The following is a 70,352-nucleotide window of genomic DNA, read 5'->3' on the forward strand; positions in this document are numbered from 1 at the left end:
TTGCTATCGCTACTGTTACTACAGGCATCTTGGAGAAGGCAACATTCCTTCAAAGCAACAAAGTGATATCACGCTATTCGACTGAGGCTATGTTAATAAACTCTTTAGGTATCTCAATAGTTGTTCTGGGAGGTCTAGTTGTTCTTGCTCTCATTACTCCTACAGTTAATAAAGGTGATGCCTACAGACCAATGGAATAGGCAAGCGTCAAATTGTTCATTTGCTTTACTGTTGTACATTTGTTGCGTTTGAATCATACTCCCAATTTGTAATGAGAGATTAAATCGGAATTAAAATCTTTTTTTCATTGTAGCAATTTATGTTCAACTTTTTGATGCTATCGTATCTTAAAAAAGATCTAGCAATAATTCTGAAATGCTTCATATCTTGAGGAAAGGGGGGGGGGGGGGAGAGGAGGGAACAACCAAATGCAGCCTTGAAGGAAGATTTTGTGGGCTTGTGGGAGAATAGGCTACCATCAACATGTTTTTTAGTTTGCTACCAATGGTTATTTTGTGCCAAATTGCTGTAGGCTTTGTGTATATCTATGTTGTCGCCTGATCATATGTAATTTTTTAATTTTGGATGAGAATAAAAGTAAAATTAACTAGATAAAAAGTAAGCACATCATCCTCAACAGTTATAGATAACCTGTATACTTGGGCTAATAGCTAATTTACTACAAAGATCCTATAATCATAGATTAACTTACAATGCAATTAGAAATTGTATGCACAAGCAATTCTTAACACGCTTTTGTGTGTGTGTTAGGGGGTTGGGGTGGTTTGGTTTGGACAAAACAATTGAGATGGTTAACCAAATTTGACTTATCCAAGGAGTACTCCTTCTATCGAACTACTAGAGTGACCAAAACAAGAGCATCCCAGTGCACGAGGCCCTAGCTACTGCAGTGTATGAGTGGGGTAAATGAATGTACGCCTTACACCTGCTTTGCGTAGAGGGTGTTTACTACGTGTTTTGAACCCGCAATCTGATGGTTGCCCAAAAAAACAAACACCTGATGGTTGCAAGTGTAACTTAACTATTATGCCAAGGCTCGCCCACTAAACTACTAGAGTGACCAACATTAGCACATGGTATAAATAAGTAGTCCTAGAAATGACTTGAAAATATCCACCATTCCCCCCTCATCTTGAATGTTAAACCCTTAAACCCCTCCCCTCTCCCCTCTCCCCCCCTAAAAAAGTGAAAAAGAAAAAAACCTCCTTTACACCTCCCAAAAGAGGGAAGAGATCTCTACACAAGCATCTGAGCCAATGGGGGAGTATGCCTGGCTATGTATCTAGGGGCAGAGGCATCATTTCATGGTGCTCTATGAGAGACCTTAGGAAACACCACCAAGTAGGGATCTTTTTCCCCCAAAAAAATAACATTTAAAAGAAAGTTGAGATACAAATGCAGACTCACCTAATTTGGGGTTCTTTTAATGGGGAAACTATTATGTTGATCCAACTTAAGACTGATTGATCAACTCATGAAAAGAGAGTAAATGTTGCAGAGTTGAGGAAACAAACAAAAAATGGGATAAAGAAGAGGGATGCTCACAAAAATAAATTTGTAGTTTTCTGTCGGGAGTGTGACCTACACCAGCACTCCCATGTGTCTATCTCTCTCCTCATCAAAACAAGGGGGCATAGGTGTCTTTTCATATGGGAGGAGAGAGATAGACTCAAGATGACCCCACTAACAGTTGTTAATGGATGAAGAGGGACTTGCAACAATATCAAAGAAAAACAAACACAAAGCATATGGAAATGGAATGGCACCACCTTTGAGTTTTTCTTCACTAATAGTGAAGAGGTTTTAGCAATTAGGTTTTTTTTTTCAAAGAAAAATATTACAATAGCGATTAGGGTTTTTTTTTCCTTTCCTCTTCTTTCCGCCACAGTGTACTGCGCGAGATTGCTTCCGTCCGTCGCCATGCGTGTTTTATCTCCGCCATTGTACGTGTTTCTATCCGCCTATAGTGCGTGTTTTTTCTCTATCTCCTCCTCAGCCTTTCCGCCATGGTCATCGGCCTCACCATTGAAGAAGATACCGTCGACGATGACGATGCCAATGATGGAAAGCCTGCCTGGGGACAGTGGTCATCACCCTCTGTGGCCATCTCCCTTCCGACAATGGTGGAAGCGTAGCATCGACAATAGCTCCCTTGTGATGCATATGGCATTTGCCTGTTGTGCGAGAAACAACCTGCAGATGATGATACGCTCCTCAGCAACTCCTGCGTAACTCCATGGCAGTTCAGCTGCCTTCCCGTTCGCCTTGAAACCCTTCCCTCTGCTACTCAATGGGACTGTCCAGATTGTGTTTCGACCGTTGATGATATTCCGGCACCGATCGTTAGAATTTTTTTTGCATCCGGCGAGTCTGCAACTCCCAGCAAACTGACCTATGTGTTTCAAACTATCGAAGTTGCTGAATCCCTGAAGAAGCAAGAGAAGGCCAAGAATCGGCAGGAGCCCATGTCCAAAAGCTCGCCACACCTTCCACTCCCTCTCTGCCCTGCTTCCATCTTGGCTACCACCGACGTTACCGTCAGCCATATCCTTGGCCCTTCCCCTTCCCCTCTCTTGAAGTCCCCAACGATGTGGGTATTGGGATTTTTTGCCATTGTCGGCAAACGATTTATTTTGGTGGGATCCAAATACTGGTTTTAGACTTTTAGTCTTTGGGTTCTATGTGGAAAACATCAAGGAGCTAGCGGAGGGTTTTTCTTTTCTTTTTATTTGTGTTCTTGCAGGTGAAGCAAACTCTGATGTTGATGGCACCATGGTTATTGTCGGCTCGGATGATCCAACGGCCGTTCAACCTCCACCAACCACCTCATGTTGCCTGACGATGCTCCACTCACCGATCCAACAGATCCTTGCAGATTTGTTCGAAAGTAGGCTGTGGCAGCAACTCTGATGGTCTTCTTGCGGTCAATCGAAATTCCACTCACCGATCTATCAGACCTTTGTCTATCCAGCATGTCTGTGTGAAAGTAGGTTGTGGCAATATGTCAGCACGCGTGGGCAGTGTGGATCTGTTACTTTCGGCACATATGGTGACCCCTTTATTGGAACACTCGTGCATGCGCTTAAACTTAGCTGTGTTTACAGCCTGTTCTCTACGGAAGTGTTTGTGAACCAACCCCTAACCTGGATGACCCAGTCAATGGCATGTCAGATCGGGCCAATTTCCACTCCTTGGTTTTGGATATCGTATATCCATACCTTGTGTTTATCATGTTATCTATCAATTTTATGTATTCTGTTTTTCTTTGTTTGGCGTTGGGTGCGCATGAATGAATAGCCTTTCTTTCTACCAAAAAAAAAAAGAGAGGCTCATGGGAGTGTTGGCATAGGCCACACTCCCGGACAGATTTCTTTTTCCCAAAATAAATATAGGAGAAAAGTTTCATGTACGACCGTGCATGGTGCATGGTGCATGCTTGTACTTAAACCCTTAGATGGAGACAAACTCCCATGTAATACCAAAACCCACCCCTATAGGACAAACCACACTATTGACAAAGGGGTGATTGCACACAAAAATCAGACCATAAATATATATGATAAAAGGAGAAAATTTTCTTTCACCGTGTGGGAAGCGTTCAGCCAACATCCTAAGGTCCTAAAATATTCCCCTATTTATGAATAATCGAATATGCCCCCACTGTTGCACGATACCCTCTCTTAAGGATGTCAACAGATATTCGAGAATCCGTATTCGATCCGCGTTCGTATCCTTTTAGGAGCATCCGAATTTGTCCGAAACTAATCGGATACGAATATGATAATCCCCCTATCTGACCGATTATTATCCGATTCGTTTAGCAATCTGACGATAATAAAAATGTTTGAAATATATCTTTGTGTCTGTCTATCCTTTTAAGTTACCTTATTGGATTTTGTTTTATTTTTATAATTTTATAAGATTAGATAATCGGATTCTTTTTCTAGATTTTCTATTGGTTTATATATGTTGTTTTATGCAATGTGATACATGGACATATCTATTAAAATAAAGGGTTAATTACACGTCACCCCCTCTATAGTAACGGTGTTAGTCTGCTGTTAGTTATTGGTGTGAAATGACTATTTTACCTTTGTACTAAAACATTAGAATTAAATTTATAATACTACCCTTCCTTCATCTTCAACATTGGTCAAGGGTAGTTTAGGGATTTAAATTTATTTAACTGGCTAACATCATCACTTAATAGCATAAAACTAACGGTAGGGACAAATTTATCATATTGGGGTCTAAACTAGGGGGCGATTTGAGTTTTTTCAAAAACCAGGGGGTGACCTGAGTTTCGCTTGAAAATGAGGGGGTGACGTGTAATTTATCCTAAAATAAATACAAGATAAAATCAGAAGTAATAAACGTAAGAAAATCTACGACTTAGAAGAGTAGAAGAAATGATAGTTGCTGAACTCTCAAGTCTCAACCCTAACCCTAAAAAAAATATGGTAAAGATGTCAACGGATAGTTGAAAATTCATATTCGATCCACGTTCATATCCATTTTGGATAATCCGTATTAAAAAAATCACTATCCGAAAACTATCTGAATTCGTCTGAAAACCGATAGGATATTATCTGAATCCATCCAAAAACCAATAGGATATTATCTAGGGGTGTAAATGAATAGCCGAAATCCGTTTTCGTATCCGTTTAGCACTATCCAAATCAGTCCGAAAGCTAAACGGATGCGGATACGGATAGGCTATAGCTATCTGAAAAGCTATATTTACATGTAAATGGATAAAATATCCGATCCGTATCCGTGTCCGTATCCGTTTAGCACTATCCGAATCCGTCCGATAGCTAATCGGATGCGGATGCAGATATAGTATTGTCCGAGCCGAATCCGATCCATTTACAACCCTAATATTAGCCAAATCCATCCAAATATAATCTGATACGAATATGATAATTCCACTATCCGACCGAATTTGATCCGTTTACATCCTTACCCTCCTTACCCTCTCTCATCCATCCAAAAACCATGGTTAAGGGATTACCCTTCACCATGGCTCAAGGAAAACTCGACCGTATGATGAAATATAAATAAGTCATTTGTTTTATTAACTCAATCAACTTTTCTTGACAAGCATGATTTTCTTTCATTAAGTCAAACTTACTATTACATATTTTTTTCATATGAACTTATTATTGCATACTTGACAATAGAAAACGTTTCTTACCAAAGCAAAAAATAATAATAAAACGTTGCATATTATGCACGCAATAAACCAAAAAATGCATATAATAGAGCACCCCTTGGATTGACACACTGCAGGGGTAAATGGGTAAAAGAAACATGGTGGTAATTTTGCATGGTTGAAGCACATCCATAAATTTTTTTGTTGGGCACGAGATAGTTGCACGTGGCCCCTACACTAGTGCGGAAGCTAATGAGAATACACAGAGGGGCATCAATATAGATGGGATATTTGACTTCATAGGGGTGGGTGGTAATTTTGCATGTTTCTATGTTTGGACGCTTGGTCTATCGTGTGCATAATGGTGCTTTCTAAGTAGTAGACAATATGAACGTTGGACCTTGTTTTCCGTTGTATGCGTAAACCCTATACAGGGCCCTTTCTAGATCTTCCGGCCCACTATCGACAAATGTTGTTACCCCAGACCCTACCTACAAGGCCCCACCCGTCCAACCTTCTCTTCCACAGACTGGGCTAGATCACGTTGAGGAGAATACCAACCCACATCCATCCCATGCAACCACCCAAAACTGAAAAGGAGATAAGGCCAAGGTAGTACCTCCGATGCAATAACCCAGGAACAAAGAACCCAATCGACTCAACATTTTTTATCGATTGGCCCCTCGGCGACTGGGGGTTATCAGTCCCCACAAGGACTATGAAAATTATGAGTTGGAACTATCAGGGTCTGGGGAGATCCCTGACAGTCCATACACTGTAATCTCTCCAAAGCTAACCATCCTGATTTTATATTTCTCATGGAAACCAAAAGCAAGGAACGGAAAATTCTTTCTCTAAGCAGGAAATTAGCTATAGAACATTATCTGTGTGTTGAGCCTCAAGGTGCTTCAGGGGGTCTAGCCATGTTGTGGAATTCAAAGTTTCAGGTCCAGAACTTATCAGCTAATAATAGAATTATGGATTTCCATGCCTCCAGCAACCATATGAACCCATTTTTCCTAACCAGTGTGTATGGTGATCCAATCCCAGCTCTTCGGCAGGCCGTGTGGAACAAATTGGAATCAATAGGTGCCAACCGTAATGAGAGGTGGATTTGTTTTGGTGACTTTAACTCATATGTTTCATGGCATAAGAAGTCTGGAGGGAGAACTACCATTACTAAGGATGTTACACAGTTTAGAGAGATGCTCAACTCTTGCCATCTTATGGATCTTGGGGCGCATGGGCCCAGGTACACTTGGAGAAACAATCGAGCAGGCCCGACTGGAATCCAAATACGTCTTGATAGGGTGCTATCTAACTCGGCTTGGCGCCTGGAGCATGAAGATGCAGTGGTTTTCGTTAAACCGGAGATTGGCTCTGACCATAATCCCATCATTATCGATACGGAAGGAAATGCGACGCATGGCCCTCGCTCTTTTCACTTCGAAGCAATGTGTCTTCGGCACTCTGGATGCTCAGGGGTGGCGGCAAAGGCTTGGTCAATTACTCCTACTGGTACTGTAGATCACCGGCTGAAGGAGAAAATTGTGAACTGCAAACCGACGTTTCAGAAGTGGAATAAGGAGACGTTTGGAAATGTGCATCAGAAAATTAATTCCCTCATGAAGGATCTCGAGATACTCCAGGATGGTGAAGCTGGTAGTACGAATCAAGTCAGAGAGAAGGAGATCATATCTGCTTCAGAAGAAGAATTGTCCAGGCAGGAGATTATGTTCCAACAAAAATCGAGAATAGAGTGGTTAAAAAGTGGGGATCAAAATTCAAAATTCTTCCATGCGACACTTTTGCAGAGGAGACATTATAATAAGGTGACCAAGCTGAGGCTTCCGTCAGGACAATGGACAAGAATGGAGCAGGAATTAGTACTGAACCTATGGTGGACTCTACTCTCAATGCTGCGTTGTGCGAAATTCCATCTCCAGATGAAATTAAGAAAGCTATATTTTCTATGGGGCCCCTTAAGGCGCCTGGGCCTGATGGATTGCCACCTATTTTCTACCAAAAGTTCTGGGAGGTCACTTACTCAGAGGTGGTGGACTTTGTCATTGAGTTCCTTACTCACAACCGGCGTCCAGAGGCCATGAATGATACTTTCATATGCTTAATTCCTAAATGCCCAAATCCTGAGACTGTGGACCAATTTCGGCCAATTAGTTTGTGTAGTGTGGTTATGAGGATCAGCTTGTCTCTCCGGCCCAATCGGCTTTCATCCCGGATCGAAGTATATCAGATAGTATCTATACGGCTCACGAGGTGTTTCATTATATCCGGCATCGAAAGAAAGGGAAGAGGAGATTACTTGCAGCTAAGCTGGATTTGCGAAAAGCTTATAATTGCATGGATTGGTTCTTCATCGAACAACTGCTGAGGAGATTGGGCTTTCATGAGAAATGGATTGGATTGATTATGACATGTATCACATCGGTCAAGTATCATTTGTTGGTTAATGGGGCGATACGGGGCATGATCACTCCCACTAGAGGTATTCGTCAAGGGGATCCTTTGTCGCCATCTATTTTCATTCTATGTACCCAAGCTCTGAGCAACATCCTAAACCATGCTACGATGGCAGGCACGATTACCGGCATCAGGGTGCGCAACCGCTCTCCTCCTATTTCTCACCTACTCTTCGCTGACAATTGAATCCTTTTTTCCAAAGTGCAATTACAGGAGATTCATGAACTGAATAGTTGTATAAAATTGTTCTGTTCAGCCAGTGGGCAGGCCGTTAACTGTGAAAAGTCCATCTTAACTTTTAGTCCAAATACCCCTCCCAAGATTAAGCGCTGGTTCTCTAAGATCCTAAAGATCAAGCATGGGGCAGGGCCACAGAAATATCTCGGCCTTCCTACTCTTCTTGGGTTATCAAAGGTTCAGGCGTTTCGAGAGATTGGTGCTAAGACTGCTAAATGCCTACAAGGGTGGAAACATCAGTTGCTTTCTCAAGCTGGAAAAGAAGTATTGATCAAGTCTGTCGCCCTCTTAATGAATAATTTTGTAGCGGCACACTTCAAACTTTCGAAGGCACACCATGGTAGGATTCGAAAAATTGCTACAGATTTTTATTGGGGCAGTTAGGAGCACAAGAGGAAGATAACGTGGATATCGTGGAAAAGGCTTACTCAGCCAAAGTCTCATGGGGGCTTAGGTATCTGAGATCCACATATCCATAACCAAGCTCTTCTTGCCAAGGTGGCGTGGAGGTTATGGCACTACCCACAGTTACCATGGAGTGTGTTTATTAAGCAGATCTACTTTCTATCATCCACCTTTTTTGAGGCCAAGCTGGGTTCCCAACCATCGTGGGCCTAGAGGAGTATCTTTGCAGGGAGAGTGATGCTTCAAAAAGGGCTACTATGGCTTGTAGGCAATGGAGAGCAAATCCATAAATGGGCCGATAATTGGATACCTGGAAATCCAAGTTTTAAGATTCAATACCCTCGGCTGGAGGATTACGAATTTGATCGAGTGTCTCAGTTAATTGATGTCTCAAATATGAGGTGGAAGTTTGAAATTATGCAAGACATTTTCCACCCCTTTGATCTTGCAGCCATTAAGCAAATTCATCTTCCACTCTTCCCGAGAGAAGATCGCCAAGTTTGGACTGGGCCACGTAATGGAAAGTTCACGGTTAAGTCTGCTTATGAGGTGATTTGTATGGCTCAGCGTAGTGATGACCAAGCTCAGCCATAGACATCGACCAAAAGGCGTATTTCCTCAGTCCCTACAGAAGTTTGAGATGCTATTTGGCATAGCAGGAACCTGCCTAAGGTGAAGAATTTCCTTTGGAAAGGCTGCACGCGAGGCCTAGCTATTGGAGAGGGTTTAGCCAGAGGACAACGTGGATTTGATCCCCTTTGTAGTCGCTATGGCTAGTCCACTGAATCCATCGACCACATTCTATTTCAGTGCGACTTTGCAAAGGCAGTCTGGTTCGCTTCCCCCCCTCGCACTTAAGCCAAGCAATGGTAACCCAGAAACGTTGCAAGAATGGATCCAACGGTGGAACAGGACGAAGTTTAAGGACAAAGAAATGGGTCGAATTACTTTTTGTCACTTCTCCCTTACCTGTTGGTTCATTTGGAAGGCTAGGAATGCTTATGTCCATGACTGGAAAGCACAAGCCCCGGAGGAAGTAAGTAAAGGAGGGGTCCTAGCTTTTGAAGAGTTTTGGTCGGTTCAGGCTACAAACGTCCCATCCAACACACCAAGCCTTCCGCAAAATAAGCTGATTAAGTGGCAGTGCCCCCCACCTGGTTTCTTTAAGCTCAACAGTGATGCTGCTTGCCCTGATACAGGCCACAAAGGGATTAAGATAGTTAGTAGGGATGATAAAGGCGTAGCAAAGATTGCCCTATCGGAACCCTGTCAGTTCACAACTATTCTCCAAGGAGAGGCTTTAGCAATGAGAACCGGTATGCTGTATGCGATACAGGACGGCAGGGACCACGTGATCATTGAAGCTGACAACAAAGAGTTCATCGAGGCAATTAATTCCAATACCAATCACTTACCCCGTGAGGCTCTTCCTATTATACAGGATATCAAACATATGACAAGTTACTTTTTGACTTGTGTTTTTCAACATATTCCAAGGACCATCAACAAGTTTGCGGATGCCTTGGCCGGTAAGGCCCAGTCAGTTGATAATATGACGACTTGGCCAGTTTCCAACCCCTGGATCATTAATCTTTGTAATTGTGATGCCTCGGGTTCTGTTCCCTTTCAATAAACTACAACTTACCAAAAAAAATTAAAAAAAGATAAGTCTTCAATGTAGAGATGCATTGATATTGAGTTTTAAGTTCTCTTACCCAAAAATGCTCTCTTTTTTTTTTGTTTTTGGTAAACTAAAATGCTCTCTTAGTTATTAGAAAATGGACTATGTACACCTTATAGGTGTATTTAGAATTTGACATATTCTTTTAATTGTCAAAAATTTGTTTAAGATAATAATAATATAAAAGGATTGGTAGGATTGGGCAAGAGATCGCTATTTGATAGTGTAATGCCTGTACCAGCGTGGGGGCCAATAAGAGCGCGTTGTCACAGCCCGCCTAATTATGGCCCAAGGCTAAGACTTGCAAGGCCCATTGACATGGACCTTGGGCCAAGGAAGAACCAAGGTCTAGAACTCTCCATCTTGGAAGAGGCTAGACTCATTCTAGAAGTATTGAAGAACCTCTAGAAGCTAGGAAAGATCTAGCAAGCTTCTAGAGCATTCTTTGTAAATATCTAGGATTATTCTAGACTCTATTCTAGAAGGTTCTCCACCGTTGGATGGAGGACACATGTAAATATCATAGCCATTCATTATAGGCTTGGTTGCCTATAAATAGAGGTGGCCTCATTTGTGAGGAGGCAAGCAAGCTATCAAGTCTTGTACTAAAAGCTTTCAAGTAATTCAAGTGCATTCTTTCAAAGTCTCTCTAGTGTTCTCTAAGTTCTCTTCCCAAGTCCCTTGCTAGAGTTGGTGAAAGGCTGACTTAGTGCTAGAGTGAGTGCTAAGTGCCGGCGCGGTTGCTTAGTAAGATCTAGGGCCGTGACAAGTGTGGTATCAAAGCTTCGGTTGCGAGGAAGATATTTGTAGATTCGACATCATGGCTAACGAATCGGAAGTGCTAGACATGATGGTGAGTGAGCACGCCCGTGGGAGGAGGCCATTCCCACAAGGGAGGCGAAGAGAGCGAGGACAGAGTGCTGGGCGTTAGTGGAGCTATGGAGCCACGCCTAGCTCGGGTGGAGCTAGCGGCCGAGGTGAAGGAGCGCCTCGATGTTGTAGAGCAAAGTGGGGAGGAGCTCGAAGGCCACATGATGGAGCTCAAGGAGGAGCTAGTGAGCCAAATGGGGAGCTCGAGGAGTCCCTACAAACCACTCTCAACACCATAGTGCACGCCCTGAGGAAGAGTTTGCCGCTTCAAGGCTCAAGTATGGGAAGCATTGGCCAAGATGGATGCTCGCATCGATGAGGTACAAGCGGATTGGGCAATGTGTAGGAGGGGCGGCCGGGAGCCACTACCTCGCGTGAGGTACCTAGGGTGGAGGTACCAAAGCCCAAGCCATTCGATGGGAAGAGAGATCGCGGGAAGTCGACAACTTTGTGTGGCACATTGAGAGGTACTTGGCGATGGCACTCGAGGCGAGCCGACTAAGGTGCGGACCGCAACCCTTTACCTCACCGACACAGCAACTCTATGGTGGCGAAGGAGACATGCCGACATAGAAAGAGTACGTGCACAATAGACTCTGGGATGAGTTCAAGAAGGAATTAAAGAAGCAATTCTAGGAAAATGCTTACTTGGCTAGAAAGAGCCTTAAAAGGCTGAAACACATTGGGTCTATTAGGGATTATGTCAAGGAATTCTCAACACTTATGCTTGAGGTCCCTAGTATGACCGATGAAGAACTTCTCTTCAACTTCATGGATGGTCTCAAGGTTGGGCCGCACAAGAACTACAACGCCGAGGCGTGCAAGATCTTGCTTCGGCCATAGCGGCAATGCGAGTCATTGGTGGAGTTCGGGGAGAAGATAATGCTAAGGCCAAGAAGAGCAATGGAGGAAATGGTGGGGGAGAGAAAGGTCCCAAGAAATACCTCCCAAGGAAGGAAGTAGTAAGGCTACTACAAGTAAGGAGGGTAAGGCCAAGTCGACAAAAGGATAAGTTCACTCCAAGGGACAAGTGCTTCTTGTGTGACGGGCCACTGGGCTAGGGATTGCCCCAAGAGGAAAGCTCTCAATGCCCTATTGGAGAAGGGTGAAGAGGAAGCACACGTGGGGTCTCTGCAACAAGCGGGTGCTATCAAGGCCAAGGCGACGGAGGTCGAGGCCACTACCTCTCGGAAGGGGCTTATGTATGTGGAGGTGCACATCAGCGGGAAGCCCTCGCGAGCTATGGTCGACACGGGCGCCACACACAACTTTTTCTCAATGGAGGAGGCAAGAAGCTTGGACTAAAGGTGTCCAAGGAGGAGGATGGCTCAAGGCGGTTAACTCCCAAGCTCGTCCCATTGAAGGTGTCGCTCGAGGGTCGAGATGAGCATCGGGACGTGGAAAGGCACCGTGGACTTATCGGTGGTGCCTATGGATGATTTTCAAGTGGTGTTAGGTATGGAGTTCTTAGAAGGGTTAAGGCTATACCCATGCCATTCATCAAAGACCGTGTGCATCATGGAAGAAGGTGCACCATGCATGGTCCAACGGTGCTGAGGACCAAAGAAGGCCCCAAGCTACTCTCGGCTATGCGGTTGGAGAAAGGGGGTCAAAAAGGGGGAAGACACCTACCTTGCGGCATTACTTAGGAAAAGGAGAATAGCCCCACGGAGGTGTTGCCCAGCTGGAGAAGGTCCTTGAGGAGTTCAAGGATGTCATGCCACGAGCGCAAAGAGACTTCCACCTAGGAGGGAGGTGGATCATGCGATCGAGTTGGCCCGGTGCCAAGCCACCCAGCCATGGCACCTTATCGAATGTCGCGCCGAGTTAGAGGAACTAAGGAAGCGCAGCTAAAGGACTTACTTGATCTTTGGGTTCGTCCCGTCCAAAGCTCCATATGGCGCCCGTTCTCTTTCAACGAAGCATGATGGGTCACTTCGACTATGCATCGACTATCGGAGCTAAACAAGGTAACCATCAAGAACAAATACCCCATTCCTTTGATAGCTGATCTATTTGATAGACTTGGTGGGGCAAGGTACTTTACTAAGCTAGACTTGCGATCGGGCTACTACCAAGTCCGCATCGGCCGAGGGAGATGAAGCCAAAATCACATGTGTGACACGGTATGGCTCATATGAGTTCTTGGTTATGCCCTTTGGCCTCACCAATGCACCAGCCACATTTTGCACATTGATGAACAAGGTCTTCCATCCCTACCTCGACAAGTTCGTGGTGGTGTACTTAGACGACATCGTGGTCTATAGTAACACCCTAGAGGAACATGTGCAACATCGAGGATTGTCTTCAAGGTCTTGAAAGACAATCGGTTATATGTTAAAAGGAGAAATGTTCTTTTGCCCAAGAGGAGGTGATGTTCTTAGGGCATAAGATTGGGGGTGGAACACTAAGAATGGACGAGTAAGGTGCGAGGCTATACGGAGTGGGAGGCACCTACAAAGGTTCCGAAGCGAGGTCTTTTCTTGGCACGGTGAACTACTATAGGCGGTTCATTCAAGGGTATTCAAAGAGGGCAGCTCCACTCATCGATCTTCTAAAGAAGAACAAGGCATGGGAATGGTCGGACTCATGCCAGGATGCCTTTGATGATCCGAAGAAGGCCGTCGAGGAGAAACCGGTGCTTGCCTTGCCGGACTATGGCAAGCCATTCGAGGTGCATGCGGATGCATCCGACTTTGCAATTGGAGGGTATTGATGCAAGAAAGACACCCCATTGCATATGAGAGCCGCAAGCTCAATGACACGGGCGGCGATCACCGTCCACGAGAAGGAAATGACCGCGGTGGTGCATTGCCTAAGAACATGGCGACACTACTTGTTGGGGTCGAGGTTCGTGGTGAAGACGGACAATGTTGCCACTAGCCACTTTCGGACCCAAAAGAAGCTAAGTCCCAAGCGGGCTAGATGGCAAGACTTCTTGGCGGAATTTGACTTCGTCTTGAGTACAAGCCGGGCAAGGCCAACGAGGTGGCTGATGCGCTAAGTAGAAAGGCGGAGTTAGCTTCCCTTAGCCAACCGGAAGGAGAGCTCATGGGCTTGATCAAGGAAGGTCTACAACATGACCCGGTGGCTAAGAGCTTACTTGCACTTGCCAAAGAAGGCAAGACACGAAGGTTTTGGGAGCAAGATGGTTTGCTCTACGCCAAGAAGAAGACTATATGTTCCTAAATGGAACAACTTGTGGAGAAATTTGGTTCGGGAATGCCACGACGCCAAATGGGCTGGTCACCAGGGCAACGGCGCACACGAGCATTGTTGGAAGCGGCGTACTACGGCCTCCGGATGCGTGATGACATAGAGGCCTATGTGAAGACTTGTCTTGTGTGCCAACAAGATAAGGTGGGCGAAGCAACCACCTAGGGGATTGTTGGAGCCACTCCCAATACAGGAGAGCATGGGAGAGTGTCTCCATGGACTTCATCGAGTGCCCTACCCAAGTCGAGGAGGGTGTGGGTCAATCATGGTGGTTGTGGATAGATTTTCTAAGTATGTACGTTTGTGGCGGCACCAAGGGACATTTGCACGACGGAAGAAGCGGCAAGACTATTCTTGAAGCACGTCGTCAAGTATTGGGAGTGTGCCACGATCGATCATCGGTCGAGATCCTCGCTTCACGGGGAGGTTTTGGGCGGGCTGTTCAGAGATTAATGGGGTCGGCACTACACTTCTCTACAAGCTTCCATCCACAAACCGATGGACAGACGGAGCGCATCACGAGTTTGTTGGAGCTTTACTTGAGGCATTTCGTGAGTGCTAACCAACGAGATTAGGCTAAGTTGCTTGATGTAGCCCAATTCTCCTACAATCTCAAAGAAGCGAGGCAACCAAGCAAAGTCCATTTGAGATTGCCACGGAGGACCAAGCAACCCTTAACGCCACATACGGTGATGACGAGGCTACATAGGGAAGAGCCATCGGTGGGGTTGGGGCAAAGAGGTCCAGGGGGGGTACTTAGGGGGGAGAATGTCTATACAGGCCCATTGACATGCCGGAAGAAGGAATTCAATTGGAAGAGGCACTCTTTATAAGAAGGCGAGATTTAAAGCTTCTGAATTCAATTTTCGCTCTTAGGTTTCAGTTGATGGAGGCCGAATTATAGCCATTCTTATTTAATATAAGGTTGCGTGCAATAGTATTTGATTGAATAAGATTTTTTAATATAGTAGGTTTTGAGCGGTAATTTTGCACAGTCCTATATTTAGATGCCCGAACCACGCAACCGGTTAGCATTCTTTTTCTGACAATGATTTCAAAAATAATTTGAAAATGAAATATCATTTTATCATTATTAAAAGATGTCATTATCATGCATATTTTCTCAGTATACATACCCTCCACCCATAGACGAGGTTCATCCACAATCTTAGGGTTCACAAACTTCTCCTAGATTTTTTGTATGTTACAAAATACCCTCCCGATACCCTCTCCCACCCCACGGCGAATGCTTGAATAGGATCTCATTCACCTGTGGGTGGAGGGAAACTCGGTCCTACTTACTTAAGCCATACTTAAGAAAAAATTATAAATTATTTGAACATGGAGAAATGTCAATCTGTAAATTAAACACTCGTAAATATTTGCTCATATTCTCTCACATCTTACTCTAAACCTAACGGAGGAGGAGGAGGAGCAGTCAGAGCTTCATCTCTGTTAATTCTGTTAAAAGCTCCACCAGGTTGATTTCAATCTCACTCTCATTTGATCAAAACCTTAAGCTTCTGCACTATTACGTAGGGTTCCACCAGCAGAACTCAGAGATGGGTCACTCTCTATCTCCTTCATCACCCTTTCTCTCGGCTGATAGTTGCTGTCACTTGCGACGTTGCGAGTTCTCTAGCTTCTTCTATTTGAATCCAATTACGAATTTTCAAATGTCAAGGCATCGACGAACATATCTCTCTGTATCTGTCGCCGAGAGGAAGCTCGAAGCATCTTGGTTGTTTCCAGACGGGAAAAAGGACGATGACTATGGTGGTTGGGCGATTCCGGCCGACCAAATCAACGAGAAGAAAGGTTTTTCTTGTTTCAAATCAAATTATTTATAATTTTCATTTACTCTGCTTTTGTGGTGTTCTTAGATTAATTCTCTTCCGTAAAATTTCAATGATTTGGTGATTCTTGGTTTGTTTGTCAGGTCTATCACCATTCCTCTTAGCGGGCATTGGGACTACAGTTGTGATCATACTCTCCGCCCTTGCTCATCGCTCACTCTCCAGAAAAGGTCAATTCTAGATTCGGAGGACAAAAGAAAGCAGTGATTGAATTAGTTCCTGTTAACACACTTCTATAAATAGGGAGTTGACTACAATCCAAATTGAACCTTTGGAAGCAAAATATTCCTTTTTTTTATTTCAATTCTCAATGCGTTGCTTTCTGTTTATAAATTCGTGTTTATAGGAGATTGTTAGTCTTGATTTCTTCCCCAATTTTCCTGGGTTTCCGCAGGTTTTAAGTTTCCATTAAACATTCAATTGCATGCTTTGCAAGAAGTGTTAAAACCTTCTGAACCGAAAGCTTCTGAGGAAAATATCGTGATTTCCGGGGCAAGCCCAGAAGAGCAAGCATCTGATGAAATTAGTGAAACCCAAGCCTCAGGTAGTGTCTTGTCTATTTCATAGGAATTGTCAATTTTTAAGCTAGCTTGGTTGTCAAATTCTCATGGTTGTCCCTCTTTTCTTATAATTTATACTGAGATACAGAATTTATCCTCCCTCTCTGTGCTCTCTGCTTATGTTTACTCTACATCATCTCAAAATTTTCTAGCTTCTCTACTTGTTTATTCTTCTCATGTTGAACTTCAGCATTGACGCCAAAGCTCCAACGCATTGTCGTCCCTATGGCTGTGGATTCTTCTCAACAGGAAGCTCTTCTGCTGTTGAAGAAACTGAAGGTTTGTTTTGTTTCCACAAACGTTTTTTCCTACATAGGTGCTTCAGTGTTCTATCAGCATTCTACACAATTTTTTAACTCTATTTTGTAATTTCAGCATCAGTTCATATTTTTTAAACTTTATTATCGGGAACTATGGGGAACTTCATTATTTTTTTGTTAATCTTAAACTTCTAGTCTCAGTAACTTCAATGATCTGAAGACATGTGATAACTTGTATATGGACATTCCAGTGGATTATGTTTCACCAGAGAGGTGAACCAAGTTTTGGAGGTGAATGGAAGAACATAGGCATTCCCAAATTGTAAATGAGAAGCATACAACTGAAGAAATAGAGATATGAAAACATATGAGAAAATAACTATTTGTATAAACTACTGTATCTGAACATAGGGCTAAAGTTTTCTCAGTGTCCATGTAGAAAAAGCCCTTTTCTTGCCACATGGGATGATTAGATGGATCCCAAAATTTGTGGACTGGTAGACCCCAAGGTCTCCTGCTTAAATGCCAAGTTTCAGCCCAAACAGAATTTGCCAGGTGGCAAAGCAAAGCATTGCAAAATTCAGGATTATGGAGAGGGAGCACAGACATACATTGGAGGGTAAATGGTTGTATTTTAGTCTGAAATTTCACACTAGATATATCTAACCTTTCCTTGTCTGTCCAATGGTCAGAATTGCCACATCATCCTGCTTCATGGCAGAACTGAGGCTGACCATGGAGACAGGCTTGTCTAAACTGGCTGTGTAATAGTCTTTTTGCCTATATTAATTATTTTGGATGGATAATGTATTTCTTTGAAGAAACAGGATAGATACAAATGTGGCATGCAAAGGCTACAAACCACAAGTAATGACATAGAAAGCCAGATAAATATAAGTATGTAACTAACGTATACTATTTAACTACAGTATTTTGTCATATAAATGCTTATTTGTATTAATTTTCTCATATAAATGATTTTTGGTATTACCCTTGATTTTTTTTAACATAATTAGGTTGCTTCTTGAGTAAAACCACAAGGTCCAAAACTACCCCATGAATATCTATATGACTGCCTAAATTGCTGTTCACGCGCTAAATTAATAGAGTGGGTGGAAAGGTCTTCATCCCTGTCACTGGTGGGCATCATAGCTGGTCTCCTTTGGAAACACTTGATCAAAGAATAAACTTGTCTTGGTTTTGAAGGAAAAGGAAAGTCTGTTCTCTGTAGTGCTTTTTTTCCTTGAAATGCCAATGAATTATTTGTTTATTCTTACTTCATTCTGATTGTGCCAACTTTATGCTTCTCATCCTTGAACGTCTTTATATGGGTGCATTTGGTGATGGATATTAGCTCTTCGGAGAAATTGGATTAGGGAGAAAAACACACACAATTTTTTTGCTAAGGAGAGAGGTACCATGGTGAAAAGCTGGGAGTCTAAAGCTAGGTCCATTTATGATCACCCTTTCTCCACTTAATTCTAATTAGGAGAATAGATATAAAGCAAAGCTCTTTGCCTTTTTATCCGTAGCTGTTGGTGGTTTGTTAGATGTTGCAGATATGTTAATTTGTCGGGCCAGCCCTTGGTGCCTTATCCATTATAGAATTTTTTTTTTCCAACAATCCTGCCCATGTGATGTTCAACTGATCATTGAATTGGGCAGTTATATCCTAAGTTTAAAGCTCACATTTGCATGACAGTCTTTTTTTTCTCCTGCCCCTTCTTTGGATACTAATTTGCATGACTAGTTCACTTAAACAATATTGAAGGCCCAACATTTTAATGGTTAGGCTATGTGAACTGATTACTTTTTGTCCCTGGTTTTTTTATTGGTGGTTAGCATTATTAAGATCACTGTCATATCTGTGTTAACATCTCCGAGACAACCCCCCAAGGTAATTACTTGGAAGAAAATTGTTGAGATTCATCAAAATGGGATGGCTTTTAGTTTGTCCAAATTAGGCCTAGCATGAGGATTCAACAGTCTGGTTATTGATCATAAGTGTCATGTCTTAGGAAATCCTTTGAGAGCAGAGAAGCATGGTTTTTCGTTGCTGGGTTCTTGACATCATTAAGTTGCAATACACACCTTTGTACTTTGTAGTGGAACTGATGAATGAGTTGGAATTCTAAGGATCAGATATTGATAGATCACAACTTGTTTCTGGAATACATCTTCCATGTCCAAGTCTTCACTCCAAATTTTTTATTTTTGTATGAACCTCCAACTATCATAAATGGGCTGAAGGTTCATTTCTAAGCATGTAGTTAATTGGTTTATAGTATACAGATTATTGAAGATGATGTCAAGGCAGATGAGTTGTGTACCAGAAGGGAATATGCAAGATGGTTAGTCAGAGAAAATTCGTTACTAGAAAGGTAATTGTACATGATTGTGGATAGAAGGACAGCATAGTGCTTCACATGTCTGATTACTCTAAATAGATTTAATGTATAAATTTCAGTATTTGATATTTTTGTTTTGTGCGGTTTGCATTGCATGGATAGGGATCCAAAACACCGTGCTGTTCCATCTGTCTTGCTTGCTGGTTCTGTTGCATGTGCATTTGATGATGTGAGCATCGAAGACCCAGACTTCTACTACATTCAAGGTGAGGATCTAGGTGATAATGTAAACTGTACAGTTTCTGTTCTGAAGGCATGCATGTGGAAGCAATTAAAATTTTGTCCATGAACTTGCAATGAACAGCCCTTGCAGAGGCTGGCATTGTTCTAAGCAAGCTATCGGGCAGTAACAACAGATTCTCTGATCAGGATGGTTTCAAAGGCCAAGAAGAGAATCATTTTTTCCCTGATAGGTATTCACATTTACAAGATGTTTTCTCTCTCATACATTTTTCCTTCTCTTTGACTTAGTTATACCTTTCGCATTGTGGATAAGATCTATTTGGTGTTTCAGATTTGTATCACGACTTGATCTAATTGACTGGAAAGCTCAGCTAGAATATTCGTCCATTGAAGGAATAGAAAAGAAGGTACTATAGATATTAACTGTGTTTTTAAATTTTCAGAAGAGACTATTTATTTCTGTTAGAGGTTTTCTTTGAAAAATACGGAGATACATCTATTGGAAACAAAAGAGAATACATAATACATATGTTTGAGGTGATGTTTAATACAAGTTCTGTTGCTATCAAAGACTGATTTGTTTACAGTCCAGATATCAAGAACAAAACCTGGTTTTATGGATGTGAGGGGGATCAGACCTGACAGAACCCCGGGGTTATTCCTGGACATTTTGGCTGGTGACAAGGGCATGTTGAGAAAAGTTTTTGGTATCTCTCTCTCTCTCTCTCTCTCTTTCTGATGCGCTTGCACTTGTTTAATTATTATAATTTTGTTAACTAGATTAACCTTATTTCATCTGTACAACCAAACTGATAAATAGATTGGTCATTGCTCAAGTTTCTTTCCCTCAAGTTCAGATCATCTTCCCTTTCACGATGGTTATATAAAGAATCAATAGATCAGCTTATTTGACTTTTTGACTTCCATTGGATTTTCCAAGTTTCACTTTTCCGACTTAGAAAACCAATGATGTTTTTTACAGTAAGATATGTTGCCAGATTAGTGTGACTCTTACATTACCCATTAAGAAATAGAAGAAAATGGTAACTGAAATTCATGGGGAGAAGGTGATTTGAGCAACCCTGTTTTCATTTATGGCCATAGTTGTGAAGCCTTGGCGTAAAGGTGCCTCGGTTGCCTAGGAGGGCACTTAGGTGCCTTGTTGGTGTCACTTAGACTCCGTGACAACTATGTTTATGGCATAACCCCTAATAAGAGGACAAAAGGTTTTGGACTATTAGGAAACAATTGCATAGGGATACTTTTCTCTTTCAATCAGAGTACTCTGTCGTTTAAAGAGGGATGCTCACGTTTTAACAAAGGAGGTTTCCTCAGATATACAACCAATTCAGAAAGGTCTGATTGCAGTTAAGATGATCTTCTTGCCCGTCTGCTCACATCTGTTGTCCCAATTATTATGTTCCCTTTTTTTCCCTTTTCTTCCTAATCCTTGGGATATGCCATGTACTACAACATGACTCTTTCACAAATTGAAGCTTCAAAGTTAATTGTGCTTTTTAATATGTCATCGCTTAGTTTTTCTTGATACAAAATTAATGTTTGCACTCGTAGTGTGTATTTGTTGTGTTTTCTACACATACACAAATGCACATACACAAGCATTCATTTAGGTACAAGCCCATGAATGTTTGTATGTATCTTCACTCAACTAAATATATTAATGCACATATGTCATCATTTACATTCTACAGGACAGATCAAACGACTTCAACCTAGGAAACCTGCAACAATAGCTCAAGCAGCAGTGACACTGACAAGTGGCAGGATGACCGAAGCAATTTATAATGAACTATCAAGGATAGAAGCTGAGAATACATTGAGGGCGGCGGAGATGGAACAAATCAAGGCTGAGCTGCTTGGCAAGGGAGAAATACAAAAGTTTTGGGACGAGAAGATGAATGACGAGAAAGCCCGTGATTTCCTTGTGGAAAGGGATTTTCTTGCTGCAGTTCATGATTTAGAACAGGAAAAGATTGTTCAAGATAAGCACATGGCCCGACATTTGAAGGAGAAGGCAGCGCTGGACTGTCAGAGGCAATTGCTTTCCAGTCTCAAGGAAGAGGTAAATGAGATGTCTGAAAGACTTGGATGTGAGAAAGCTAGTTTGATTACCGAGAAACAGACCTTAGAGGATATGCTCAATGAGCTACAGGCCAACCAGGAAGCCATGCTTGATGCCAAATCTATACTTGAAGCTGAGAAAGAAGCTGTCCAGATTCTTAGGTGAATTCTTTATTGGACCTATCTTTTGTTTCTTCCATTGCAGTCATTGAATGAACTTTTGCTCTTGGTCTTGAAATTACTTATTGTTAGGCGTTAATAAATAAGAAAATTTCAATAGTCTGAAAATTGTTTATGGTCTGAGTTAAGGGTGTGGCCAATTTCCCCTGTTGGTGTTTAGGATGGTTGTGGTTTATTTTTTTGTTCCCTATGCTACAGACATTCATAGTGATATGGTTTGTCTCACTCACAAATGCAACTTATGTGCAGGTCTTGGGTTGAGGACGAAGCGAAGAAAAATCAAGCACGTGCAAAGGTTCTTGAGGAGGTTGGTCGGAGGTGGAAATGGGGTGACCAAGCGTGAATGTTTGGCCACATGCTGTCCTGAAAGTGGATTAGGGAGTTGCAATAAGCCAGGCCCATGAGGGTGTTGGGAAGTGACCAAACTTGATCCTTCCGATTAGTGAGATGCCATGATTAGCTTCACACATTGTTTCATTTATTTCATTTTATTTAACATCATATCAAACCAAATTGGGGGAAGAAAAGAGTAGAAAATCACCCTGTACCTTGTTAATGTTGTAATTTTTTAGGTTATCAATATAGGAATTGAAAGAAAACGGAAGGATGCTTCTTAGTGTTCTGAGATGCCCTATCCACATTTTGTTTGGATTAAATGTATTGAACAGGGGGTGTTTTTAGTTCCCATTACTTTTTCCCCCTCCAAAAGAGAGATGGCTAGAGAGACAAGATGTAGGCATTATGGGGCCAAGATACAAGAGATGGGAAGGGAAAAGCAGGACTCAATCTCAGGTTTCAGCTACAAGAAGCCAGAGAGCTTACTAAATGCTGGTACCACTAAATAAGCACTTCTCTGATGCTTTTCTTTCTAAGAAAACTGATACTTATTATACCAACGACGCAACCTATAATAGACAATTTAACATATTTGAATTTGATAATTCCTCATACATCTAATTTCTTTTAGGTTTTTAAAGGTTTAAATAAAAAAGCACTGAAACCAAAATCAAGCATAGAGATCATCAAACAACTTTATATATTTCTTTTTCTTTATAATGTGATGTCTTTGTTTCCATTAGAAACACCAGTAAGGATGCTCTCCTTCAGATGTTCCTTACTTTTCAATACCCACTTTCAATGAACCTGTTATTTCAACTGTTTCAGTCTTTGAATTTCTTCAACTTTTTTGGTGAAATCACTGCCACCCCCTCAATCCAATTTATTTTTTCTTTTTATTTTGCAAAACGCCCTTACTCTTCTGAGTAAAGAAACCAGGGCACTGTGTGTAGGTTATAGAAGATTTTTCTTTTTCATGGGCTAGAGAAGAGAAAAAGGGGGATAGATTTACTAAGTACTCCAAGTGAAGAGAAATAGGGGTTTGAACATCGACCCATGTACTCTGTTCTTTACATTGGTGATCTTAGCCAAAACTCCTCCTTTTGTTTTCAATGCTGCTTCCAAATTATAACCAGCTAAACAGTATACAGCCTTACATTGTCAACAACTTCAAAGTTCTCAATTTTTCCGGGGGTTGTTTTGATGACATTAATTCACCATCTACATAATCATAATGTCTCTGTGGTTACATCAATGTGTTGAACCGGACTTATTTGCCCGCCATACACTGTGTACCAACTACTTGAGATAAAGGTTTTCTCTGTAAATTCGCCCCTTTCTCTCTCTCCGTGCTAAATCTCCTCCTCCGTCTCCGTTTTTTTTTTTTTGTTTTGTTTTCTTTTTTTTTGGGGGGGGGGAATAGGGAAGGGAAAGATACCAGCTAGGAGACTCGAACTCGAGACCTCCTAATGAGCATGGGCATGAAGCGCACCACAGCTCACCAACTGCACTAGGCAACAGTTCTCCATCTCCGACTCCCTTCTCTCATTCAGCAAAGATGTTGGTTCCCATATTCAAGCATTGGAGTGCATCTAGTTGTTTTCTTCGATTCTTTGTTGGTGTTGTGGTCGAATGCCTAATCACAGACTCAAGAGAGACCTCCTCTACAAGGCTTTGGGTCCTACATTAGCTTCGACTTGGTCGTCGTCAACATAAGGGACTAAGGTCTAATCTCTCATGGTAGAAGACCTGACAAACATAGAAACATAAATTTCTTCATATATCGACATTTTTGTCTTCATTGACACCGGCCATTGAGTCCTATGAGACTCGAGCTGCCGATTTACCATCCTTGAAGATTGGTATTCTGGGTGAATGATGGAAAAGAGGTGGGGTGGGGGAACCCAGTGTTTCTTTCCATTGTTGTTCTTCATGACTTGCTTTTTGAAGTTGCTACAAATTTTCAGTTTGTTATTTGTGTGGCCGAATATATCACACGGTCAAGTTCTGCCATTACAGTATGCATTAGCCGATCTTTTAGCTATGGAACTAAATCTCAGTCAAAACTGCAAGTTTCGACTGAGACATCTTAGTATTGTAGTTAACCGAGACAAAACCTTAGGGGAAGTTAAAAAATACCAAGTTTCGATTGGTTTCGACCAGTTTCCACCATATTTTGGTAATTTCGTAAGTTTCGATCTGACATAGTTTTGACCAAGACGTCTCAGTATTGCAGGATTTGCAACCGTCCGAGAAGAAACCTTAAGGGAGTTTAAAAATTACCAAGTTTCAATTGATTTCGACCATACTTCGGCAATTTCGCAAGTTTTGACCAGAATACCTACATAAATTCACTTATCTCCATCAAAACTTGAGGAAACCTGGTTCAAAACCAGGACAGGCACTTATTTATGCCAAATATCATTTAAGTAAGATATTATTCATATATATGCAAATACCCCTCTATTTGAATTCAATAAAAATAGTTAAAAAATAAAAGAATAAAAAAGTCAACCCCTCAGTTCATAAATAAAAACTAGATTTTCGGCGTTAGGTGCAATTTTCAACTTTTAAATGTTAGAGTTCTTCTCAAATCTAAAAATTTCATAAATCTTAATATGATAAAGCATTGCTAAAAACCAAAAGAACAGTAAAATATTCATTTGTTTTGATGTCTAAAATTTTATTTCCATTCAGAGTGATTTTAAATAGCATTCGCGAGCACACCAAATTAAATTTGATCGGAACATAACTCCTTCAATATAAATTAAATTTTAAATTTAAGCAATCTTGAATTTGTTTGAATGTTTTCCAACAAAGCTTTCAAAGAAATCCAAGATTTAAATTTGATTTTTATCGAAGGAGTTATGTTCCGATCAAACCTTATTTTATACCATGTCCAATAACAATATACACTATCAAACTTGGGTAAAAAATCACAAGTATAATTTTGAGTGTTCTCTATGTGACATTAATGTATGGATTGGGTTTAAAATGTCAAAAATAGGCAACATAACAAGAATCGGGACAAAAAAATGACGTCTGGGCCTCGAAAATAAGAATCGTTAACCTATTGGATTCTTTTGCTACCGTCAACTGTCAGGTTGGTAGACAATAAACTGTCGGCTCTACCCTTTGCACCTTCAGTACCTTTCCCCTTCTTTCATGGGATATCGTGCCACCCTTTCCTGTATGCTCTTATGACCTAGATTTACGACCCCTCACCACTCTTTCCTACTGCGTTGGCTCTTCATTTTTAGCACCCTCTCTCCTTCCCCTTCTCGCTTACCTAGAAACGGACCTGGTATTTAGGGACTAGTGACTCCCCTTTTCTTGGTTTTCGTCTCTCACTGCTTGTTCTCCGTCTCATCCTCTACGTCTCTCTCTCTCTTTGCCCTCTCATCTCACCTTTGCCCTCTCTTCTCCCTGCTGATCCGCTTTTTGCTTTGCTTCTTGTTGGTGGGTCTCTGATCTATCGTCCCCTTTCCCCTTGCTTCGTTTTGTTGTCTGTGGTCACCTATATGGTGACGTATTGGCTTGTGTCCTTTGCCTTGCCTTCGGTAATGCTCACGTTCGTTGAGCATCTCTCTGTTTGGACTTGAGTTTTTGTCCTTTATCTCGTTGCTTTCTCTCATTATATTCTTTTTAGGGTTCTATTTTTGGTGTGTATTTTACTTTTTGGTCTTCTTTGTACTTTCCTAACTATTTTGTGTCTTTTTCATAGTTTCCCGCCCTCATGTCTTTGCGTTCTTCTACCTCTCGACATGGGGCCCCTTCTAGACACTCCTCCCATTCTAGTTTTCGCTTCACCGAGGAACGCTCTCAGAAGTTCTCTCTGTGGCAGGCTCGCTCGGTTGGGACCTTCCTTAAGAACCTCTCCCGTGATGAGCTCTCGGACAGGTCTTTCCATGGATATGCCATCGGATTCCCTAAGCCCCCTAAGGATCTATTCAATCAATTTTTAAGCAATCTTTGGGAGCCATTTGGTGTGATCTCTGTTAAGTGTTTTGATAAGGGGAGTTTCTCAATTGTCTGTTACCTCCCATTGCAGGGTTCGGACATTATGGACCACACTCATTGGTGGTTTGAAAATTGTTTGCTTCACTTGGTTTGGCATTCTGTCGATGATCTCTACTATGTCTTTGAACGTGACACGGTCCCCTTGTGGCTTCAGGTGCACCAGGTCCCCCAGACTTGTCTTAATTCAAAGATTCTGCATTGTTGCCTTGGTGATATCGGCCGGTCGCTGGAATTCATGTTTAACTCTGAGGAATTAGGTCTCCCACTAGACACTGTCTGCATTCGGGTGATCATGGACAAGCACAAGCTCCTGCTTCTGTCTTCTACAATTATTGATCCTTCGGGTTCCTCTTGTCCTATTCGCATCAGCTATGAGTTAAAATTTCTTTGCTTTTGCTATGGTCGTATTTATCACGACCTCTCTCACTATCCTTACATCTGTGGGAACCCTGCAGCTCCTCTTCCCCAGGTTGGCTTTTATAATGGCGCTCTGTCACCACCACTGCTTATCAATAATGTGTTTGGTCTGGCCCGCGTTCATGGCTTGGCTTCTTCTGGATCACCTTCTTCCTCAGATATGGATATCTCTACAACTGCAACTCCGCCAGTTTGTTCAGCGGCGTGTCCTACTGCTTCACTTACCACCGGGCTGATGGCCGTTGAGTCTGGGGCCCAAGCAATTCACAATGAATCTAGTCCATCCATGTCCAGCTCTACCTTCCTGCCTCCTCTTGAAGGTTCTGGTCCTACTCCGCTGCCATCCTTATTTTCTGTGGCTAAAGACTTGCATTGGATGCCACTGGCTCCTGCTCCCACGGTGACCTATCAGACTACTCGCATGACACCTTGCTCATGTCCGAGCACATTCATGGCTTCTTCGGTTGAGCTGCACTATACGGGCCCGTGCTCTGGTGCATCTTCCCAGGTTTTTACTACGACCGCTCTCAATTCGGGGTTGTTCTTCAGTTCCAACCTTGCTGCTCCTGCTCCTAAGAAGCGAAAGCTGTCCCAGCATAATTGGAGTGCTCCTATCCTGTTGGAATTTGCAACCATCAAGGACTCCCTGTCTCAATCACTACTCTCCTCCTCTGATCCTGGTGTACTCATCTGCCTCTTGAAAGAATGGCTTCATGAACTCTCCCCTCAAGATCCTTTTGAAGTTGACTTACCTCAGCATGCTCCGGCCCACCCTCCTGTCTCTGTGTCTCTAGTCTCTTTGAATCCTGGCTTCTCTGTCACTAATCCTAACATGCCAGACCCTATCCAGGTAAGTAATCCCAACTCTTGTTGTGTTGATTTTGCTAATTATCTCTGTGTCTATTTCATGCTTATGCTTGCAATTGTTTTAAGTTGGTTTTTACTGGATCGTAAGTCTAGGGCTAGGGAATTCTTCCCTCGAAGATGTTGGCTTGCTCCTCTCTCTTTTCTAATGTTTTTTCTGTTTTCTATTACTCTCACTTTGTACAGACCTTTCCTTCATTTTGTTTACTTTGCAATCATCATGAAAATATTATCTTGGAATATTAGGGGAATCAACAATTCCCTCACTAAAAGCTGTATCACCTTTCACCTTAAAAAATAAACACCTGATCTTGTTTTTCTTTGTGAAACCAAATGCTCGGATCACCTTGCTCTGCAATTTAAATACTTACATAATAATTTTAAAACTTTACACTACTACAACAGCTCTGGCTCTAGAGGTTTGAAGGGTGGATACTGGGTGCTCTCATCTCCCTCCCTCACCTCAACACTTATCCACTCTCACCCATCTTTTGTGGCCTTTAATGTCACTGATGCTCTGTATTTGGATTTCATTATAATTTTTATTTATGCACCCCCTCATGCATGTGAACGTATACCTTTCTGAAAGGACTTATACTCTTTTTTGGCCAATATTACCTGTGATTTTGTCTTAATGGGTGATTTCAATGAACTTACTTCAAGCTCAGACAAACTTAGGGGCAGGACCTTCTCACCCCACCCCTCCTCTACCCACCTCATCAATCTAATTGATGATTACTATCTATCTCGCATCATTCTCTTTGGCTCTCGGTTCACCTGGACCAATAAATAAAAGCCTCCCAGGCTTATCAAAGAATGCATTGACCATTGTTTGGTATCACCTTCGTGGCTCTCTATCTTTCCAAACCCCACTCCTACCAAGCTCCCTTCTGTTGGATCCGACCATAATCCAATCCTCCTAACTACAAATCCAGTGAAGAGGACTTTTAGAAAGCTTTTTCATTATCAAGAGGCTTGGTTGCACCATCCTGATTTTTTTGATTTCTGCTCTTCTAAATGGAGACTATTGTAATGATGTTTTACAATCCAAGTTGATCTCCTTAAGTCGCCTTCTGAAAGTTTGGAATAAAAACATTTTTGGCAATCTTGAAACCTTAAAATAGCACTATTTTGACATTTATGCCTCAATTGACAATGATATTTCTGTGGACTCCATCCCCCAATCTTTCTCTGAACTTCAACATATTGCCTCCAGAATCCAATGGATCTCTGCAGTTGAAGAAACCTTTTGGATGCAAAAGTCCAGACATTCCTTTATTATTTCTGGCGATCGCAACACAAAGTTTTACCATGTCATTTCTAGGACAAATATCCGCAAAAGATCCATACATTTCATCCTTGATGAGGAAGGACACAAAGTATCCGATACCAAGGGCATTGCTTCAATCTTTTCTTCTCACCTCAGTAGCATACTCCAAACTTCTGAGCCCCTTGACCCCTCTTTTATTGAGTGTTTATTTCCCAAGGTGATTATACAATCTGACAACACTCTTCTCTATACTATTCCTTCACTCTCTGAGATTAGAAGGGCTGTTTTTTTCCATTGGAGCCTACAAAGCCCTTGGTCCTGATGGTTTCTAAGCCTGCTTTTACCATAAGTTTTGGGATGTGATTTGTAAGGATGTCCTCACCTTTGTAACCTCATTCTTTAATAACTTAAACCTACCCCCACATTGCAACCACACCCTCCTTTGCATGATCCCAAAAAGGAAAATACCTCCCTGGTTGCTGATTTCTGACCTATAAGCCTTTGTAATGTATCCTACAAAATTATTGTCAAACTCCTAGCCAATAGACTTCGACCCTTATTACCATCCTTCATATCCCCTTTTCAGGCTGTCTTCATCCCTGAGCGTCAGATTGCTGATAATATATCCATTGCACAAGAGGTTTTTCACTACTTACAACATCTCAAAGGTAAAAAGCGCTATGCTGCTATCAAATTGGATATGTCTAAGGCCTATGATAGGGTTGAATGGCCATTTCTCAACAACATTATGACTTTTTTGGGATTCCATGACCAATAGATCAAACTTGTTTCCTCACTCATTTCCACTGCCAGTTTTTCAATTAAATTAGAAGGTAGTGCTTTCGACTTCTTTAAACATTCGAGGGGACTTACAGACAAGGGTGCCCTTTGAGTCTATATTTATTCCTCCTAACTATGGAGGCTCTGTCACGACTGCTGGCTGCCTACAGGGACTTGAATCTCTTTAGAATGATTAAAATTGCCCGGACTGCCCCAGAGATATCACACCTACTTTTTGCTGATGACACTTTCATCTTTTGTAAGGCCTATGAGGAAGACTTTTCCACAATCCAGGCCATCCTTAATTTTTTTTCTGCTCTCACTGGTCAGGAAGTGAATTTCTCTAAAAGTGAGGTGTTTTTTAGTAAGAATGTCCAGCCTTCCCAGCGAAGGACTTTGTGTGATGTTTTATATATCAATGAGATGAAGACCTCTTCCCCTTACCTAGGAACCAAGCTTTGTCCCTCTAGATCCAAACATAAGGACCTATGCTTTATCATTGGCAGGGTCAAGGCCAAACTGGCCACATGGAAAGCCAACCATCTTTCTTATGTTGGTCAATAGGTGTTAATTCAATCTGTCCTTGCATCTACTCCCTCTTACCTGATGACTTGTTTCTGTTCCCTAAGAAGACTTGTGCTAAATTGGACTTTATTTATAATAGATTCTGGCATAACCAGGCCGGTGATCAAAGGAAGATACACTTGATCAATTGGAACAAGATATGCCGGCCTGAGACACATGGTGGTTTGAGACTTAGAAATTCTGAGACCCACAATGAAGCCTTAATCCTTAAGCTTGGGTGGCGATTTATTTCTGAACCTTCTACTATGTGGGCAAGGGTTCTCAAAACCAAATATTTCCCCAATCGTTCTATTTTTCATCCAGCAACTAGTGCAAAGAGGGGCTCATGGACATGGAATAGCATTGCCAAATTGCTCCCTCGCCTTAAGACTGTGGTTACCAGGAACATAGGTAATGGTAAATCAACTTCTTGTTAGTTTGATCCTTGGATACCAGGAGTTGCAGGTAATCTTCCAACCCTAAACCCCCCTATGTAATCATCTTTAACTTTAGTTAATGATTTCATGATTAACACATCTTGGAATAGGCTTTTGTTAAACTCTTGGTTTGATTCTCATTCTGTTGATAGTATTCTCTGAATCAATATTTCCCATTTTGATGATACTTGGACATGTTCTTTATCTAACAATGACAAATTCTCTACCAAATTAGCTGCAAAACAACTAACACCCTCTATATTGTCTAATCCACTGATTAGCCAATGGTGGAAATTTTTTTGGAAACTCAACTTACATCCGCGATTTAAAATATTCTTTTGGCATGTCTTAAATTCAGGACTACCTGTCAGAGATTCGCTTTCGAAATGGATACATGTCGAGCCTTCATGTGTATTCTGTGGCTTTCACAAGGAATCACTTTGGCATCTTTTTCTATCTTGTGATTGGACTAAGCGAATCTGGGCTTCTGGCCCGCTTGGATTGAGAACTGAGCACTTATCTGCTCCCTCCCTCTCATTTGTCGGTGTGCATTCCTTCTTGGCTCTAAGGCCATGAACAAACAATCTTTTCGTTGGTTTTTTTCCATTTTTATTATAACTTATTATTATGTTTGGTCTGTACGAAACAAAGTCCTAAACAATGGTTTTAAGGCTGACCCTTTAATGGTCATTCAGTATGTTAATCGTTGGATCTCTTATCTAAATTTAATTCCCCCCTCAACTAACACGCCCATTATTGATGCACACCACACACCTTATCCACCTATACTTCACCACCTTAATGTTGATTCTCTCATTGATTTCACAATGGACTTGCCTGGTTTGCTGGTCGCAGGAGTTTTTTACCCCGAACTTGGAATAGCCAAGTGGACATCATCGATGTTCCTTAGCGGGAAAAGAATTAAAACCAACTTCGGTCGAACAGCTTCTAAGGATGAAACGGTGGCAGAGCTTTGTGGCATTCTATATGGATGGAAGACAGCGGTTGCAGATCATATCAATTTAAAGGAGATATGGTGCTACAATAAGACTCTTTTTGACCTTTTGTCTAGTCAGGCCTTTACCTTAATATGGCGGAACAGTTTACCTTATTTTTTGGACCTTGCAGAACCTACACATAACTTTTTTAACATATCCTTTAGGTGGTACGATATAACCACACAACTGTAAAGCCCTTCTTGTTTTTTCTGAATATATGCTCCCTTTTTCATCAAAAAAACAAAAAAAGGTTCAAGTTAACCTAGAGAAAGAACCAGGTTTCAACTAAGATATGATTGAAACCGAGACAATCTCGGTTTCTAATTGATCAAAACCAGTGTTGGCACCGAGTTCTCGATCCTTGCTTTTAGCTTCCCTCTCCAGATTTCTTTGAATCTCTTTTAACCCCTCCTATTGTGGTGAAATTTTGCCCACCTCTGGGGCATTCGGAAGCCACATTGGTGTTGTTTTCTTCTCTTCCCAAAACTTCTAGTGGCCTGGGGTTGAATGTTGAGAACCCTAGTCAAGATATGTTTACCTCGGTTTCTTTGGGAGAATCACTCACCTTTCAGATTCCCATCTCTTTAGCTTCATTCAGGATCCCACCTGTCAAGGTCTTCACTAAACCTATCACAAAAACTACTGAGAATATGATGTTGGATGACTTCTTCTCTAACAAACGCCAGACTCGCTCACATCTCTTCTCAATGAGCCAATCTCTTTGGGTATCGTGGACATCCTTGGTCTCTCGGTTAAGAAAGTTATAAATATTGTGATTCATCAGCACTTCTACTCTTCACTTGGTGAATGCTCATTTCCCATTTCAAAGGAAGGAAAGACTGAGGCTAAGAATAAAATCAACAAGGATAGGGTTTCTGAGTCTGGTGTTTTTAAGACTCCAAATAAGGATAGTAGTGGCTCTAGGGAGCATTTCTCTTCTCTAAGGTGGTGCAAGAAAAGAAAGTTTGATATATCCTGCATCAAATTCAACTTTCTCTGAGTTCGAGACCTTCAAGTGTTTTACATTGGACCTTCTTTCCCAATCATCTCTTCCACAAGAATTATTGGAGAAAAGTAATGTTTGGGTCACTGAAATTTTAATGGGTTAGGTTGGGGATTATAAAAAGGACACAAAGGGGGAACCAGCTCTAGCCAAATTTTACTAGTGCTCTCCCCTGGCTCTCTCTCTCTCTCTCTCCCTGAGGTGTGATAGTGATTAGGGTTTGGAAATCCTAGATCATTGGTGATAATTTTGTTGATTGTTTGCATTGAATTGAAGAATCAAGAGTTGATCATCGTCAACTCCCATCATTGCTCGAGGAAGAACTATTATCTAGGAGGAGAAACCACATTTGCGGTTCTAAGTTAACCTATCTTTCGCATTTATGTTTGTTATGGAATGTTGATCTCAAACTTGAATGCAAAGGTTTTATACCCAATCCGAATCCGCTGTGCTATTGGGTCAGCTATTCCAACAGTAAATATCTCTCGTGTGTAGTACTCCTTCCATCCTTCCCACAAGAAAAGTAAAAAAGATAAGGGAGCCAGGGAGGGAAGCGGATGGTGGACTGAAATTACGTTTTTTAGATCCTTCATTACAGTGATACATCACTAGATGGAGGCTACAAAACTGCACTGCAAAGAGATGATCTTTGTTTTCCACTTCAACCCAACAAAAACAGCAAAATGGAGCAACTTGGGATATTTCTCTTTCTCAATTGGTCTGTAGTGGGTAACGCATACAATAAGCACCTCCAAATTGTAAGAAACTGCCTAGGAATATTATCCAAGAGAACTTTTGCCACTGTTGATCTAACCCTCTTCCAAGCTGATTTGGTTGTAAAGGGTCGAAAGGCATAACCTTCCATACCACCAAATCAAATTCTGAAGCATGCGATTTCTTAATATCGGGCAATGTTTCCACATTTCTATAAGCTCAAGGGAGACATGTGGGGTGGGGGACCACTCACCTTCTCGAAGGATAGATTGCACCATTGTTGTCCTGGTGGAGCTTGCATCATAACGGATTCTATCGATCATCAAACCGGTTAGGTTTTTTTTTAACCCTAATATTATCTGGGACCCGGGCCAGCAACCAAACTGTTAATAAAAAATCTCAAAGAATAGATGAATACAAAGGGGGACGTCCCTGCTTTACCCCAACCCAAAATAATAACAAATCACTCTTTCGCTCAAAGAAAAGAATTGTCCCCCAGAAACCCGACAAAAGAAAACAGCTTATTTTCTCAACACTGAGAAGCCTAATGCATCTTCTCTAGAAATTCGCCTCAAGTCTTGAGGAATGTGGGTGTCTCCATAAAACTCCAAGTCCGACGCTGATTCACAAGTCAAATTAGCCAATAAGTCCTCTGCTCTATTACCTTCACGATATGTAAAGGAGATCATCGGTCTAAGAGAGTCAATCAGCCTCAAGACTTCTTGAAACCAATACCAACCCTTCCAAAAACCACACTTTCTTTTCGAGACGCAAAGCATAGTAGCTGCAGAATCTGATTTGACATGGAACTCCACAAAGCCCAAATTCGCACAAAAAAATTAACCCATATCTTAAAGCTCAAAGTTCAGCAAAAGAATTGGTACTAGGCCCGTAGTAATTTGAAAATGCAGCAATATTATCCCCCTCCAAACCAGTTAGGTAACAAACCTGTTTGATGCCATCGATTAACCCAAAGCTGGGTATGTTTCCCATTACCCACAAGATGCTGCACCATCAATTCAACTCGCATTATAAACTTGAAAATTTTCCGCCAAACTGATGATGCGAGCACTTCTGCAAAGGCTTCACAGTCCATATGGATTCATATTATGTCTTTGATTCTCATTAACACCCAGAACCCCTTCCTTGTATTTCATGGACATTATTACATTGCAAAACTGGAGCAATATATGCCATATTGTGGGTTAACTAGGGTCCAAATTTCATTGAGATATGAGTCAACCTCCCCCCGGTCAAGTGTCAAGCTTTGGGCCCAAAGAGACTGATGCATGAATCCAAACAAAAGCAATTAATAAAATGGTTTTTTTTTTTTTTGATAAAAAAAATAGAAATATCTACATTGTCTCCATTGTACACAAATTTTTCCTTTCACCTATAAGGCAAACTAGGCTACCCTATTGACCATAGAGTTAATACAAAAATCATTGTGAACTAAAAAAGAAACTCCATCCGACAATTCATTGATCCTCAGAAGCGAAGAGATTAATGGCCACGGCCATGCTATTTGAGTTGGTGCAGAATGAAAGCTTGGAATCGCCTTGTCAGTGCACCAAACTTCTTTCACCTTGATGCCCAACTTTGAGGCATGTTCGAGGCCTTTTTCTATTGTAGACACCTCCAACTCCAAAAAATTATTAGTGATTAAAGTTCCAACAGCTACCAAGATGAATTTCCCTTCTTAATAAAATGCAAAATGTCCAACCAAAAGAGTCTAAACCTGAGTTAAATATTCTCGCATAGATCAAAACAGGAAAAAATTTAAATTGAAAATGAAATAAGTTACCATGAGTAGTGGCACTCATATTAAGTAGAGACCTTTTTCCCTAAGGTTCCGTTTGTTTCAACGTAAAATTTTACGCAGCAAATTTTACTTTATACATGCAAAATTTTACATGTTTAAAAATTTTCTAATGTTTGTTTCCTAAAAAAAAAAAAAATGGAAAACTTTTCAACATTGAAATTTTACATCTATACTTTTTTGAAGTAAAAATTTTAATTTTCTAGATAAAATTTTGCACCAAAACAAACAGAACCTTAAGTAAATTAAATACATCACAAGGGGAATATTGGGTGGGAATTAATAAAATGGTTAGAGACCCTTCTTTGCTAGATTATTTTGAACTGTAACTAAAGAAACAAAGAAAAAATGATAGACCATATGATTAAATTAGGAACCCAAAAATGGTGGTGCACTCTTTTCATTCATTGATTCTGATTTGACCACTTGATATGCCCTGTGGCATAAATCGAACATCTGATGTTGCCATCCCAATCTGCACTCAAGTGCTGCATCATTTCTGTATTTTTTTAATTTTTGTTTTCGTTGAAAAATGAAATTATCAATCCTTCCCCCCTCCCCTACCCCCACACACTCCCGGATCTTTACCGGATCTTTATCTTCTCAGGTTCCCTGTCCGGTATAGTTCGTACAGTTCCTCATAGGGGGCAGAAATGACCACCTTATCTTTTGCCCAAACACATTGTCCAGGTGGGGTCCACCCCCTCTTATTAGAGGCACTAAGGAACTGTACCAAGCTGAGAAAATGAGAGTATAATTTTCAACAACCCCCCCCCCCCCTTCCCAAAAAAAAAAATTACTACCTCTGCACTTGTGGAATACAACTGCCAAGGTTTGGCTTGAAATTAACAAAGGTAAGTTCTATGTGCAGGGTAAGAATTATATAAGCTCCTCTGATGGTAGGGAATTAAAGGAATGGGAACTGAACTCAAGTCAAAACAAAAAGAAAATTGTAATTATTACTTGACATGATTGTGTACCTAACTATAAAACAATCCAAATTTAGTTATTACAATTACTACATTTTGAAACCAAATAAATCCCTTGGTTTTAAAAGGAAAATAAATAATTCATTTGAAAAATATGATTCCCACATTTAGTAAAACAATCATGATTACAAAAAATTTTATTTTCTTTTTAAAGTGATTTCACTTCTGGTCTATTTGGTTGCAAGGGGAATTAAAAAGAAGGGAAATGAAATTTTAAAACCTAAAAAAGTAACTTTTGTAATTATGACCTCACATGTTTATTTCACAAACTCCAAGTCATTCCTTATTTGGCTATTAGATTTTATTTTACTTTGCATCCAAATCCCTTGAATTTGAAAAGTAAATAAAAAATCACATCTACAAAGTAACATTACTAAATATGGTAAGAAATTTTAAATAGTATATACAATCATGTTAGACAATGATTACATAAACTACCTTTTTGAGTTTGAAAAACTTCCCTTCCCTTCCCTTCCCTTCCCTCCTCTGCCCTCCCCTTTCCTTTAAATCCCCTTGCAACCAAACAGAGCTCTCCCCTTCTCTTCCCTTTACTTGAATCAGACGAGTCCTAAGTTTGCTATAATCCGGGCAAGATTGTGCTTCTTTGTGCTGGAACCTGGAGGAACAGTCCAAAAGCCTCTTTCACATCCTCTTAATTTTGGTAGGACCATAGAAGGAGACAAAAGGGTTTGGAGAATAAAAAATATCTACTGAAGTTTAAAGCTATTGGAGTCATTTCTATCTTTTCTTTTATGATTCTTGAGCTGTAACTTGTAGCAGCCACAACTCCAGATTGGATACTGGCTAATGGAGATACTTTGGAAATGATATGCAATTTATGGAAACTGGTGGAAAATTGAGGCCTGATAATCTCTCTTTCCAAAAGTTTAAAGTGTTCTTGAACAAAGCTTAGGGAGCTGCTGCAGAGTAAAGCATGACGAAAACAGAGAAACTTTTGGAGGATGTTTCTCAGTTACCCATTTTTTCATGACTAAACCTGAACCAAACCTTTTAAGTTCATGTTAGTGCAGGACCTGAACCCAGTCCAAACAAAAGCTTTCTAATCAACAAGAATTGGTTTACTCATTAGTCTGGTTGCAGTCATAGAAACAGAGGCCCAGTTGTTTTTTCAAGCAGTCATGACATTGATGGATTGGTAGAATAGAAGGGTATTGTGACTTGGGTGGTTTCTCCACTCTGTAGAAGGGAAAAGTTCAGTTGGCCATGGAAGTTATTCTACATGATAGTAAAGTTGGGATTCCTGGTTACAGCCTCTGTAGCAGTCTATGCAGTTCAGCAGCTTAGTATCAAGTCTTTGCAGCCGCCAGCCTCACCAAGAAAGTATTCAGGTACACCACACACCTACAGATACCCTCTCAGTTCTCAACATTTACCTTTATTGCAATTAAAAAAATTTATCATCATGAGTTCCTGTTTCTAGCAGTTGTTCCCTATTTTCTTCTTTGAAACTCTTATTTTGTTGTTTCTTATTCTTTCTTTTTCTGGTGATCTTTGAATGTAGAAAATGGTGAAATATCATCCAAACATGATCAGAATGAAAAAGGAGATAAAGAGCACTTTATAGATTTTAGTAGTGCCACAGCTAAGAAGGATGTAAGTATAAATACATGGCTCTAATCTTCCTTTCCTACTTCTTTCATTAAGAGATCCCTTTTATTGGGCTGTAAATGATACAGATTTTACCATGTCCAGGGAGAGAAGGTTACAGGAATCAGTAATGCAAGGAGCTCAAATTCAAAAAACCCTTCTGCTTTTGATGATGAAAAAGAACCAATCTTACCGGAGTTTCGGTATAATTACCCAGCAAAAGTTGAGCTTTTGCTATCTGATGAGAAGTTTGATGCAACAAGCAACTTTCAGGCCAAGAAAGACAATTCAGTATATAAAATAAGTCGGGACGATCATGTTACTGAACTGGTACAATTGCAGAACCAAATAAAGGAACTGGAGGGGAGTAAACTGAAACTCGAAAGGAAATTACTCAAATCCTATAAGCTGCAAGAACAAGAATCAGAACTCGATGAGCTACAGAGACATTTGAAGATTAGGACAGCTGAGATTGAAATGCTGCACGTTACTATTAACTCACTGCAGGAGGAGAGGAAGAAGCTTCAAAAAGAGATTGAAAAGGGTGTACCTGCAATGAAGCAACTGGGGATGGCAAAGAGAAAGATTAGGAGGTTGCAGAGTCAGATTGAGATTGATTCAAACCAGATGAAAGACCAGGTGCTGATGCTTGAACAACATATTAACAGCCTTCCGTCGGAGACAGTTACTCAAAGAGATACAAAGGTGGATAAGCATGTCAAAGTTCTTGAAATATTAGAGCTCAAAATTCTGGAGCTGAAGAGAAAGAACAAAGAACTTCAGCTGGAGAAGAGGGAGTTAACACCCAAATTGATTGCTGCCAAATATAAAATAACTGCCTTCTCAAATATGACTGAGGTACATGAAAAATATTGTACATGTATGTATGTATGTCTAGGTAGGCTGTTCTTCATGTATGCATTTATCTACATACACCTTCTAGGTAGCCTGTTCTTCATGTATATATGCATGAGTGAATGCAAGTCTTTTTGAGGTAGGCTCTTCTTCACTAGAATATCTCCTCTGTATCAGAAAAGTGACCCTCTGGAGTGACCATGTGGTCAGTGCCAGGTTGCTATAGATATATAGGTTAACAGTGCTCTCGAGCAAGGGGAGTACAGGCACTGGTTCTCATGACTCCATTCTTTCTATTTGAGAAAATATTCCAACGAATTAGGAATAAAAGAAATTGGCAGCAGGATATGGGACAATTCTATTACATGTGATTTTTATCTGAAAGGTCAGGATAGATTATCCATTCCTGAATATCAGCATGTGTTGAGACTTATTGTTTGTGCTTCTTGATTTGACTTGTGCTGCTACAGGGTGAAATAGTTTCAGAAATGGAGGAGGAGGTCAATAATTTAAAGATTGCTAATGAGGACCTCTCAAAGAAAATAGAGAGAATCCAAAAGGGCAAGTTCAGTGTAGTCGAGGAGTTGGTATACCAGCTTTGGGTCAATGCTTGCTTGAGGCATGAAATTCAAAACCACCAAAGGTGCAGTATGAGTTTGGGTCCCAAAACTCAAGAGAATGTTGAGAAAAAATTGGCAGGGTATGCTACACTGGACAGTGGGCAGGTAGATGTGGATCTCAATAGAATTTCTTCTCAAGCATCTTACAATGAGAGTGAGGAGTTTGACAATACTACCACTGAGAGCACTACTTGCAGACCAACTGGAACTAGTAACAAACATAATTTACTTCAGAAGATAAAGAGGTGGGGAGAAAGCAAGGATGATTCAAGCACTTGTTCACCCTCAGGGAGCTACTTTGAAGGAAGTTCTTCAATTAGGAGTAGTCTGAACCATAGATCATCGATGTCAACACATCCACCAGAGGCATTTATACTAAATAATGCAGATGATTCGGGTGTCACTTTAATTGTAGAGAAGCAAGATTCTACAGAATCTCTAGAAACATCGAACCTGCAGCGCAAAAGGAGAGTATCTTTTAACGAGCCAGTAGACGATGCGGAAGCATCAGTTGGAAAGATGCCTAAATCAGTTGAAGGAGTGTTGATTGATAATAAACATCCAGTGCATAAGGACTATTATAAATTGGCCCTGGAGAGTGAGAATTCAATCAAGGAGGAAGCAAAGCAACCAAGAACAAACAGGGTAAAAGGCAGTTTAAATTTGAATTTGAACTCTGGATCTCAAGCTGAGGTAAACGGAACTGAGCAGATATGTGGATCTGGGAATTCAATTGAGCAACCCAGTGGCAGTCTCATGGTTGATAAACGAATGTTGACCAAGATGAAAACTGACCACTCAGAGATGTGGGATCTAAGAAGGTCCACCTCACCATCCAAAAACCATAACAAGATTGACACACAAGAGCTTCATTTTGTCTATATTTTCTACTTCTTGCTGCTGATATTACTTGTATATCTCTTATTCCAAGTTGTTGGAGTTTTCTAAAGCTGTTCTCTGGATCTTGGTGCATAATTTTAAATAGAACTGTTTTAACTAATTTCTGGTTTCTGTTTTATAGACGCCATGATTTCCATGGCCCATAATTCATCTGTTATATTATTACAGTCAACTTTCCATGAACATAATTGAAGGAGAGAAAAAATATATATTAGAAATGTTTCACCAAACACTGACAAAGAAAAAGGGAGCTTAGAACAAACACATAATGGCAACAAAAGGGTAAACAGAAATTATGGAAATTACAGAACCAGAGAAAGTGCTCAAACAAAAACTAGAAGAAATAGAAGGAAAAAGTTTACCTATTTGCGAAGAGACTAATAGCATTAGGGTTTCGCTGCTCGTATCCGCAACTTCAACACTTGACTCATTGTGATTCGTGAGCAACATAATTGGGGAACAGTGGGTAAAAGAGTAATTTCGTACGAACGCAAGAAATTGAAATCTTTCACTGCTTCCCGCGCTGCTTTTTGGCGCCTTTCTTGCTCTACCCTCACCTTTGCCACTTCGTTCCTATCGTTGTCAGTTCCCCATTTTGCTCTCTTTCTCTCATTCTCTGATCTCATTACTTGTCTGAAATATCCCACTTTGAATTTCATGGAGAAAAGCATTCCGAGTATATTCTCTGAGAATTTTTTTGCTTCGGAAGGTATGATTTACCAGACTCCACTATTCCTTCTATATATCTTTTCTAGTCTTCTTCGTAAATACGATTAACCTTAACTCAGTTCATTTATAATGGCTTTAAGTTTTATTAGTGATAACATGAATCTCAGATAATGGATTTGATGAACTTGCATCAGAGTTTTTCTTGCATTAAATATGGGTAAATACAACGAACCTTAACTCAGTTCATGTATAATTTTATTAGTGAACATGAATCTCAGATAATGGATTTTATTTGGTAACCATCTCAGATAATGGATTTGATAAACTTAATTACTACTTGCATCACAGTTCTTCTTGCATTAAATATGAGGTAAACTGTAAGTAAACGAAGGGTCTCTTACATGCATCCGCTGCTCTATACCCCCATTAAAATCTAGGGGAAATTGCGTAGAACTACGAGATAAGAAAATTAATTACATCTATGGGTGCTTAGTTCATAACTTTATGGATTGTTTTACTTTCTAAATCAGCTCATTTCTGTTCCATGGAAAATTAAGAGTTCTTTCCTTTTATCTGGTCAATACGGCTTAATGCTCACTCCATTGTTCCAGCAATGGGTAGTTAATCACATTACTATGTTTCCATTAGAACCATGTGTTCCATTGGCTACCTTTAGGTCCTCTTTCCTTTTCCTCCAGTGGGTCAGCCAAGACAAATTCCATAACCACATGGTTGGTATGATTTTGGTAGATAAGCTATGTGAGGGACTAATACATGCTATAACAATAGCCTTTTTTTAAGATTTCGAACAATATCTAGTGCAATATCTGAAAGAAATTCTGCTTTGTTGACTGAGAAACTCAAATTTCTGTAGAATTTTCTAATTAAAACAGATAAGCTTTCTTTGACTGGAGGGTTGCTTTCAATTTCTTACCTAAAAAATCAATAGGAAGAACAAATTAAGGAGCAGGGACCAAAGACTGATAGCTGTGTTGTTGAAGATTTAGGAGAGTGACAAATTATTCCCCTTGTCCTGTTCTTAATATGGCACATCTGTCCCCATCATCATCATCAATTCAATCTTGCTTTGTCCAAAGGTGAATTATTGGGACAAAAAATCCTCATATTAAATGGTGAAGACTTCTTGTTTGATCCATTTTCCATTTTACCATAGCCATTTACCTTCCATAGTGCAAGACAAAACACTATCTCCATCGTCCCCACATCATTGGAAGTATATATGGTATATATTTGCAGCCAAACATGCAAACTCAGGAAAATTCTTTATAGGGTTCTAGTTTGCAGATTGCCCTCATCTTTCAGCAAACCCTCTTATCTACAGATTCAGATAAAACTCTCCCAAGATTCAGGTAAACCAATCTGTTCCTTCTTTATTATCATCTATCTTGCCATCTGTGAACAAGTTTATGCTCAAATTTGAATTGCTTTAAGGACAATAAACAGTAGATCAACTCAATCTAATCAAAGTAGCAGATCAGTAAGGGGTGTTTCTCTAAATTAAAGAACAAAAGGGTGGTCTTAGGAATAATTATCACCTCCAATTCGCTGCCCGCTCCAATTCCTCTAATAGAGGGCGTGAACCCCATCTTGGGCAGTGTGTTCGGATAAGGGGTAGGATGGTCATTTTCACCCCCTTTGTGAGGAATTGGAAGAATTGAAACAAACAGCGAATTGGAGGAGAAAACGATTGGGTTCATTACCCTCTTCGCATGGTACTAAAAGCACAACACAAGTAGGTAGAGCCGTAGAGCCTTCTTCCACATGTTTATATCAACTACCAAATTGAGTTAGCTTTGAAATATCGGCGGATATTATTAGTGGGACCATTAACCATTCATGGCCACTGGTGTCTTGTTACCATATATACTGTGGAACCCTAGGCAACAAATTACCCACAAAAGGAGATCTTTCTAATTCTGTTCCGATGATTTATTTGATGTCCCACACTCACATATTGCAACGTTATGCACAGATGGGATAATTCCTTAACTCAATTTCCTATTTTTTTTTGTTTCTTCATGGTTTTTGGCGATTTATGTTTGGCTTTCAGATATCCTTTGCTGTGAATATTGTTCCAATGTGTGCGCATTACTAGTTTACTGGCCCACCTCTATTTCTTGACTTTGTTCCAGTCTGAGTCACAGTTCAAACTCGCCATTATTCCTTTAGTGAAGAGAGTGTGTGGTGGTCCCACCACCCACTAACTGATGGATTTACACAACCGGCCATCTCATCCACTGGAGGAATTCCCACTTCCCATCCATCTGATAAGCATATCTGACCCCTCACGAGCTATTCATGGGAAAAGTGGTGGACCCTTGCCTGTATCACCCTGTATAATGGTGAGAGAAGTTGCAGCTCTTCCCTTCTAGCCTTATTTTAAGGCAAACACCAAGAAACACGAAAAAACTAAACAGATTCAAGCAAGGATGATAGATTTAACTTGGTTCAGACATAGTTATCAAGGCGGGAAAGAGACCATGGCATTTTAGAGGGGCAAAATTCAAGGCGACACCTTGATAACTATGGGTTCAGACACCAATTTGGTGTGCTATATCTACGGGCGAAACTGAAGATGATTTGCAATGAAATGGAAGAAAAATACAATGGAGATCTCTCAAGAACACCATAAGTCGTAATAAGAACTCTCACCAAAAAAACCCTAGCACGAAAATGCCCAAATTACTCGTCTCTCTTGCTGACACAACAAGCCAGTAAAACAAGGTAATACTCCTCCAAGTTGGGTTGATCCATCGGGTCCGATCGGAAGCCCTCTGCAATCATCAGACCTCACAAAATTTTTCCTTCAACCACCACCAAAAATGTCAAAACGGGACAAACTTCAAAACGAGTACAAGAATTCAAGACACACATAACACACCATTGGAAATCCTCCAAAAGCCCATAAAATAAGACCACCGTTGCACTTAATAAATCCCAAAAAGGAGAAACCCTTAGAAATTAGAATACCATCAGGAATTAAGATAGATGCCAAAAAGCTAAAATGTTTAGGTGGGGTACCCAAACTCACGGAAAAAGTTGGTTTGCTTTTGTTTGGCTTATCTATTAGTTTTCTTTGTTTTTCTAAGAGCACATCCAGTAAGCAAAGCGGCTAAGAATTAGACGACAGTTCCATCTTTTTAGCTACACTTACATGCACGGATGAATCTAAGATATGCAGGTGGTAAGCCCACGTAGTTCAATTTTCTTTACTTGTAAACTTTTATTGTTGGATTGGTAGTATCATCACCAGATTAGTGTGATTTCTGTGTATTTTGTAGCATAGAACCTTAAATTTTATAAGCTTTTCTACAGCGGAACTTCTCCCTGTTGTGTGGAGTGTGAACAAAGAGACAACTCCCCCCCTCCCCCTTCAAAATCTTCCCTTCTTAACGGCCATAGATAGTGGATAGAAAATCAGCGAGGGAGAGAAGAATTTCAGAAGCACTTAAAGCTATTGGAAATCCTTGTTAGTCTTTCTGGTTTCTGTTTTACTAATCATCTATTCCTTGAAGGAAGGAGGTAACATGTTAGATTTTGCTAGTTTGTAAAATTTCAGTCTTGTATTGAGAAAGATCAAAGATTGACCACTAGTTATTGGTGGTTGCTGCAGCTTTTAGCATGAGAGTTCGGTTGAAAATTCTATTTATCTTTAAGGTATTGGTGACTTCTTTTTTTGTGAGAGGCCCATAGAACTTGAAAAATGATAAGGATAATGATGTATCTGTGGGGATGATTAGAGTGTGATGTTGGTCTTATCTTGAATTAACTACCAGTTTTCTGACAGCCATTTATTTGGAATTTAGCTTCGAATGTCTTCTTAAGTTTTCCTGCAATTGTAGTTGCCAGGTATCTTCATCTTGTTCCAAGCAGTTTAATGGTTTGAGTTATCAGTTATGGGGGCTGATAGACCTGGGTGTCCAGATGTTCTTGGATGTTGCAGTCTCTGTGGATGAAAGGGAAGCTAATAATTGGTCATTCACATCACCTACATGATTGTCAGGTTGGGCTTCTTGGTTGCTGCTTCGATTGCAGCCTATGCAGTTCAGCAGATTAACATCAAATCTTCGAGGCCGGGAACTTCTGTAATCAAATCTTCAGGTAATCATATACTATTTTTTCCTTTTTCTTTCTCCAGAGAGATTTTTATCAGCCATTCCAGTGTTAACTTACCAACAAATTTATACAAGGGGAAAAAAGAAAAGATGGGGTCATAAAATTTCTGTTTCTGATATTGTCCGTGGATTACAATCTTATGAACTTATTGTAACTTTCTCATTTTCTGATAAATTCTAGAATCAGGAAATGGCAAAGCAAGCTTCGAACAACATCAGAATGAAGAAGGAAAGGAATTTAGTGACTCTAATTTCAAACCAGAAAAGGAACATGTAAGTATCATTATTATCCATTCACCAACCCCTTCAACTGTTTTCTTTAATGACACAAACATGATAGCTTGCATATTTGACATACTTTAGACAAGTTAACATAAGTTTTGCATGTTGCAGGGAGAGGATGAAGAAGAGGAAGAAGAAGTTAAAAGAATTAGTAGCATAATTAGCCCGGCTCTAGACAACATTCCAGCTTTTGAAGATGATGAGATTTTACCAGAATTCGAAGATTTTCTCTCTGGGGAAATTGAGTTTCCACTTCCCAATGATAAGTTTGATACAAAAAGTGACTCCCAGGCTGAGAAGGACAGAGTCTATGAAATTGAGATGGAAAATAATGCAACTGAGCTGGAACGGTTACGAAGCCTGGTAAAGGAATTGGAAGAGAGGGAAGTGAAGCTTGAAGGTGAATTGCTCGAGTACTATGGTCTGAGGGAGCAGGTGTCAGACATCACCGAGTTACAAAAGCAGCTGAAGATAAAGGCGGTTGAGATTGACATGCTGAACATCACCATTAACTCCTTGCAGACTGAGAGGAAAAAACTTCAAGAAGAGGTTGCACAGGGAGTTTTGGCTAGGAAGGAGCTTGAGGTCGCAAGAAACAAGATCAAGGAACTCCAGAGGCAGATTCAGCTTGAGGCAAACCAGACAAAGGGTCAGTTACTTATGCTCAAACAACAAGTTAGTGGTCTTCAGGCAAAGGAAGAGGAAGCCTTCAAGAAAGATGCAGAGGTCGAGAAGAAGCTCAAAGCTTCCAAGGAATTGGAGGTGGAAGTTGTGGAGCTTAAGAGAAAGAATAGAGAGCTTCAGCATGAGAAGAGAGAGTTGACTATCAAACTGGATGCTGCCGAATCTAAAGTAATGGCCCTCTCCAATATGACAGAGGTAAGTGATTTCTTTGTACGTTTCTGCTCTCTTCTGTAGCTGTATCCTTCTGTTTGCTCATTTATATTTAAATTTTGCAAAAATGTCGGAGTATTTAGTTTTCTAATAGTGTACTCTAAATAGATCAATGTAATTTCTCTGACTCAATCAGATTGCCATGCTAAGGGTGTAGGACTGCTCCTCTAATGTTTAGTGCATGTGTCTGGTGAATTCATCAGCATTAAATCTAGCTTCTGCTGCTGCAGAGTGAAATGGTTGCCAAGGCAAGGGAGGAGGTCAATAATTTGAGGCATGCAAATGAAGACCTCTTAAAGCAAGTGGAAGGACTCCAGATGAATAGGTTCAGTGAAGTTGAGGAGCTGGTATACCTTCGTTGGGTCAATGCATGTTTAAGGTATGAGCTGCGGAATTACCAGACACCAGCAGGGAAGATATCAGCTCGTGATCTCAGTAAGAATTTGAGCCCAAAATCTCAAGGGAGAGCTAAACAGCTGATGTTAGAGTATGCAGGTTCAGAACGTGGACAGGGAGATACTGATCTTGAAAGCATTTCTTCACAACCATCCTCTCCTGGAAGTGAGGACTTGGACAATACTTCCATTGATAGCTCCACTAGTAGGTATAGTAGTCTCAGTAAGAAACCTGGTCTTCTCCAAAAGCTGAAGAGTTGGGGGAAAAGCAGGGATGACTCAAGTGTTCTTTCATCACCAGCCCGATCCATTGGGGGAAGCTCCCCAAGCAGAGCTAGCATGAGCCTTAGATCCTCCATGTCAAGGGGTCCATTGGAATCCTTGATGCTTAGGAATGCAGGTGATGGTGTAGCTATCACTACATTTGGGAAAAAGGAACAGGATCCCACAGAATCTCCAGAAACACCAAACCTCCCACGCATAAGAACACAAGTTTCTTCTGGTGATTTACCAAACAATGTTGCAGCATCATTCCAGTTGATGTCTAAATCTGTTGAAGGGGTTCTTGAAGAGAAGTATCCTGCATACAAGGATCGCCACAAGTTGGCACTAGAAAGAGAGAAAGCAATCAAAGAGAGAGCTGAGAAAGCAAGAGCAGAAAGGTTTGGTGACGGCTCGAATTTTAATTCAAGCTGTGACCCTAGAGCCAGGGAAGATAGAGAGAAGCCGGCAACACTGCCTCCAAAATTGGCTCAACTTAAGGAAAAGGTTGTAGTTCCTGGTGATTCTAGTGAGCAAAACAATGATAAGGTCGATAGCCAAGTGAGCAAGATGAAACTTGCCCACATTGAGAAGAGGGCTCCAAGGATTCCTAGGCCACCTCCAAAAACATCAGGCAGTGCCCCTAGTGCTTCTGGTACAAATGTTAACCCATCATCTGGAATTCCAACCCCTCCACCGCCACCAGGTGCGCCACCACCACCACCGCCTCCTCCTGGTGGGCCCCCTCGGCCACCTCCTCCACCAGGAAGTCTACCAAGAGGGTCAGGCACTGGTGATAAAGTTCACCGGGCTCCTGAGCTAGTAGAATTCTATCAGACTTTGATGAAACGTGAGACAAAGAAGGATACTTCATCTTTGAATTCATCTAAAGCCAATGCATCAGAAGCCAGGAGCAACATGATTGGGGAGATTGAAAATAGATCAACATTTCTCTTAGCTGTATGTTAGATTTGTAGCGTACTGTTTTCATTTTCTCATTTTGTGTCAACACTGTGCTTCAAGTTTAACAAAGAATGACTCTATTTGAGATGGATCCAGGTAAAAGCAGATGTGGAGACTCAAGGTGATTTTGTCCAGTCCTTGGCCACTGAAGTCCGAGCAGCTTCTTTTACTAATATAGAAGATCTAGTGTCATTTGTGAATTGGCTTGATGAGGAACTCTCGTTCTTGGTATGACTTTTAAGCTTCAGATGTTAAAATGTGTAGTTTGTATTTATTAAGGGAGCAAAGATTCAATATTTTCTCTTACGTACCTACTGACCCATCTTTATTGTTTGGAATTATAGGTCTAATTGTTAGCTTTTGTATATGGCCTAGGTTGATGAGCGTGCAGTTCTCAAACACTTTGATTGGCCTGAAGGGAAGGCAGATGCCTTGAGGGAAGCGGCTTTTGAATACCAAGATCTGCTGAAGTTGGAGAACAAAGTATCCTCTTTTGTTGATGACCCCAAACTCTCTTGTGATGCTGCTTTGAAGAAGATGTACTCATTGCTCGAAAAGTAAGCAATTTTTATCCTTCAGAGGGTAGTTCATGAACATAATCTCTTTAATTTTCAGCATAAATATTTTATGTTTCCAATTGCTCAATGATTCAAGCCCTTTGCCAACTTAGACCAATAGACATTTACATTTCATTGTATCTCTTTTTCCCCAGAGTGGAGCAAAGTGTCTATGCTCTCCTGCGGACACGGGACATGGCTATTTCACGGTATAGGGAGTTCGGAATTCCAGTTGATTGGTTGATGGACACAGGCATAGTAGGCAAGGTATGCTTCATTCCTAAAACTTTTACGTCCAGCATTTTGACAAAATAAGAACTCCATTAACCTTCAAAAGCTATAATATTTGCAGATCAAGCTCTCATCTGTTCAGCTGGCAAAGAAATACATGAAACGAGTAGCATCAGAGCTTGATGCATTGAGTGCACCTGAAAAGGAGCCAAACAGAGAGTTTTTGCTTCTTCAAGGCGTGCGCTTTGCCTTCCGTGTTCACCAGGTAAAGTACTAAAATCTAGACACTTTCGTATATTTCAAATCATTAAGTTTACAGGAAGAGGTTCTCTGAGCCCCAAGGGGATGCTATACTAGCACCCCCCCCCCCCTCTCTATCTTTCTTCTCACATGAAATGACCTTGCTGCCCTCCTAAATACAAAACCCTTATGTCACACCTCATTAGTTCGTTCCTCCATGCCACTTGCTCAGAGTACCCTCTCCCTAAGTTTATATACCACTCGTGGAGAAAACAATAGGACACGACAGCATTTTTACAAGTTCTTTGAAACCACCTTGTAGCAGAGTGAGGGAAAATGAAAATTTTGTAGAAGTTCCAGGGGTTAATAAGCTCCCAAAAATATCAATCTTTTAGCCACTTTTAGTATTAAAGAACTAGTTTTAACTAACAATGAGGAAAGAGATGAAAATTCTAGTCAACACTATAATGCTTGCAAAACCTTCACCAGATATAGGAAACTCCTGTCTAATCCACAAATGTTCCTGTTTCAATGCCATACCCTAGTCTTCAAAAATCCAATTACCGACACTAAGGCTGTGTTTGGTATGCATTCTAGGTTGATTTCGCATCGTCAGACGATAAAAACAACTATTTTCATCATCCGAGAATGCAAAATTGACTTAGAATGCATACCAAACACCGCCAAAGACTCTGTTGGTATGCATTCTTGGAATGCATTCTGGGTCGATTTTGTATTCTAGGATGATAAAAATAGTTGTTTTTATCATCCAAACCCAGCTTAAAACATATGAATTATTACTAGAATTTAAATGAGATTCTGAGCCTTTATTATTTCCAGTTTGCTGGAGGTTTTGATGCGGAGAGTATGAAGGCTTTCGAAAATCTGAGGAGCCGAGTCCATGCACAAACAGGCAGCACCAATCGGCCAGAAGCATAATCCTTTCTTTTCAAACTTGTATCCATTTTTCTAGTGTATATTTCAGTTTCACCTCCATTGGTTAAAAATATCACTTTGTATTTGGACACTGTAATAATCATCAGTTCATCTAATGTCAAATAGAAGCTATACAGAGTACAATTTCAAAGTTGATCACCAGGGTAAAATCAATTCTCAATCAAATGTGAGAAGGGAAGGACAGACTCTTTCCTATTAGTCTTAAAAGATTCTCATGCTATGCCAGTATTTTTTTTTTTTTAAATTGTAATTGTGTCAAAATCTGCTGAAGAGACAAATAGCAAGATGTTATGATGTAGATCAAAGCATGAAGAAGATAAAGACAATTTTTTAAAAAATAAAAATTAACTGTTCACCTGAGGAAAATTATCGCCCCGAGCACTGGGGGTGCTGCTGTGCGCATCATGCGGCGTAGCAACGCCCACGTGTGCACGCACACATGGGCCCCACCGTGCACACATGGTCACTGCTACGCCGCACGATGTGCACAGCAGCGCCCCCAATACCAAGGGTTACTGTTCATGTGAACAGTGATTTGGGTGCTAATATGGACTGCTGGTGTGAAGATTAGGTGCTAGATGCTGGTGGAATATTCTATTAGAAGCTGTTATTAATTTAGTTTTTATTTTGGCATAGACCTAATTAGTTTCTATTTTGTTAGTTATTTGTTTCTAAATTCAAATTTTTATTTTAGTTGCTTCAAAGTTTCTATTTTATGGGTTTTATGAATTAGTAGTTTCCTTTTCTAGATTTATTTAGTTTCTTAATTAGATTGGGACTAGTTTGCTTTGTAATTGGGTTATTATAAATAAGAGGCTGAGCAGATAAGGACAAGGACAGAGATTGAAGAGAAAAGAATTATGCTTGAGGCGGCAATTTATCCTATCCCCTTCTATATCCTTTTATTTTTCTTCTTATCATTTTATGTTTTTTTTTTTTTTTTCATATGTAAATCAAAAAAAAGTAATAAAGTTTCAGTTATATTCAATTTGTTCTTCCTTATTGTGTTAATCCTGGATGCAATCGATCTGTCATTGGTTCTTCCCTGGTTCGAGGTCAACTTTTGCATCATATTAAAAAGTAGGGTATTAATAAACATTGTTGAGAACCAAAGAAAACATAGGGTCAAGTGCAATGTGCAAGTCCATGTAAGTAATCCAATGTCATTTTTTGCTCAATTACTTTTAGGACTTGAGCGTAATGAGGGAAATAAAGATTAATAACTTGTTTACAAATTTGATTAAAAGAGAAAAAAAAAGGTCTACCTACAAATTATATGCCTCAGTAAATATAAAGCTTTATCAACCCATCAACAAGTTTGTTTCATTGTCACTTAATCTGCATAGTCCCTTGCCACCTGGGCCACCTGACTTGTTAGTCTTTGCCAAACAAACTCTAATGGGGCTTTCTAAGGGAGATGGAAGAATATGTACAGTGAATTTGTTTGTGTGAGAGTGGTCTTGTGGTGATGGAGGGATAGATATTTTCAATTCTCAAAAACATGGACCAGCATAATTTTGATCTCTATATTGGACCAATTAGCAATGCTTCAATCAATCTTGTAATTACTATTATTGTTGCAAAACCAGGTTTTTTGACTTGACTTGTCTTCTACTTAAACTTGTGACTCGTCTTGTCAAACCAGATCAAGACGAGTCACATTTTTTAATTTTATAATGCAATAAATATGTATAAATTAGTAGAAAATCATAAAAATACAGAAAAATATGGGAAAAACATTTTTAAAAAAAAAATTCAAATAATCACATATCAATGAATTTTGAGTTTATACCATTGAACAAGAGTGGGAGTCGAGGTGTTGAGGCTTTCTTATTGTTTTAGATTATGGATTTACTATTTATTTAACTCAGTTTCTAAGTGAACTAGTTTTATAATTTTTTTAAAAACAACTAAACTCACCGATTTTGTCATGACTCAGGTAAAAAATACAGAGTCTTATTTGACTCTGATCATTTATGACCCAATCTCATCATTTTTTACCCTGGCCTAGACTAAACGACTCTTGACCAGGCTTTCAAAATTTTGACCCAACTCGAATTACTCACCCCAGTCAAAACCCGGTTTTTCAACTATGATTTACTATTATAATATCAAAAAAGGAAAAAATATAAAGTTGAAAATTGACACTCAAAACTCCCAAACCATATCATGTGGCACGTATCTACAGACTTGCAATACGCCAATCTGTCATTTAAGAGATGGTGCTGATGTCTCAGATCAACATTCTGTGCAATTGGATAATTATGTTTACTACTAGCATCAACTAGTAAACTTCCAATTCATGAACATGGTACACCTTCATCGCAAGACTTCAATTTTTAGATTTTGAAGTTCTTTTTACCTTTTTATTTTAAGGACTTGGGATTATCATGTTAAAGTTCAACAATTACCATTACGTTTAACATTTTTATCCGAGTCTATGGTGAAATTTCAAATGGTACCTTTTTTTTCTTGACAAGTCAAATTTCAATTAAATATCAAATGGTATTGGTACCTTTTGGCATACGTTCTATCAAAGCATGAGGAATAGAGCCAGCCATCATATATAACTAAAAAAGGTGTAATATAAAAGGGGAAAAAAGAAAGAAGCATCTAACTGCAGATAATATTTTAAACCCCAAAATGTGCATTCCAAACTTAATGCACACAACTTTAATTCCTTTCCCCCCCCCCCCCTCTTCGACTCCTTCAAATGAAAAATTGAAATAAAAGTTAGGGAGAAAGTTCTTTGTCAGGGAGTATGGTCTATGCCAGCACTCCCATGAGTCTATCTCTCTTCCCTAAGAGATAATAGAAATCCTATCGCATTGTAATTACAAGACTCTTGTTTGTAAACTTGGCACCTCCCACCTTTCCTTGGATACCAGAAGGCAAACGAATGACACGTCTTTGGTCTCCTGCTTCCACCAACAGCTCAGATCCTCCCCTATACTGCAACAATCAAAAACATAACATAAGAACCTCCCAAAAAAAAAAAAAGGCATCAGAAAGCTGAAAGCACTCAAGAAAATGAGCAATGCAAGTTAACATGATGACCATGCACTGGAGTGGCAAAATGGGCTTAGAAGTCCAAAATAAGTCCTGAATTGAATGACAGCATGCTTTTATTCGAAGTTCGAACATGTCTCAAAATTCTTGTTAATCAAATGCTTTTTAAGGGATCGCTTGATTGCAGACTTCTTTGATTCAGTTTTGACGGGGAGAAACTACAACATCAGAACAAAGATGATGCAAGAGCACTTGGACATTGAATTTGGTGGCTTGACATTTATATTCAATCCATTAGATTGGGATTTCCAGCAGGGGTGTAGTGTATTATCAAGGGATGGATTTTATTTTATCAAAATTAAAGGTATATGGGTTTAAGTATCACTTGGGTCTTTCTTGTAAGAGGTCTTTATTATATTGGGCTGAATTATAAAGCCCATTTGCCTAAAAGGGAAGCACGAATTTTAACATAGTATTTTATAGTTCTGAGACCCAGTCTAGCTGTCTAGTTTGCTTAAGAGAAAAATTAGTAGTTTAATTACGGTAAATTGGTGGGGGGGGGGATATGCAGGATGAACCCTAGAGTCATAATTACAGCCCCTTCCCCGGGTAACAAAATCCCAACTAAAACCCCAAAACAGAATTTTAAGTCAACCTTTTCTGATACAGGTCAGAATTTGACCAAGGTTCACAAACCAATAGACTAACACAAACCCAAGATACTGCAGTGTTTCAATGGTTGGATTTAGAACAGATGAGTCTTCAGAATAAAAAAACAACTCAAGCCTTATCCCAATTAAATGGGGTCAGCTACATGGATCCTTTCAAAACAAAGTAAGGAAAACTGAGGTCCTCACTAAGGGAAATGAAAGTAAGAGGAATGAAGAATAAAAATGAAGAAAAGATATTAGAGAAGTGAGAAATAGAAAATGAAAGTAAGAGAAAAGAGGATAGCCCAGAAAATCAGGAAAATCTCAGCTACATGGTATTGATTACATGGATCCTTGCCCTCCAATAGGCTCTTTCTGAGGTCATACTTGGCACAAGGCCCAGACTATGCATGTCATTCTCCACAACCTCTCCTATGGTCATTTTAGGCCTGCCCCTGGCTCTTTTAGCTCCTTAATCGGGATCAGATCACTCCTCCCTACTGGTGCGTCCCCAGGCCTCAGATGAATCTTCAGAATCAAACAATAAAATTTCCAGATTTGAGATATTTTTTGTAGCAGCAGCTCAGAGTGTCTGATCAGTCCAAAAACTTGGTCAAAGGTCAGTCTAGCTAAGACCTTTAACACTTTAAAATATCACCCAGTTCTGATGGCCAGATCTCTCTCCAAGGTGAAGTGCTTGTCTGATCAAGAAAGCTCCAAAACAGAGCATCCGCAGGGTGTATCACAACAGGGTATTATGCAACAAACAATTATTGATAGACCAATGTTTACTAGATGACGAACTAAAGATTAACCCACCAAAACCAAAGATTAATCCACAGTATAGCACTGCCAAATCGATGGAAAAAGTAAACAGAGGTTACTTGTAAAACAGACAGCAATGGGGGATATGACCTTGATTTCTCACCAAAGGCCTCCAATCGAACCAGAGTTTCTCACTCCCTCAGTGTTTCTCACAGCACACTGAATCTCTCAGAAGTTGAGCAAAGAAAACCAATTCATTCATCAATAATCAAAATCGTGAGTGTGCCTTGGCTCTTAAAATGTCTTTAAAAGAAAGTAACAAAACTTAGGTTTCCTTGAAAGCAATCATAAAGCTAATAGGACTAGGAAATAAAGTCAAAATTGAAGACTCTCCAACGTGGAAGAGGAGCCCTATTACAAATTGGACTTTGAATTAAAAAGCTAATAGGAATTGAAAAACAACGAATTAACTAACTAATAGCTAGCTCACAACTTGGCTGGTGGACCCATGCACCATTCACCTCAACAGGCTACTAAGCCCTGTTTGGAAAAGCATATTTAAAGGCCTGTTTGCCTCACCTGCAGGAGTAGGTTTTAAACTCCTCTACATCAGGTGTCTCAGAGGAAGTTTTAATTGATTTTATATAAGTTCCTGGATTGTGAGTTGCTTGGGGAAGGGGATTACATCAGTTTAGGAAAGTTAGGTTGGATTATAGTCAACAGATACTTGCCGTAATTGAAGTTTACTAGAATGGAATGGTTTTATGGTTGACACAGTATACAAAGGTTCCCTCCCTTAAGGTTTGGTGGGCAGACCTCAATCTTTTCATGGAAGTTATGATTCTCTCCCCCTTCTTTCTTCCTATCTTATCCTCCGATTACTTATTCCCTTTTATTGTTTTAAATTCAATTGACTCGGTTTTTCTCCCTGGGTTCTCTCTGTAATCTTTCTGGTCGGCTTCTGGTTTAGAGCTGGAGATCAAATCTATTTTATTCTATTGGGCTTATTACCCACAAGTTTTCAAAATCCACCTGGATCAAATAACCTAGTGTTTTTAGTTTTTATGCTCTGGGTTTCATGGAAAGCATAGTTTATTCCTTCAATCAAAAATGCATATAAAAAATTATATTACTGCACTGGTTATCTCTACTGTATCTTTTTTAATTTATTTATTTGATAAGTTCTTTAGCATATCCTTACGAGACCACTAATATACAGAAAGGAAATTATCAACAGCTGGGAGATTTCCCACAGTTCAATACGAAGCTAATATCTATACCAAGAAAATAAGTAAAGAAACATTCACAAAAGCATTCTTCTTCTGTAGTCTATAGGCAGTTACTATAGGGGAAAAATAATAGCATGCTTAACATAATTTCTAAAGATACTACGAAGGAAGATAAGCATGACAACAGAGAGACAATGGAAAATTGAGGAAGAGGCAACTTTCCAGAGTAAAAGATCTGGAATTACTTGGTATAGCTTGATCTCTGACTTGTCAAAGCCTGGCATGAAGAGAGATATGGACTTCCTCACTAGATCGAACTTAACTGGTGATTGAAACCTGTCACAACCGCTTGCAGGTGCAGAAAGAAGATTCTGTGCATCTTCACCAAGCCTTCCGAGCAACACAGAATTCCAATCTACAGAACCCATAGAAAGCGATGGCATGCATGCAAAAGGCAAGGGAGAAAAGTCCTGAACCACATCTACTGATGCTGGACTAGATTGTGGACGAGCAATGCCAAATGCACCAGCAACATGGGCACCCGCTTGGATTGCACAGCCCCAATAACGTAATGCAGCCCTGACAGACATTGGACAGTTTGTGTCCATAACAATGTAGCTGCCAAACTTCAATGGTTCAGCAAAGGCTGCAGATGCTCTCTGCATTGCACATAGCCCAAGGCAAACTTCTTGAGTAACAGTGACATTTCAGAAAAGCTTTTTTTTTCCTGGCTGTGCAAGTGAGTGTAGAAAAGAAAGGTGAATAAACTGAAACAGAAATACCTCTAGGATCTGGTCAGCATTGTCCCATATCTCTGCACTTGTTTTTCCATCAAGACGCAAGCCACGACCATTTAACCTCATGGTTTCATCTGCTAGTCTCAAGAGTGAAGGAGCAGCCAACCTCCCAACGTCGGTATTTTCAGCCACATTCCGCAAATATTTCAAATACCATCTGTGCAAGTTCACATGTCATTACAGATGCAGACTACAGGTGCTAGGAGTTGGGAGGCTTGAATGAGGAAAACCCTAACCTGGCTCTCTCACTGGAGCCTATCAACCGGAGTGTTTCCTCAGTGCTTATTCCATCATATACAACTACATCAAACTTTTCTTGTCTTTTGTTTCTTGAAGCTACAGTCTTTAGAATTCCCACAAATTTTTCAAGTGCAAAGGCTGCAAATATGGAATCCATTCCAGCTAGAACTCCAAGCTCTTCACCCACCACCTACCATGTTAGAAAAGACAATGCATAAGAAAATCCTTCACAAAGAAAGCGATCCCACTCATGTATGTTGTTTGACAGATATGGAACCTATCAATGAAAGGAGATTGTTACATACCCACCCCTTCAAGAACCCCTTGCATCAAATTGAGACGAGTGTCAGCTTGCTTGAGCTGGTTGAGAGGTTCAAGAAGCATCTGTAATAAAGTATAATCATTCCCTGTTGGTTTCAAATTCATTCAAGTCATAAAATCAAAATCACATAGAAGAGAAATAGAGGGAAAAGATACACGTACTTTAGTGGTTTCCAACCTAACAACCGAAAGATTATTGTTGCATAAGGTAGGAGAAGCTCCAATCTTACAGCCCATAAGATATTCGGCAGTAGGATCTTGAGAATGCAACACCAAACATGTACTCAGCCCAGCCTTTGAAAAATACTAGACACCGCAAGAAGACAGCCGTTAAAATTCCTTCTACAGGAGTGAAAACTATTCCCAGCTCATCCAATATTAAACTAATGGGCTGACTGAATTATGAAACTATCAAAGTATGGTTAAGAATGTAAAGTTATTAGGCTAAGAAATTGGAAGAAAGTTAAAACTATAAATGGGTGACTGAATTACGAAACTATCAAGGTATGGCTAAGAATGAAAAGTTCTTAGGCTAAGAAATTGGAAGAAAATAAGAGTCATTCCTTAAGAACTCTAACCATATCAAGCATATTTTTCAGAATTTGGAAACAATTATTACTAGTGCTTCAACTGATACATTTATGCCATATATGATGTGAAATAGACCATTCAGTAATCCTCTGCTAACACATTTAAAGCCTAAGCTACAAGAGCCTTAATTTCTGGTTCGAATACATCGTCAGACGTCAAGTCATAATTATGGCTTATGATCCTTGAAGGCAACACCAAGTTTTTAGGAATATACATTTTCTTTGCTAATACACTGGAAGAAAGTTAGATTCATCACTTACAACCTCTAAACCGTCAACCACATTTATCCTTCTGAATTTGGAAAGGATCCTCACATGGGTTTCAACAGTTGCAACCCAGTCAGTGTAATCCTCTGGTAACAAATATAGATTATACGTATTGAACCTAGAAACCTTCGAGCAGACAATCAAGTAATAAATATGGTTCATGTTCATTTCTAGACAACTCCAAGTTTCTTAATTAGCTGCACTTATCTCACATTGGTGTATGATAGAATCATATAATAAACAATACTGTTTATGCCTTATGGAGGGATTAATTATCATATCAGTTAGTTTGTGGACTTATGAAGGGATTGTGTTCATAAGTAACCTTTCCTCCACTTATAGATAAAAAAAGGCCAAAAGAAAAATATGAATGATAATAAACAATTTAAACCAACTCGGGGGAGGGGGGATTTGAAGAATTGAAATGCAGCTTAAACAAACAGATAAATAAGAGAATGAAATAACATAAGAATCAAAGTAGAAACAGAAAACCCGGATAGAATTTCAAGGACGAGTATATCAAAGGTTAGTAGAAATAACAACACACTCTCAATGGAGCACCAAGAGTTGAGAAAAAGCACCTGAGCGGCGAGAACCGCAGAAGTAGTCTTGCCAGAGCCTCCTTTCCCTAAGAAAGTTACCAATTTCGTGAATTTCTGAGGAGAGCGATCCTCCGCCTGGACCGCTACAAACAGTGGTCGGTAACTTCTGCGGCCACTCTTGCGGGTTCGGATAGGAAAGTCGCGATTAGGGTTCCGTTGGAGGAGAGACGACGTCAGACACAGGGTGAGCGTAGAGGCCATATCAGAGGCGGCGGCGGTAGTTGCGAACTTGCGATTAAGGAATGAAGCATCAACCATGGATCATGAACAACCGGGGAAAAATGAATTGAGAATATTAAAATGAAGTGAAAATTAAACACTGACGAACTTCCCTGCGTACATTAAAAAATAATAATAAACGAATTGAATATATGAAAATGAAACACTGACGAACTTTCCCCGCGTAAATTAAAAGGGATTGTTTCCCAGGAGGGCCAATGTATTGCGGTACAGTGTGCAGCGGACATCAACGGCTGGGCTGTCATGATGTGTGTCAGGATGTGCCCATCGTGGCAGCTCAGCCGTTGGATATGTGCTGCATACTGTGCCATGTTATAGATAGGGTTGTCAAACGGTCGATTAGGCCTGGTTTTGGTCGGGTTTAACCGGTTTTGATTGGGCTGAATCGGCTTCGGTCTTGAAATGAGTGAGACCAAAACAAAACCATTAAGAAACTTCGGTTTCAGTCTGGTGCAATTTCAGTTTTTCAATATCAGGTTAATATTGGTTTAAATCGATTTGTTTTCAGGTTTGAACCACAATGAAATCTTACATTCATAACTCGTAGTGACGAAAGATTTGATAAAAACACTTTAATAATTCACCTTCCCCAAGTCAATCAAGTACACAACCATGAATAGGAAAATCGGTTTGATGTATTCATGTTGTAATCTGAACGTAGCAGAATAATGATAAGGAAAGATAACTAAAATTAAAATCAATTAACAAATAGAGTTTGTAGCGAAATCATTGTTACAAAATCATTGTAAGGGAAAGATAACTAATATTGAAATCAATGAATAAACTAATCACTGAAAAGATAACTAATTATATGGGCTCATGTTCTCTGTGCCGCAGTGCAGGCTGCGCCCAGACACATAGACCTGCCCCCTCAGGGAGGCAGGGTGGTCATTGCGCTCACTCCCATGTGTCTGGGCGCAGCCTGCACCCCCGACACACAGAACATTCTCCCTTTTGACAATATGAACTCTACTATTAAACCATTCATTTATTATCCAACTAATGTAGTGAACAAGTCAATAGAAGCATTGTTACAAATTAATTTTCCTACTCATATTTATTGATTTGCAACAATTCCCCTTACAATCATAAATTTTATCAGTAATATTGAAATCAATAGATAATCAATTCATCTATTCACAACCTTATACTCAATGATTTTTTATCGGTTTCATTCGGTTTAGATATCGTTCGGTGCGGTCTGGTTTTTGATCGACCACATCATACCAATCCATTAGTTTGGTTCAATCCGGGTTTTTCTTCAATCGATTTCGGTCATTCTTATCAATTCGGTTAGGTTTTGACACCCTTAATTAGCTATGTCAATCCATGTTTGATTGTCAAAAAATGGAAAGACGAGAGAAAAAAAAATTTGCAATACTAAGCCAAATATAATGCGTTCAGGAGACTATTCCAATCATTCACTAATTTCAACCCCTCTCCTTTCCTTTCTGTGTTAGTAAATTAGCATTCAAAAACTCAAATCCTTCGACAAACATTAAGGCCTCAATAAGCACATAGATATTTACATTTAGACTCGAACAAATTTTACATGCCCAAGCCTCACCACCCCATCCTTTATTAGAACCGTTTAGGAATCGGAATCGGATTATCCTATAATAAGTAAGATTGCATCCCAATTTTAGAACCATTTAATAAACGAACAATTTTGAGATTGATCACATGGGGCTAGACACAATTAGGAACCATCTTGATTGACACTTTTGGTCTCACATTGTACGTTTTTTCATCATTATTTTTCTCTATCCTTCCCTTAATCATGTGGGTCTATGTGGATGATAGTGGAAATTCCCTATTAAGCACATTAATTACTAATAACATTGAAAAACTCTCTTTTATTAGTTCACGTGAAATTTAGAGTCCTTAGAAGATAAATTAGAAAACTCAAAATGGTCCAACGAGTGAGTTAATTCGATAGCAACAGTACCATTATTACGAGGCTTAGAGCCTCCAAGCTTCTCCTCCTAACTAAGAACCTGATTAAAATCACCCAATAACAAGACAGAGACAGACATTGTCAAAAGAAAATAAAAAACTCACGCCAATAGAAAATTCTATCACAAATATACGAGCATACAAGACAGCTACACACCAAGGATTATCATAGTATGAATCCAATAAAGTTATGGCAACAGATGTGGAGCTAATATGAACAAATAAAATAGAGAGGACAGAAGTAGACAAACACCATATATCACACCCAAAACCTCGAGAACCAATGCCAGAGATTAAAGCAATTGAAGAACAACCTTTAAGGGCCCCATTTGTTTAGAGGAGACTTAGGTGGGGTGGGAGAATGCTGACGTGGCACTTCACAATCTCACTCATTTGCTATCCAAAGTCCCATCAATATGGTGGGACTTTGCCTACTGCTCATTGAAAATTAACTTTACCTCAATATTTCCATCCCAACAAAACCCCACCAACATATGGGTTTCATCTTTCCAACAATCCCACCCCACCTTCACCTCTAAACAAACCAGCCTAAGAGATTTTGGCAAGGATATCTCTCATAAGATGATTAGTTGATTACTACGTAGTATTGATATTGATATCAGTTTCAGAATTTGCCAATCCTACTCTGTTAAAGTTGGCTACCACTTCCTATGTAATCAAAGGGATAGTAGAGAATTCGCAACCACTGCATCAACACCTTCTATAATTGACTCGATCATCCCAACTGAAGTTTGGAAAAACAATTTTAGAGTTATTACACCTTCCCCAAAGTTAGGAACTTTATGTGGAGAGTTTGCCCTTTTGGCCTTGCAACTGGAGCTGGTCTTATAAAGAGGAAAGTGGACATTGATCCATCATGTTCAAGGTGTGGAGCCCAGAAAACAGCAGATCACATTATCCTTGATTGCCCTTTGGCGCGAGCAGTATGGTTTGGGTTTGGTCTATCATTTATCCCTCCTCCAAATCCCAATATTCAATCATTCATTAAGCATTGGAGCAACTTCCTCTCTTCGAGCAAGAAAGAAGTAAGAGAAATTACAAGTTTAGAATCTTTTATTTGTTGGGCCCTTTGGCAAGCAAGAAATGATTTGTTATTCAATGATTGTATTAAAGATTCACTACAAGTCCTTAAATCTATAGAATCTCAATTTTAAGAATTTGAAGAGGTCATGGGTTGCCCACCAGCTGGTTCAAAGTCTGATCCTCCTATGCCAAGAAGCTGGACTCCTCCAAAGCCAAGTTGTTTTAAGCTTAACTCGGATGCATCCTCCAAGGAAGATAAAGGGGGTTTGGGGTATGTCATTCGCAATTACCAAGGTGTTCCTATTGCTGCTGCTTTAGTTTTAGGAATGTTCTCTTCTATGCTTGAAGGAGAAGTTCTTGCTATGCGGGCAGGTTTGCTCCTTGCTATTTCAGAAGGAGTTGAAGTTTTGGAAGTGGAATCTGATAGTTTGAAGCTCATTTCATTGTTCAAAGATCAACCTTTCCCTCCGCCCTTGGAAGTAGTTAACATTCTTGAGGACATCTCCAATCTTGCCACCTCTTATTTTACTTCAATGTCCTTTAGTTTTATTCCCAAGGAGATTATCAGCTTGGCTGACTTTCTGGCTAAGATGGTTATGTCTTGTGCGTGGGAGACATTATTAAAAGAATAAATTTGTACATGATCACAAATAGACAGATTAAGAACACAACCATACATGTGACAGAATCGAGACGATGAAGAACGTAGCGAAATAAGTCTTTAATCTCCCTTGAAACAAGGATCTTCTCCTCTAAACTCCCCTTTAGCACTGGCTCAATGGTAGAACCTTCAAGTCACCGTTTCTTCAGAATGGTGCTGCAAAATTATGATTGATCAGGGTTTAGAGGAGGGACCTAACTTCCCTTTTATACAGATTCTCATAGATCTTCATTTAACGGTGATCTGTGAGCCCACACTAGCCAGTCCATATTAGATCCTTAAGATATTGCATATCTACCATATTAGACCAACCTTTTCTAAATAGTAATTGTCACAATTAATTGAGCCCACACAATAGGTAAGAATATAAGAATAAAATATTCTAACATTCTCCCACTTTGGCTATATTAATTGTAACCAAAGTTGAAAAATCAAAGATTTTATTTTCGTTTAAAACAGTTCAAAATTATTTATGAAAACACGCTTGCGCCTTTATGTTGGTCTAGAGATAATTCTAAAAGGATCAATCCCCTCACATAGAGTCTTAAACACGGGATCATGGTGGTAATTGCATCTTTGAAGCGACACAGGACCATCCATAGTCACGAATGCCCTTAACTCTACTGAAATTGATGCAATATGGTAGTGTAGCAACTGAATGACACTTTATAGATAATCTTTATGTGTCATCTCCTTTATCAGTCCAATTCTCTTCCTTAAGTGGCACAACGACACATTAAAGAAAACTTTATGGTTCCAACAAACTTGTATGTCTTACATTTAGTAACACGAGTTTTACTTTATGTGATATAAGACATACCTTAAGGGTTAAAAGAAATGTCTCAGCCTTTGCTTAAGGTTATCACATACCTTAAGTCTTTATAACAGATACGTATACAACATATCAACATGTAAAACACTTATATGTTAACACAACAATCATAATAAACTGCACTTTATTGAATAGAAAATTCATACCATAAACAGTTGATATATGAATTCCAAAATTTTATCAAAAGATAAAGCACAGATGCTAACTTCATTACATAATAGAGCAAAAATAAAATGGCTCCCACTAAATGACCGCATCTAATGATGTTCCTAAACCCATTCTGACAATATGTCTCTCAAAAATATTAGGGCGAAGGCCTTTAGTTAGGGGATCAACAACCATGTCATCTGTGCCAATGTGCTCTATTGTGATGTTACCTTCTTTGACCCTTTCCTTGATGGTCAAATATTTGATCTCCATGTGTTTTGTGATACTTTTATTATTGTTGATAACCAACACAGTAGAATTGTTATCACAATACAATTGGATAGGTCTACCCACAAAATCAAATACTGTCAACTCCCTTATGAGATTCCTTAGTCAAACTACTGGAGTAGCTACCCCATAGCATGCTACAAACTCTGCTTCCATAGTTGAAGAAGTAATCATTCTCTGCTTTGTGCTTTTCCACGACACTGCCCCTCCTGCCATTAAGAAAATATAACCTGATGTGGACTTCTTATCATCCTGACAGCCAGCAAAGTCAGAATCTGAAAACCCTACTAGCTGTAGGTCTTAAACACGTCTGTAGATCAACATATAATCTATTGTCCTCTTTAAGTACCTCAAAACCTTCTTGACAGCAAACCAGTGATCGTGACCAGGGTTGGACTGATATATACCTAGAAGCCCTGTTGCAAAAATAATATCCGGTCTAGTACAAACTTGAGCATACATGATGCTTCCAAGTGCACTAGCATAGGGTACCAACTTCATCTGTTCTCTCTTAGCATCATTTTTACGGCACTGTGACAAGCTCAGTTTGTCTCCCTTGAGAATTGGAACATTCCCAAGTTTACAATCCTGCATACTGAACCTCTTCAAGACACAATCAATGTAACCCCTCTGAGAAAGACCTAATAGGTGGCATAAGCGATCTCTGTGGATCTCAATGCCAAGAACAAAAGATGCCTCACCAAGGTCCTTTATGTCAAACTCCTTAGACAACAACTGCTTTATCTCGTGTAGCAATCCAATGTCACTACTTGCCAGCAAAATGTCATCCACATAAAGTATCAGGAAGATAAATTTTCTCCCACTCACTTTACAGTATATACACTGATCTACGTGGTTCTCAACAAAATCGAATAAAGTCACAACACTATCAAACTTTATGTACCACTGTCTAGAGGCTTGCTTGAGGCCATAGATAGACTTCTTAAGTCTACACACAAGATGATTTGAACCATCCATAAAAATACCTTCAGGTTGAACCATATAGACCTCCTCATCAAGGTTTCCATTCAGAAAGACAGTCTTCACATCCATCTGGTGTAACTCCATGTTGAAATGAGCTACTAATGCTATAATTACTCTGAAAGAGTCTTTCGAAGAAACTGGAGAGAAAGTCTCATTATAGTCAACTCCCTCTTTCTGAGTAAATCCCTTGGCTACCAGTCTGGCTTTAAACCTCCCAATCTTACCTTCGGAATCCTTTTTGGTCTTATACACCCATTTACATCTAATAGGCTTAAAACCTTCAGGTAACTCAATAAGCTCTCAAACACCATTATGTCTCATCGATTGCATCTCATATTTTATTGCTTCCAACCATAATTCTGACTGAGGGCCAGAAACAGCCTCCGAATAAGTAACTGGATCAACCACAGGACCAATGTCATAGTCATGCTCTCCCAGATAGACCACATAGTCGGGTGATATGACTGACTTCCTCTCCCTAATGGATCTCCTCAGTGGAGCCTCCACAACTACATCCTGAACCTGAAGAGCTTCAGCAGGAACAAGATCAACAATAGGTTCTTGAACCTCAATAGGTACAACCTCTAGTGCAACAGGCTCTGCATCTGTCTGAATGGGTAGAGGAAAAAATACAGTCGTCCCAACCCCACTACTTTTCTGTACAGTCTGGGAACAAGTACTACTCTTCTCGGCCATATCGAACTCTAGAAACTTGGTTGTCTGAGAATCCACAATTCTAGTACCTCTACCGAGGTTATAAAAACTTTTAACCCTTCGAATGATCTGGATAGGAAACAAAGAAGCAACGAGTAGTTCTGGATTCCAACTTGCTCAATGCTGAATTATACAACCTTACTTCTGCAGGACAACCCCAGACTCTAAGATGGTTCAAGCTAGGTTTACGTCCAGTCCACAACTCAAAAGGAGTCACTGGAATAGATTTGAAAGGAACACGGTTGAGGATATAAAGAGCTGTTTTCAAAGCTTCACCCCACAAGAACTCATATAAATTTGTCCTACTAATCATACTCCTAACCATGTCCATAAGGGTGCGATTACACCTTTCGGCCACCCCATTTTGCTCAGGACTCCTAGGCATAGTAAACTGACTTACTATCCCAGAATCCTTCAAGTACTTGACAAACGGGCCTTTAAGCTGTCCAGCATCGCCATATTTGCCCTAATAGTCTCCCCCCAGTCAGATATAACAATTTTTATGATTTTCCCTAACGGTTTCTCAACTTCAGTCCTAAAAATCTTGAATTTCTCAAGAGATTCAGACTTTTTCTTAATTAAGTACAAGTAACCATATCGGAAATAGTCATCAATAAATGTGATGAAATAATGATTTCTACACAATGTGGCTGAATAGGGTCCACTGATGTCAGTGTGAATGACCTCCAACAAATCAGAACTACGGATTATCGATTTCTTCTTTATCTTGGTCATTTTACCCTTACAACAGTCTACACAAGTCTCAGGCTCACCTTCAAGAGTAGACAGAATGCTAGACTTTATCAGTCTTTCTACTCTTTCTTTAGAGATGTGCCCAAGTTTTTTACGCCATAAAATATAAGACTGTTCCTTAGGCAAGGGTCTTTGGGAAATAATTTTCTCAGCACTATAAGAGACAGATTTCGTTGACAGATAAACACAATCTATACAATCCATTGGACATAGTGTAATAACCAACCTTACTTGAATTAAAAAACATTGTAACAATGTTGTCCTTTATTTCAAAAGAGAGCCACACATGTCCAAACTACTAGAAACAAAAATCAAATTCCGTTTAAAAGAAGGTATATAAAAAGTATCTTTCAACATCAAATTAAAACCACTATCTAGGATTAAAGTGACATCTTCCACGAACTCCATGTCAACTGGTTCATTATTCCCCACGAAGAGTTTTGACTCATCCTTATTTGGTTTTCTCCTGCTTCTGAACCCCTGTATGGTAAAAGCAACATGATTAGTTGCACCACTATCTAGCCACCACATACTGGATGGGGCTTCAGATAGATTGGATTCACAAACAAAAGTTAAAGAATCATTACCTTTGCTCTCATGCTTAGCTAACTAAGCCTTGTATTTAGTGCAGTCCTGCTTTATGTGACCTTTCTTCTTACAGAAGAAACAACGATCACCTCCTTTCTTAAAAGGAGCCTTCTTTGGACCCAAATTGTTAGTCTGACTGGACTCTTTGTTATTTTCCAGAGCATCCTTTTTGGTAGGGTATTTGGACTTCGTACCTTTTGGGGTATTGGATTTAGAGGCAACCAAGGCTATATGGGCTTTGTCTTTCTTTAGTTTCTCTTCCTCAGCCACAGCTCTAGAGATCAAGTCATTGATGGGACAAGATTCATCAGTGGATCTGTAATTGGTTTTGATAATTCCAAATTCAGGTGGAAGGGTGTTCAAGGCTTGATAAACAATGCAAGTGTCAGGAAGTAAAACATTCAGGGCTTTCAGCTTGGTCTGGTAGTCAACTATTCTAATGATATAATCCCTAACTCCCCCAGAACCATTATAAGTCATATTGAAAAGTTCTTATAGAAGGGTTCCTATTTCAGCATTGGATGAGACTCGATACCTTTGTGCTATTGCAGCTAACAACTCCTTAGCAGTGCAATCAGAGGGAAAACCACTTTTCAGGTGCACCTTGATCGTTCTCTTTAAGGACAATAAACATAAACGATTACTCTTCGTCCACACAGCATGTACCATCTTATCATCTTCAAAACTCCTGTCATTTAGATCTGCTAGCTTGTCCATGACAAGAGATGTATGGACATCAATCATTTCCATAGCGAACATGAAATCCTTTTTTCATTTCTTGAAGTTTGTCCCCGTAAGAATCTCGATGGTAACTATATTGTTATTGACAGAAAAAGTGACTAAAAAGCAAACAATGTATATTATTAACACAATGTGAGTAATGTGTAACTTTGAAAACCATATAAGTACACCTTTTGGAGAGTTCACAAGCATCACCATGTAAACAGCTTTGGGTAGAATTCATGATATGCAGTTGTAATACCCTCTCATACATCAGCGGTCATGAGAATATATTCTAATCCTCGATAATCTACCTCCTTTGGGTGTATAGACTTCTTGGGTCAGTTAATTCTCAACCATATGCTGCATGTGTGACCCTCTAAGCACTAATACACAATCACCATCTTTCGGTGTATAATTATGCATTAGAACCAGAGAAATCCCATTGCCATATGAGACCGATATTCCATAAACCCAATCAAAAGTGCCACTTTGGCAGTCACCACTTAATTAGATCCACGAAACTCTCTCATATAGGGACATACTTTATGTTACTCACACAAACCATAATGTATGTAATTTTAGACTAAATGACAAGGGGCTGAATTGTCCAAAAATTACAACACATGCCAATCACATCGTTTGAAAAGGTTTGGGATTGGAAAAAGTAATCAAACTTAATTAACCAAAAATGCTAGATTACAAAAGTGAACATTCTAACAATATAGAATATGCATAAATCGTAGAATCTTAGCAGAAAATTCCAGAATCACCATAAAAATTGCAGAAAACATGCAAAAGGATGGAAAAGTAACCCAAAAAATCACTATTTTGTAATTTTCATAAATCTCGAGGCATCAAATATACCCAAATTATATATCAAAATGTAGAGAATTCCAAGATGAATCCAACGGCACCTGAAACGCCCCAAACGGAGCTCCCACGCTGGTCAAAGTTGGTGCGTGAAACCCACGCACGGTCAAAGATTCCAGATTCAAAAGAAATCAAATCGGGTTCAGGCAATGGTCCAACCGTGGTTCGGCTCGGTTCAGGCCAAAGTGATCCACCCATATGAACCGGATCGATCAACGGTCAACCCGGGTCGACTGTTGACCCAATGGGTCATCAAAGCGGGCCAATGGGTCGACCCGTATGGGTCACTGGGTCGGGTTCCCAGGTTGACCCGTATGGGTTATGGTCTCAGGTTACCAGGTTAACCTAATGGGCTGTGGTCTCGGGTTAGCGGGCCGACCGAAATGGGTCATGGGTTTGGGTTACCGGGCTGACCCAAATGGGTCAGGGTCACTTTTTACTAGGTTGACCCGAACGGGTCAGGGTCAAATTTTTTTTTTTTTTTTTTAAAAACCCTGTCGAGCGAGTGAGATCACCCATCGAAGTCCGCCGGCGTGTGAGAGCGCGTCCGACGGTCTCCGGCGACGATCCACCTATCAAAATGCTCGCCAAGCCAAGACCTTCAAGCCTGTACAATTAGTTTTAATTTTCACCGATCAAAAATTCTGACAGAGGCTGGAAAACGTATGGGTTCTACAGGAAACCCCAAAAAATAATTTTCCGGCAGATCGATTCAAAACCACAATGAACAGAAGTTACAAATCAATCCATATAGGTTCATAATCTAGTCTATAACCGCTCTGATATCACATGAAAGAATAAATCCATACAGGATCACAAATAGACAGATTAAGAACACAACCATACATGTGACAGAATCGTTCTCGGGAGCGTACCTTCTTTGGGATCCATGGAAACGATGAAGAACGCAATGGAATAAGTCTTTAATCTCCCTTGAAGCAAGGATCTTCTCCTCTAAACTCCCCTTTAGCACAGGCTCAATGGTAGAATCTTCAAGTCACCGTTTCTCCAGAGTGGTGTTGCAAACTTGTGATTGATCAGGGTTTAGAGGAGGGACCTAGCTTTCATTTTATATAGATTCCCACAGATCTTTCCATTACAGATCTAACGGTGATCTGTGAGCCCACACTAGCCAGTCCATATTAGATCCTCAAGATATTGTATATCTACCTTATTAGACCAATTTTTTCCAAATGATAATTGCCACAATTAATTGAGCCCACACAATAGGTAAGAATATAAGAATAAAATATTCTAACAATTATGGCTACTTTTCACTCCGTGGTTATCTGATGTTTGTAATTCAGACTCCATGCGTTTTCCATGCAATTTAAATAAATAAGCTCACGTTCTACCAAAACAAATATAAAAAACACAGACTGCCAATACCCGATTGGCAGACCCTTCCTAACTAGTAGTTATTGTTTCTTCTACTTTTCACACTCAATTTTTTGTCCATGATGCACTGATTTTCTATGGGTGACGATTTGAATGTGAAAAGAGAGTGCAATCTCATTTGTTTTTTTAACACAAGAAACATCAACTTTTAGATAGTGATCATGAATCATGGTATAATGAAATATTATTTTATTGTCATACTTCAACCCAATGAGGAGATTTGAGTGGAGTCTTTTGTCAATAACACGTAGACAAACCCTATTGTAAAAGTAACATTAGTTACACTCTTGATTCTATACTATCCCATAAAGGCATGGAGGATGTTCCAAGGGATTGTATGAGAATAAGAAGAATGACAGGTTTGTTAGCTTGTCATTTATTTGTATACCAAACTTCTTTGATTTTTTCCCTGGATATAAGACCGATAACAACCCGATAAAATAAAACCAAAATAAACCAAACCCAAATTGGACTGAAAACCAATCAAGCCCACGAAATCGGACCATTCCTTACTGGTTTGGTTGAATTCACTCCGTTCTCCCTCGAAACCGATTCAGCCCGATTGACACCACTTGACTTCTTAGTTCATAAGCCTATAAGGACTGAGAAGAGTGAGCCCACAAAGACGCGATCCATATACGAAGGACAGGGAAGATAAAATGGCGCTTCTCTGTTCCTCTCCTCACCTTTCAAATCCCAATTGGAGGAGGAGAACAAGTTACACGAGTTGTAGAACTTTCCCCAATTTCTACACACCTAGTAACCACTCACCCGTCTTTCTTCCTTCTCGGAGGACAGGAGGCCAGTACCGGTCGATCATCAGTTGTCAGGTCTGCACTCCTGAAACCATAACCCTAGACAGGTCTGCTTTGGACATCGCCGAAGCTGTCTCTGAGGAGGAGTTATGGGCTGCTGCTTGTCTTCGTATACGGTCCTTCCACGAATTCAAAGAGTGTTATGGAATCGAGGTGAGGCGAAGGACCAATCGTTTTGTTAGCTTTTTAGTTTTTGTGTTTCTCTTCGTATGAATTTTCTATGTTTATATTCTTGTATTGGCGTTTCTGGTTTGACTAACTTTAGAAGCATCATATTTGGGATGGAAGGAATTTCTTGGTGCTTTCCCTAGTTGTGTCAGTGGGAAGAAGAGATGAGCAGTCGCCGGATTTTGCAAAATTGAATTAGAAATGGGCGAGGTGATTGCTCTTTCCGGTTATAACTTAGGTTCTAATCGTGTTCTGTGGACTCATATTACCCAGCAAAACCCAGTGAAAATTCATAATCTGAGTATAAAGTTATTGTTGTAAACTGTC

At 40.0% G+C, this 70,352-nt stretch overlaps 7 protein-coding genes across 8 annotated transcripts in view; 6 read left to right on the forward strand and 1 right to left on the reverse strand.

The window, feature by feature from the left end:
* LOC122666169 (transmembrane ascorbate ferrireductase 2) overlaps positions 1-310 on the forward strand; it is an 8,812-nt gene extending 8,502 nt beyond the window's left edge. The window contains exon 4 of the mRNA XM_043862302.1: positions 1-310. This exon is cut by the window's left edge and continues 103 nt beyond it. Within this exon, the coding sequence (XP_043718237.1) occupies positions 1-200 (200 nt within the window). The 3' untranslated portion in view covers positions 201-310.
* Positions 311-5,994: 5,684 nt separating this feature from the next.
* LOC122665618 lies at positions 5,995-8,893 on the forward strand. The gene is made up of 4 exons (XM_043861771.1): positions 5,995-6,938; positions 7,034-7,353; positions 7,914-8,234; positions 8,568-8,893. The coding sequence occupies exons 1-4, from the start codon at positions 5,995-5,997 to the stop codon at positions 8,891-8,893; spliced, it is 1,911 nt and encodes a 636-aa protein (XP_043717706.1).
* Positions 8,894-15,501: 6,608 nt separating this feature from the next.
* On the forward strand, positions 15,502-22,280 carry LOC122665032. The gene is made up of 11 exons (XM_043861090.1): positions 15,502-15,884; positions 16,006-16,092; positions 16,317-16,466; positions 16,673-16,761; positions 19,035-19,123; positions 19,253-19,356; positions 19,455-19,563; positions 19,665-19,740; positions 19,926-20,040; positions 21,046-21,577; positions 21,845-22,280. The coding sequence occupies exons 1-11, from the start codon at positions 15,629-15,631 to the stop codon at positions 21,936-21,938; spliced, it is 1,701 nt and encodes a 566-aa protein (XP_043717025.1). The 5' UTR covers positions 15,502-15,628; the 3' UTR covers positions 21,939-22,280.
* A 14,350-nt stretch (positions 22,281-36,630) lies between these two features.
* Positions 36,631-39,864, forward strand: LOC122664021 (protein CHUP1, chloroplastic-like). The gene is made up of 4 exons (XM_043859701.1): positions 36,631-37,155; positions 37,329-37,420; positions 37,520-38,272; positions 38,740-39,864. The coding sequence occupies exons 1-4, from the start codon at positions 37,047-37,049 to the stop codon at positions 39,835-39,837; spliced, it is 2,052 nt and encodes a 683-aa protein (XP_043715636.1). The 5' UTR covers positions 36,631-37,046; the 3' UTR covers positions 39,838-39,864.
* A 4,481-nt stretch (positions 39,865-44,345) lies between these two features.
* On the forward strand, positions 44,346-49,498 carry LOC122664627 (protein CHUP1, chloroplastic-like). 2 transcript variants are annotated; one of them, XM_043860533.1, is made up of 9 exons: positions 44,346-44,580; positions 44,776-44,867; positions 44,988-45,755; positions 46,001-47,386; positions 47,486-47,617; positions 47,765-47,946; positions 48,102-48,213; positions 48,299-48,442; positions 49,258-49,498. In XM_043860533.1, the coding sequence occupies exons 1-9, from the start codon at positions 44,472-44,474 to the stop codon at positions 49,354-49,356; spliced, it is 3,024 nt and encodes a 1,007-aa protein (XP_043716468.1). In that variant the 5' UTR covers positions 44,346-44,471; the 3' UTR covers positions 49,357-49,498. The 2 variants fall into 2 exon arrangements, with proteins under 2 accessions (XP_043716468.1, XP_043716469.1); XM_043860534.1 differs by having other exon boundaries at positions 44,782-44,867.
* Positions 49,499-51,982: 2,484 nt separating this feature from the next.
* Positions 51,983-58,091, reverse strand: LOC122664628 (uncharacterized protein At1g26090, chloroplastic). The gene is made up of 8 exons (XM_043860535.1): positions 57,824-58,091; positions 56,548-56,691; positions 56,374-56,448; positions 56,061-56,254; positions 55,810-55,981; positions 55,273-55,686; positions 52,183-52,326; positions 51,983-52,107 (listed from the first exon to the last, which is right to left on the reverse strand). The coding sequence occupies exons 1-7, from the start codon at positions 58,043-58,045 to the stop codon at positions 52,195-52,197; spliced, it is 1,353 nt and encodes a 450-aa protein (XP_043716470.1). The 5' UTR covers positions 58,046-58,091; the 3' UTR covers positions 51,983-52,107; positions 52,183-52,194.
* Positions 58,092-69,636: 11,545 nt separating this feature from the next.
* Positions 69,637-70,352, forward strand: part of LOC122663594 — a 17,565-nt gene continuing 16,849 nt past the window's right edge. Inside the window, exon 1 of the mRNA XM_043859188.1 lies at positions 69,637-70,010. Coding sequence (XP_043715123.1) covers positions 69,702-70,010 — 309 coding nt within the window. The 5' untranslated portion in view covers positions 69,637-69,701. The remainder of the gene's footprint in view (positions 70,011-70,352) is intronic.

The sequence above is a fragment of the Telopea speciosissima genome, chromosome 6 (genome assembly GCF_018873765.1).
Source record: "Telopea speciosissima isolate NSW1024214 ecotype Mountain lineage chromosome 6, Tspe_v1, whole genome shotgun sequence".
In the NCBI taxonomy this organism is placed as follows: Eukaryota; Viridiplantae; Streptophyta; class Magnoliopsida; order Proteales; family Proteaceae; genus Telopea; species Telopea speciosissima.

Coding starts and splice junctions, on each gene's coding strand:
- LOC122664021 (XM_043859701.1), top strand. CDS start 37,047: ATGATAGTAAAGTTGGGATTCCTGGTTACAGCCTCTGTAGCAGTCTAT. Junction 37,156..37,328: donor CTCACCAAGAAAGTATTCAG/GTACACCACACA, acceptor CTTTGAATGTAG/AAAATGGTGAAATATCATCC. Junction 37,421..37,519: donor GTGCCACAGCTAAGAAGGAT/GTAAGTATAAAT, acceptor TACCATGTCCAG/GGAGAGAAGGTTACAGGAAT.
- LOC122665618 (XM_043861771.1), top strand. CDS start 5,995: ATGGAAACCAAAAGCAAGGAACGGAAAATTCTTTCTCTAAGCAGGAAA. Junction 6,939..7,033: donor CAAAAATCGAGAATAGAGTG/GTTAAAAAGTGG, acceptor GGCTTCCGTCAG/GACAATGGACAAGAATGGAG. Junction 7,354..7,913: donor GGACCAATTTCGGCCAATTA/GTTTGTGTAGTG, acceptor TGTTCTGTTCAG/CCAGTGGGCAGGCCGTTAAC.
- LOC122664627 (XM_043860533.1), top strand. CDS start 44,472: ATGATTGTCAGGTTGGGCTTCTTGGTTGCTGCTTCGATTGCAGCCTAT. Junction 48,214..48,298: donor ACACAGGCATAGTAGGCAAG/GTATGCTTCATT, acceptor TAATATTTGCAG/ATCAAGCTCTCATCTGTTCA. Junction 48,443..49,257: donor TTGCCTTCCGTGTTCACCAG/GTAAAGTACTAA, acceptor TATTATTTCCAG/TTTGCTGGAGGTTTTGATGC.
- LOC122665032 (XM_043861090.1), top strand. CDS start 15,629: ATGGGTCACTCTCTATCTCCTTCATCACCCTTTCTCTCGGCTGATAGT. Junction 19,741..19,925: donor TTGAAGGAATAGAAAAGAAG/GTACTATAGATA, acceptor TTTACAGTCCAG/ATATCAAGAACAAAACCTGG. Junction 20,041..21,045: donor CATGTTGAGAAAAGTTTTTG/GTATCTCTCTCT, acceptor TACATTCTACAG/GACAGATCAAACGACTTCAA.
- LOC122664628 (XM_043860535.1), bottom strand. CDS start 58,045: ATGGCCTCTACGCTCACCCTGTGTCTGACGTCGTCTCTCCTCCAACGG. Junction 56,692..57,823: donor CTGCGGTTCTCGCCGCTCAG/GTGCTTTTTCTC, acceptor TGCGGTGTCTAG/TATTTTTCAAAGGCTGGGCT. Junction 55,982..56,060: donor GGCTCCAGTGAGAGAGCCAG/GTTAGGGTTTTC, acceptor GAACTTGCACAG/ATGGTATTTGAAATATTTGC.